The sequence below is a fragment of the Rhipicephalus sanguineus genome, chromosome 10, assembly GCF_013339695.2.
Source record: "Rhipicephalus sanguineus isolate Rsan-2018 chromosome 10, BIME_Rsan_1.4, whole genome shotgun sequence".
In the NCBI taxonomy this organism is placed as follows: domain Eukaryota; kingdom Metazoa; phylum Arthropoda; class Arachnida; order Ixodida; family Ixodidae; genus Rhipicephalus; species Rhipicephalus sanguineus.
The window spans coordinates 22,316,856-22,388,250 of record NC_051185.1 but is presented as its reverse complement, the minus strand read 5'-3'; the positions used below and the strand labels follow the sequence as shown (position 1 = coordinate 22,388,250).

The 71,395-nt window shown below is 46.7% G+C and overlaps 4 protein-coding genes across 5 annotated transcripts in view; 3 read left to right on the top strand and 1 right to left on the bottom strand.

The window, feature by feature from the left end:
• Positions 1-17,006: 17,006 nt before the first annotated feature.
• LOC119407240 (uncharacterized) lies at positions 17,007-21,023 on the bottom strand. The gene is made up of 2 exons (XM_037674119.2): positions 20,964-21,023; positions 17,007-18,308 (listed from the first exon to the last, which is right to left on the bottom strand). The coding sequence occupies exon 2, from the start codon at positions 18,306-18,308 to the stop codon at positions 17,748-17,750; it is 561 nt and encodes a 186-aa protein (XP_037530047.1). The 5' UTR covers positions 20,964-21,023; the 3' UTR covers positions 17,007-17,747.
• An 18,312-nt stretch (positions 21,024-39,335) lies between these two features.
• LOC125756196 (sodium- and chloride-dependent betaine transporter-like) lies at positions 39,336-54,409 on the top strand. Its single transcript, XM_049420016.1, has 7 exons — positions 39,336-39,476; positions 40,671-40,805; positions 42,715-42,818; positions 44,256-44,380; positions 49,360-49,466; positions 51,889-52,020; positions 54,356-54,409. The coding sequence occupies exons 1-7, from the start codon at positions 39,336-39,338 to the stop codon at positions 54,407-54,409; spliced, it is 798 nt and encodes a 265-aa protein (XP_049275973.1).
• On the top strand, positions 51,756-62,694 carry LOC119372591 (sodium- and chloride-dependent glycine transporter 2-like). 2 transcript variants are annotated; one of them, XM_049419635.1, is made up of 4 exons: positions 51,756-52,020; positions 58,795-58,895; positions 60,700-60,849; positions 62,401-62,694. In XM_049419635.1, the coding sequence occupies exons 2-4, from the start codon at positions 58,827-58,829 to the stop codon at positions 62,611-62,613; spliced, it is 432 nt and encodes a 143-aa protein (XP_049275592.1). In that variant the 5' UTR covers positions 51,756-52,020; positions 58,795-58,826; the 3' UTR covers positions 62,614-62,694. The 2 variants fall into 2 exon arrangements, with proteins under 2 accessions (XP_049275592.1, XP_049275591.1); XM_049419634.1 differs by having other exon boundaries at positions 60,700-60,864; positions 62,401-62,682.
• A 3,366-nt stretch (positions 62,695-66,060) lies between these two features.
• LOC119407235 (uncharacterized) overlaps positions 66,061-71,395 on the top strand; it is a 16,491-nt gene continuing 11,156 nt past the window's right edge. The window contains exon 1 of the mRNA XM_037674114.2: positions 66,061-67,750. Coding sequence (XP_037530042.1) covers positions 67,556-67,750 — 195 coding nt within the window. The 5' untranslated portion in view covers positions 66,061-67,555. The remainder of the gene's footprint in view (positions 67,751-71,395) is intronic.

Genomic DNA, 71,395 nt, shown 5'->3' with positions numbered 1-71,395 from the left:
GGAGTGAATGATGATGAGTGGGCGAAGCTGCGGAGGTTCATCGGTAAACCGTGAATCTTCCGTGAATTCTGCCCAGTACATCATCACCGACGTGAGATCGGGCGCGTTTATACTAAAGGTTCGATGGGTTATGACGACTTGCAGCTCACTTTAATTTTACATGTACGCTGTGAATTTTCATTGTTTAGAAAACCATTGCTTGAGAAAACATCTGGCGTCTTTCGTTAAGCAGCTGGCGTCTTTTCGTTTTGCTTTAGAAACATCTGGCGTTCTTTCGTTTTGCTTTTACAAAACATCTGGCGTCTTTCGTTGGTTTATTTCATCAATCAACGGCGTTTTGAACAAAATTTTTATTGTTTAATCACGCACAGGAGAAATCTCACCAGGCACTACCTTGGAGGTAAACAATGGCTGCTAATGGGAATGAGAGACAGAAGAATTCGGCTTTTAGTTAACGCGCACGCTGCGAATTTTTTATTGTTCAACAACGCACAGGAAAAATCTCCCACCGACACCACCTTGGAGGTCAAAGCGTAAGACTAGTTATGCACTACGACTACTACGACTACGACTACGAGGGACGAACGGGTGCCGCCTTAAGGAGCTTCGCCCCTAAAAAAAGGCCACATTTCACTCCGTAATAAACCGAGTATTTGCATTAGCAGATAGTAAGAAATTGCACTTTTCACCTGAGCCAGCTGGCACGACTCTCTTAATGAGAGTGAGACGAAGGATAGACCGACCAAGTATTTGTTGTAGAAGCCTGTATTTTAAGAGCGTAAGCATATTATTTCCTACTTGAAGAGAAAACTGTGTCTGCCCCTCTGTCAAGATAAATCGCTGTCGGAAAGGAAATATATAAAGCCTTTTTTGGTGGGCCACACGCTGTGACTGCGAGTGTCTCAGTCTGGGCCACGCCCGCAACCTCGCAGAAAATGAATACATCTGAACGACATGTATGCGTTGTACCGGCGTTGCACAACAAATTTAAAAGGGGAACATTTACTTCGAAGCTTATGTTGAAATATTTACTGGCGACGGAATGAAAATCCTCGTTGGACAAAATGAAAAGCCGACTTGAAGAAAATTCCGCCTTCGCCATAACTAAATCATAAACACGCGTTTCGGTGTTCGAGGGATGCGCCTTGCGTGAGGCTGCTTTGGGCGCTCAGGAATGCTACAAAAATGAAAAACGTCTTACCGATCCCACCTGAGATAAACCTACCTGGAAAGAAAGCTATGCCGTTTCCTACCACGAAGCTCTAAACTTACGCATCACTTAGACAACTTCTAAGGGATATTGTGCCTGAATTTCCCTGCAGGACCAGACTGACTGTGGACGCCGCATATATTTTCTCTTACATTGTAACCGACCACGGAGTACGAAGTGCTTTATTATTGCAGATCGATAACTGAACAACTCACAGTCCCTGCACGTAACGCTAAATAAAGCACAGGCGAATGGCTGTCCTCTCATGAGATTCTCATCAACATACGTAGGAGTTCTCAGTAAGTGGCAGACCCCGCTCCAGCTGGAGCTTTCTGAACATCGCCGGGTGGGGCATTACCACAGGGATCTGTCCAACTTTGCTTGACGAGGCAATGACCCCTTGTGACGAGTCACAATGAAGGAGGTTTAAAATTTAAAACCTCCTTGGTCGCAATAGACTGTAATTGATGAGAGTTACGTGAAATTTTGTTCTTCGAGACTTTTACAGCAGAGCTGTAATGGCCGAGGTTCGCCGTGTGTCGTAGATAGAAAATCGTCGTCATTGTGAACCGGGACGCGCTCAGTAACAGGCCAAGCACTCGGTACAGATGGTTATTAAGAGACACTGAAACGTGCGACCCCCAATCGGTGTTTGCTGCCCGTGTGTTCCCTTAATCTTTAGTGGACCTGTGTGATGAATACTGGTATTTGCCCAACTTTTGCAGCACATACGCGCCATAGGAGAGAGAAAGCATAGCCGTGTATAGTATAGTATAGTATAGTATAGTATAGTATAGTATAGTATAGTATAGTATAGTATAGTATAGTATAGTATAGTATAGCATAGCAATGGGTGGGATGGAGATAGGTGAGGGGGTAAAAGCCAGGACAAGCCAGGTGCGCAGCAGCTCTGCTGTGACGAAGCCTTGCGCGACTTAGTTGCAGGCTGCACTAATTATTTATTTTTTTGGCTTTCTTCTTAGCAAGAAGTGTCTTAATACGGCGTACTGCACAATTGTAGATCAAATAGCGGTTCCCAGAGGCGCATGAACCGTGCATCTGTCGATGGAGCCGAATGCATGTACGCGTTGCTAGCCTAACATACTCGTACAGTCACCATTATTTCTCTGGCAGTTTCTCTAACTTTCTTCACAGTAAATAATCAGTGCTGCCGGTTCATGCAGTGGCAGATATATATCTTTCGGACACGTTCTCCCACCTTTATATTTTTTAATCGAATACATCGAAGTAAAAAGTAATAAACAGTGCTACCTATAAAACTGAAAGAAGCCAATGCAAAGATGCGGACAACTTAGTCCAGAAACCGAGCGTGCTTTGCAACTCCTTAACTCCTTATACACATCCATGGAAATATGCTTTCACTGAAAGAACGCGCTCAATGTTCTTTTACGGGCGAAGCACCTTGGGGTCTCGGCGTGTCGGCTTACATCGTGCATCGTCGTCTCCTGTCGGGACGTTCCAATTGCTTGAGCGCTAGAGAGGGCGCCACCACCTCATCGCTGGCCGTGTAGCGAGAGATAGCGAATGGCGTGCGTTGTCTATGGAAACGCTCTTTCTTCGGTGAAGGCTGAACTACCAGCTCGCAAGGAACGAGAACGCGCCCTGGCCTGAGAGAGACAACGCCGACGCAGGCTACGTCTGCTAGCGAGTTTCGTGATTGAAAAAACCGGCTGCTAACGCTACACAACCGTTCTGCGGCCACCCCGTATATATAGGCACTGGATCTTGACCTGCAACGTAGTGTCGGTGGGAGATTTCTCTTGTGCGTAGTTGAACAATAAAGATTCGCAGCGTGCACGTAAACTAAAAGAGGTCTGCGGGTCTCTGTGTTTAATCTTTCTTATGTCTCTCATTGCCCATTAGCAGTGATTTTGCTGTGGGAAACACCGGCGCACACTGCGCATGCTTCGCCCCTCCACAGGTTTCTCGCTAGTGGAGCTGAAACACCCTTCTCTACATGCTTTGTCCCTCCCCAATTTTTTTGTAACATAAACGTATCACATGTTTGTTACAGCGTCCATCTTCACTATTCTTGAAGCATCCGTCTTTAATTATCTGAAAGTTATGCGCGAGCCAGTCGCACAGCACGCGTATTCTGTTAAGGTCAAAGTCTTATAGGAATCAGGAGTCAAAATATTTGCAGTGAGTGGGCAACAACTTTGTTAGTCGAAAGGGTGATGGTTAAGGGAGGTTAAGCTACGTGGTCTGCCAAGCCGTGCTTCGTCTGAAGCACGGCCTATCAGTCATTGAAAAGAAGAAAGATAGGTGAGAAAATGGGGAGGGGTGAAGCATGTGGGGAAGGGTGTTTCAGCTCCACTAACGTGAAACCTGGGGAGGGACGAAGCATGCAGTGTTTTGCGAGAGATTTTTTTGGATGAAGCACTTGTGGGGCGAAGCCTGGAACCAGGCATGTAGGGAAGGGAAGACTGCGTCGTAATGCAGCTTATTCTAAGGTTCTTTTCCTCCTCCTTCTCCTTCTTCATCTTCTTCCATACATGACCGGTTTCAGTTCCCTACGGAATGTAGGGAAGGGTGTTTGAACTCCACCAACGTCGTCGGCTATTCGTTGGGCTAACTGTTGCCTTCTTAATCTTTATTGGACTGGTGGAGGGTTGTGGGTTTGGCTATTTCTTCGTCTTCTTCCTCTTTTTATTCGCCTGGTTTCAGTTCCCCACGGCATGTAGGGAAGGGTGTTTCAGCCCCACTAACGTCGTCGGCTATTCGTTGGGCTAACTGTTGCCTTCTTAATCTTTATTGGACTGGTGGTGGGTTGTGGGTTTGGCTATTTCTTCGTCTTCTTCCTCTTTTTATTCGCCTGGTTTCAGTTCCCCACGGCATGTAGGGAAGGGTGTTTCAGCCCCACTAACGTCGTCGGCTATTTGTTGGGCTGACTGTGGCCTTCTCCATGTTTAATGGACCGGTGGCGAGTAGTGGATTTACCCGTTTATGAGTGCGCATACCCATTTATGATAGACCGTGACTGCGTGACATACCGCGACGACATTAGACGCCGACATGCCGCGCCCCTAAGGTACCTCGCACCTAAAATGTCGTTCTTGTGTAGGTTTTGGTGCAGTTCTAAATCCCGTGCTTAATGCAGCTCCACTACTGCAAAATCTGAGGAAGTGCGTAGCATGGGCAACTCAGCGATTCTTTTGGCGCTTGCCACCGCCTTGGCGATCGCGCGCTTGCCCAGGAGGTGGCATCCTCTCTTGTGCGGCGCCGGTATGAGCTGCATGTTTCAGAAGCGTTTATCGCAATTTTAGGTAAATTATTGCAATTAATTAATGGTTCATTCTGTAGTTTATACTGTTTTAGGCCTTGTTAGTTCATTTTGCGCTGCTTTTGAGCATTGTTAGCCTTGTTCTAGGTCTGTATTGGCACTGCGTGAATGTGCGACACGAGATGGTGGATGGACGATAGCCGGGCCCCTAAAGTACGACGCAGGTTAAAAAAAAAAGAAAAAGAAGAACTCACGAGGTCTCTTATGCATTGGCCTAAGACAACTCGAAGGCGAAAGCCATCCTTTTCTTCTCAGTCAATTATTGACCCGCCCCGTAGTTGTACGCAGGTTTCCCCTTGAGGGGGGTGGGGGGGTGGCAAAGGTTCATCGCAGCGCCCCCCCCTCCCTGCAAGTCAATGTATGGGGCAGAGATTGCGCCCCCCCCCCCTCTTAAGTGACTAGGGGGGGGGGCGACTGCCCCCCTGCCCCGTGCCCCCTTGAGCGTGTCTATAACCCCCCTCCCCACCCCTTTAAAAGCTTTCTGCGCCCGACGGGGTTTTGCACTGTCTCCAGGATCGGAGCAAGCTTTCTGTGTCTCACATGTGGTTTGCACTGCCTCCATGAACGGCCCGCTTTTGGCCAAGCGATGAGACTGTGTCATTATTGTGGCGTAACAAATTTTTGCCGTCTGTGACGTGATTGATAACGTCAGGTGGCGTTGAGGTGATGGGACTTTCGGTGCCGTCGGCGACATAAATGCACTTGAGTGTCACCTGAATTCTGACCGAATTTTACTCGGCTTTTCTTTTTCTTGCATCATTTGTTTCGACGCCGCTATCTCGCGATTTCTCGTCAAATCTCGAAATTTCTTAACTCGATGAGACATATAAGGCTTTCGCTTTAAAACCACGGTGCTCCAGCCCACGGCCTGTCGATTCTATTCACCTCGGCGAGAGAGCCGTGTCAGCTAAACTCCACTGGAAGCATAAGCGTTTTTCCTTGCTATCGCATGTTGTAGGCTTGCCGAAAACTAAAAGTTCGTTGTTCCTTTCCAAAATATTATCCTCGGCTGAGTGCTTTTACTAGGATCTCCGATGGAAGTTAGTAGGACGTTCAGGTTTTCCAGATAAAACCAGATACGCGAAGACATGTCTGTATGGCTTAATTATTAGGGCACCATGTTCTTTAGATTAACGGTAGCCAACTGCACAGAGTGTCGATCTACGGAATGATGACGTGGAAAACGCCGTGGTGAGAACTTTTAAAGACGATAGTGTTTCTTGGGGAACTTAACACAGAAATTTTGGTCTGTCTTTGTGTCTTTCTGTTTGTCGGCACGTCACCCGATTCAGCCAACCGGCCAAAGTTGAACCACTTGCTTACCGCCCACCCATCTTTAACTGGTACGGCTGTTCATACTTGTGAACGTTGTCGATCAAAAAGTAAATATTACGCATATCTGAGGCGTAACATCATTAGGTAAGTATTAGGTGGTGTGTTCCTTTAACAGAAAATACATAGATACGCAATTTTAATGACCTTGATGGTATGCGTTTAACGTTAAGACAGTAACGCGTTTATTAAAAGATTGCCACAGCTGAAGCGATCAGCGGTCCAAGCCGAGCAAGCGCGAGCGCCAACAACAACCGTCTTCGTCTTCTTCTTTCGCAGGCGTTCTTGTCTGCGCCCTACCATGTTACAAATCACTCCCCCGCGGAGGAGGAGGAGAGGTTGAGGAAAGGAAAAGGCGCAACTTCTGCAACCCTAATTGGGAGCACGGCTCAGCGCCTTCCCCCGCGGAAAAGGAGCCATCCTGGCGACCTAAGGAACAGGTACAACTGGTGGGTCATAATGCGGCTTCAGTCGATCGACGTGAACAGTCTCGCGGCCACGAAGACGGCGGTCCGTAGATGATTGAACAGGCTCAATCATATAGTTAACTGGGGATGCTTGACGTAGGACGCGGTAGGGGCCTTCGTACTTAGGCAGTAGCTTTGTGGAAAGGCCAGGAGCGGAGGAGGAAACGCGAAGCCACACCAACGTTCCAGGCGAATACGACTGAGGAGGCAGGTTTTCGTCGTGACGGTCCTTCTGGCCCTACTCGCCCTACAATGTTACAACCCTAGTTTCTTAAGGTGCGCTGAAAATGCGACTGCGCTGAAACTTGTCTTCCTCCGTGCGCTCTGCACAAGCTCATGTTGTGTTTCGGTTTCGGTTCAGTATTGCATTGTACGAATGACAGGGGGCGCCGCTCTGGCATTCCTGTTTTACCCAGGCGACGTGTAAGTAAGAGAGTTTGTGGAGAGTACTCGTTGAGTGCGGACGTTTCTTCTCCTTCGGCGCATCGCGCCAAACAGCGTGTTCGGGCTGGCCGGCGTCCCCACCGGTCGCGTTGGTCACCGCCGGTCTTCGCTTGCCGCTGCGCCGGGACTACCAGCCCGCAACACAGCACTCATGTTTCCCGACGTATTGCCAGATGGCGTCCATATCTCACGCAGCGCCTCTTCTATCGTCTTTAGACGACATTTGCAGCGAAGCACGCAGATACGCGGCCAATTTTTAAGTTGCTCTTTCTTTACCCGTATATGACGCAACACTATTTTTCAGTAAAATTTATTTCGCTGAAAACGCTGTGCCCTCCTCATCTTTTTGATAAGAATTTTTCTGGATGCAGCGAATATGAAGTCCAACATATGCTGCAAACAATGTGCGCGAGAGCGGTTCGTGTTCGAGCGCGGCGGTTTACTGCGCATGCGTGCACTCCGCGCGCGAGCGCCGCGGCTCGACATGGACCACTGGCGGCCGCGAAGGCAGCGCCGCTTCTCACCGTGCAACTCCTTTTTCCTCGTAGGCAGCACAGAACGCAGCGGGAATAGATAATACCGGCTTTTGTTTCTTTTAAGCACGATTTAAAAATAGAAATCCTAATCACAACTAGACCTGTGCTCCGCCGCGCCGCCGCCGAAGTCCCGGGAGTGATCACGTCGCCGCCGCGCAAATATTGCGGCGCGCCAACGTTTGTCTTTTCTTTTAAACCGAACGGGCAATCGGGACATAAAATACATCGCTTCACCGGGGGAGCTCTTCTCGATGTGTCTATGTAATGGACTGTCCATTTCAGCCGACGCTGATCGGCCGGAGCTCTGCGAGCGGCGCGCCCTCTGTTTCCGGTTTTCTTCTGCAACGTGATTTTGACGTGACGAAGATTTCACAACTCTTGACACAAATGAGAGGGACGGAATGCGCTTCAACCGCGGAGAAAAAACAACAACAGATAGCTGAGCTAGTTGTTAAGTATTCTTGTTAAAAAGACAGGACGTGCAAACACGGACACAAGAGAGAAGTCAAGAGAGTGAACAGTTATTTCTCACGTAGACCGCTACGCGCACCTGATTGACAGGTATCGCATTTTGCCTGGGAATGCACACATGAATATTTGTGTCAACCTTCTTTTCCGCCGCTGTATGATTTTTCAATTGTTAGCGGCGCTTGTGGTGATCTACTCTCTTGTGCCCATGTTTACACGCCCTGTCTTTTTAAGGCACCCTAAAATGGCCTCTGAGAATACGAAAAAATGCGGGCCAGTTTGCACTAAGTCGCGCAAAGCTTGACAGAGCGAAACACGGGCCCGTCGCCGCTCGACACGTCGAGCTTCGAGATGCGCGGCTTCCTCCTCGGGAGTACGCACTTTGTTGGGGTGCTTCATGACCCTCTGGACAGGCTACTACGCGCAATGTCTCCGTCGGTATTGGCCGCGAGATCGAGCGGAGGCGCCGCCTGGCGGCTACTGGCTGAAGCGCGCCTAGTGTGGATTGCTCCCTGCGTCGTCTGCTAGCCACGTCGTGTTTGCATGTGCGCGTGCGTGCTGCACGTTCTCAAAGGGCGGTTTGTTTTGTTATGTTAGCGCGAGTTTAACTGCTCGTACGTATATCTAACAAGGTGTACAGAAGCAAATGAGCTTGCTCGGCTGCATGCGCATTGTAATAAGATCAGTGACTGCGACTTTCGAGAGGGCTGTGTACTGGTGTCGTACCCTTCTTTTTCCAAAATCATTTCAGTGTTGGTGCCGCTTTCTGGTTCAAGCACGTCGTAAAGTGCGCTTGGCATAGTCCCAAACATGAGGAACATTAAATAGTGTGTGAATGCAGCGTTTCAGCGACTCGGTGGTAAACAAAAACGAGGCTCATGCACTTTCGCGTTGTTGTTAGGTGTATAACCGCGGCACTCCAGTTCATATCAGCTTAATTGTGCTTAAGATGTCCTTTTACTGTACGGTCGTGGTCCCGCAACAGCAAAATATTTCTATCAAGTGAAGTTTGAGACTTCGGTACCCAAGCTGTCCCTAAAAAAAAAGAAAAGAAAAAACAGACAATGGAATGACACGGCAGTGATAAAAAGGAGTTGCCGCGCGCTATTTTAACTTGGGGCGAAATATATGCAGAATCACCCGTGTGCTTAGATTTAGGTACGCTTTGAAGTACCCAGATGTTCAAAATTAATCCCGACGGCGTGCCTTACATTTATGTCGTATAATTTCACGCAAAACCTCATCCTTTCTTTTTACATTATCTTGAGCGTTTGTGTGGACTTGTTATAAATGGATGGAATGCAGCGGACATTATTAGTTTGAAAAAAAAAAAAAAAACAAGACACTCGTTCCATAAAATAACCGGACCTTTGATGCACCATCGTCGTGCACGTAATCAATCGATGAAAGCTCTGTGCTAAACTCTTACCTGCGTATATATGCGTATTCGCGTGAACAGTGCTATTGAACTCATTGTACAGGAATATGGGCTGGTATACTAATGAACAAGAAGTAAACACCTAAGTAGTTCAGTCATGCTACTGTAGTGCGTAGTACACAAAACACAAGCTAAACACGTACAGAGAAAACAACAAAAAAAAAACGTCATATAGTGTGTAAGCACAGACTGTCATACAGACGACCATCCCTTTCATCGGCAGATTGCGCTTCTCTCACTAGTAATGGTAACGTTGGATGATCTTCGTGCATCGATTCAACAATGAAGAGCGTATATATTACCAGTAAGCTGCAATCAACGCATTTATTCGCCGACAATCGGCTGAAACCGCTCACAACGAAGTGCCGCTGTGTGCATTTGTATAAGCGCCTCCGACCGCCTCTCCACACTAACGCGGCGACGGTGCTGCTACCTATAGGTCGATCTCGCGGCCAATAGGCTTGGCATAGCTACTGCGCGTGCGCGCCTTGGCCAGGTGGTACTATATCTATACTATACTATGCTACTATTAGGGCGCGGCCGGGAGCGCTGGGGCGCGCGCTATCTCGGCAGACATAAGCAAACGGCTCGTATACCCTTATACGCGCTGTGATCTCACCGCTTCCTGCTGTGCCCCCTGATACGACAAACTGCACGAAAACCGCCTCTCTCCTGATAGAGGCCGTATTCCAATACACCAGCGTTTTGTAGGGTTACGCGAGATCGAATAAAAAAAGTTAGCTGCTAGCCATAGTTCGTATAACGTTACGCCATGTTGTTATCGCATTCATAGCTTCTCCTTTTCGTTGAAACAGTTTTTTTTTCTAGATTCTAGGGACAAATTTCTCTCGCCATCAACTCTCAAATCTACTCCGCCTTCCCCCCCGCCCTCGCGCCGCGCCGCCGCCGATCCGATGAACCCCGCGGCGTTCGCGCGCCGCCGCCGGCGATTTTGGGATCGGCGCACAAGTCTACTCACAACTCGAAAAGGATGGTATAATCTGTCACTATATTTCACGGTCTTTTCATTTCTATCAGTATTTAATCACGCGTTCTGCCTAGTTGTCGGTCCCTTTAAGCGTGCTAGAGCTTGTGAAACAAGGTTGCAGTAGTGCCGGTGTGCTTTCTTCTTGAAAACACACGTTCTTTAGGAAGCATAGTGCAATAAATAGTATTTTAAATTGTCCGCCCTTTTAAGTGGGTAGCACTTCAGGGGCCCGGCTTTTCGTTCATCCATTGATCTCATGTGGTGTGGTCACACTCAGAGTAAAGTGCTTTGTCATTGTCTTCGAAGCCGTGACGACAGTTCGCCCGTCCTACATTATTGTCATGATACCCGGCTTTTTTTCAAGGTAATTTCGTTTATTCCGAATTATCGTAGGACAATACGTGTCCTGCCCAATTACTGTCATTAGTAGTTATAATAATAATAATAATAATAATAATAATAATAATAATAATAATAATAATAATAATAATAATAATAATAATAATAATAATAATAATAATAATACGTGGGCTTTTACGAGCCAAAGCCGCGATATGATAATGAGACGCAGTAGTGGAGGGATCCGCAAGTTTCGACCATCTGGTGTTTAACGTGCACTAAGATCGCACAGTAGACGGGCCTCTAGCATTTCGCCTTCATCGAAATGCGACCGCCGCGGCCGGGATCCAATCCGCGAACTTCGGGTCACCTGCCGAGCACTGTAATTGCGCTGTACAACCCAGGCCGACATTTAATGTCATGACAGTTGTGGAGCAATTAATCCGGTCGATGACTTACCTCAAGTCCTCGTAGCCTTGCACTATTTCGGGAACATAAGGTTCTTCCAGTTAGTAACACGATTAAATACCGCCCAGTCTTCACGCAAGTCACAACCGTAGACAACCTTATTCCAATAAACGTACTTGACTAGGTACACCTCTGTAATTTGCGTTGAATAACAACTTTTTACTATAAAGGGTTCGTACTTAACAAAGGAAACCAAGCGGTCCAATTTTCAGCAGTCGCACTTTCGAATAACTTACCTAATGACGTAACAGAGTGCACACTCATTTTGTACTAAAAAAAAAAAGAAGATGAAGGCAGCTTCGTGCTTGGGGTGCCAAGCCTGAAGAAAGTGCGGAGCTGGGAAGCCGTCCTTGTTTCTCTTTATTTTTCTCTTTCTTTCTTTTTCTCTTATGTCCCTGTTTTTTTTAAGTATTTTTTTGTCTCTGTTTATTTCTATTTCCTTCTTTCTCTTTCTACGTATTTCTTTGTCTTTCTCTCAATTTCTTGCTTCATATTTAATTCTGTCTCTCTCTTTCTTATTATTTCTTTCTCTGTCTTACTTTCTCTTTCCCTATTTCTTCCCTTTCTTTCTTTCTGTTTTTCTCTTTCTTTCTACGTTATGCTTCTTTCTTTGATTCTCTCTCTCTTTCCTTTCTTCATCTCTATTTCGTTCTCTTTCGCTTTCTATGCTATGCTTAACCCTCTCCCCTCCTCCTTGCCCTCACTTCTCTTTCCCGCCACCTTCCTATATATACTACACAAGGCTATGCTATGTTCCGCTAGCATGCCTGGATAGCCGAGTTGTTAGGACGCACGCCTTAAGATCGTGGGTACGCGGGTTCGAATCCCGCTCTCCAAGAAATTTTTTTCCCCAAAAGCTTTTCTCTTTTTCTTTCTTTCTGCCTCTGTTTCTTTCTATTTCTTTCCCTCTCTCTCTCTCTCTACTCGTTCTCTCACCCATCAGAGTTATTCCCTCCCGCGCCGCAGAAATCGGAAAAAGTGTTTTGACTAGCCGGGTGGCGCGGCGGCTTCCCTGCGTGTTCTCTGGACCAGAAGATAATTAATTAAACAACAACTAGTGTTTTGAGAGCGAAGCAGAAGATGAAGAAGACTGAGAGGAAGAAGATGACGAAGAGATAAAAGTGCCGATTCATGATGAGTATAGTTTCTGTTCGCACTACCCGGCGCAACGAAAAGCTTTAAGAGCTCCGCTCTTAAGGAACGCGCTATTGGTATGAGTTCGAAGGAAGATGGTGTTGCGTTTTTTTACAATTCCTGAAGTTGCTGCGTCGTATTCAGAAGTAAGAGAACAGAAATAGAAAATGAAAGTGAGAATTAAGAGCCAGAAAGCAGTAACCGCAAGTACATTTGGAAGCTGATGGTGCAAACCAGCAGCGAATTAAGATACCGGAAGTAGAATGCGGAAATCAGCGATCATTACTTGCCTTGCTTTTCTTTGTTTATGTATTTTGCTTTTCTTGCTGCTTACTTCGGTCAGACATCGCATCCCATACCCCATTGACAAATGTGTCAGGAAGTGGCCTATAAGAAGATATTGTGTTCGAGAACTAATCCTGCTTCTAATAGAATGCTAAGCCGTAATTCACCAATGTTTACTGCTAGCGCATTTGGTACTGTATTCTAAACAACGTATGATAGTTGCTTTGCTATCGCTTGCCCACTTTTTCCTATGCGAAGGTACCCTTGCTGTCTTGGGCCATGACACCTCGTACTGGATTATGAAACCCATACGCATCCCGTCGTAAACATTAAGTATTTCTTGACTGATTAATTGAACGACTGGCGTCACAGAAATAAGCGAATGTAAGTGTCTTGACTTCTTGCCGGCCTCACACCTTAATATGAGTGCATGTGCGACGATTTTCAGTATGTTAATACGTCTGTTCCGCTTTATGGTTTCTTTAATATCTGTGTGCTCATATAAATGAAATGATATGTACTGAAGTAACGTAGAGTACTGGGCGAGTTGGTATAGATTCATGTCGAAGCGAAGCGCGAGGAAAACAGGACACAGTTTGTGTCCTGTTTTGTTTGTTTCGCATTTTTGTTTGTTTCATGTTGTTGCTTGCGGATTTATGTACGAGTTCCGCACATGATGAAGTTTCCCTCTTTTTGCTGGTACATCTGTGTGCATTCTCTTTAGGTTGGACAGCAGTACCGATTCCAAGGTGTAGGCTTAGCTTGTCACTGAATTCAACGTTGAGCCAAGGGAACGGCACGCAGAGAAAAGAAAATTGCAGATAATGGGCTGAAAAAAAAAAAGAAAAAGAAATGAACGGATCGCCCAAGTTGTCAGTTGAACAGAGTTACGCGAAAGCTAGGTTTTATGTTGTAGGAATTAGCTGTATGTAAAAAATCACCACCCAAAGACTCCGTACGGATACTTAGCCATTGAAGCTGAAACGTTCGAGCCCGGTGTTTATCACTGGGATAATCCCGACGCCTCATTAAAATCATTTTTTTTTTCAATTATTGGCTACGTCTGTCCAGAAATCGTAATCGGTGCGTGAACGCCCGTGTGCTCACTTCATAATTTTTAGTGGACCAGTGGAGAATAGTGGGGTTTGCGCAGTTTCTGTGGCAAATACGAGCTAGGAGTCCGTGCTTATAGAACGGACGAATTTCCGTATCGCCTAACAATATGCAACTTCGCTGTAAAAACATCGTGACTCCTTACAAGTTGTGTTGCTAGCCATTATTTTAAGTACCAAGCGGACTGCCTCACACAAATACACAAATGAGTGTGGAAGTACAGCTTGGCTGTCAAATTCAAAACAGGTGCGTGTTAGGGGGGGGGGGGGGGGGTGGAAGCAAGTTTCCGGATAATAAAGGCTTCGAATCTGGCGCTCAGTTTGATTATAAAAGCGCGCAAAGCTGTGAGCCTATTACGAGCGCTCATAACAGGCTCTGAAAACATATGGCGTGTTATGTTAACGCAACACACGCGTGCTCTAACACAGATGTTTGCGCTCCTCACGATGCGCTCGAGTGGTTTTACTCTGTTTCTCGTTGCAGTCAGTGCCTGCCGAACTGTCTCTGCTTATCCAGGTGGGTTATGCTGCGGCAGAAGCTTGAACGATCTTCGATGAGTGCGGAGCGGGATGAACAACACACCGAATGAAAGACAACCTATTAGTTTTTTTAACTTTGCATTGTTTTGTAACGAACAACAAAGCAGCGATGTTTCCCAATTGGCTTAGTGTTATTTTAGTTCTGTGCAATAGTAGGTGACTTCCTGTTTTGACGCTGTTCTTGCGATTAGTGTTCTCAGTCTACTATCAGCTTGAGCTGTTTGCTGTGGTTGATTCTCTTTGTTCGTTTTTGGTTCCAAGAAGCGTCGAGGAGGCTACGTTGTTAGGTGCGCCGCCTCAGCTGCTAGTTATATGAATGACGTGCCCTTTAAATTACTGTTTTTTTTTCAAATTTGGCGTATTTCCTCATTCCATATTTTAGCATTTCTAACAATTAATGTGACCTATCGTTGCCGGTACATTAAGTTTCGAGCGTATGCGCCAAGCCGAAAAGATTTGTGGCGATGCAACGACCACGCTGTTTAGTTCGCACGTCCCCCGTCAGAATAAACTCCTGACAGGACCAACATGTACGACACAAAACACACGTTTAGTTTTCGTCGATCTTACCTTGTGTTTTATTTCTTGCCACAAAAATTGAAGATAATGCTGAATTACTTCATGTTTCTCAATTGTTGTAAACGAAATTTTGCACATTTGAGTTTTTTTCAGTCTATACTGGCATGAACGGCCGTTTGAGCGACAAAGTGCACGCCTTTAACGATTAAGCGATCACGATAAAAAAAAAAACAACAACCTTTGTATGTTTAGTAGAACAACACAAATTTGGAGGTCAGTAGCAGGCAACTGGAACTTTTTGGTTCAGTTTGTTCAATTGGTAAATGGTCAAAGGTAATGAAATACAGGAATAAATGACAAGACATATGACATTGCTAAACCTTGTGGTTAAAAATCGGTGGAAATGTGTGGTTAGTGGGTGTTACGACATTACATGTTACTGTTAGTGGGTGTTGTTAGTACAATGATAACACACTATATAAAGAAAAGAGAGTCAGTTGTACTGAATTAAATACAATGTAGCATGATGCAATCAGCAATCAAAAGGCAAAACATTTTCGCCCGTGGTCGCGACTCGCTAATTGACAGGTGGCCGGACCTACATAGGCCATTTAAGATATTAGGCAATGAGGCGCTAATCTATAAACACTTCAATCGCTGAGGTACATCAACCAATATTTATATCATGCTAGATACACCACACTTCATTGTCTCTTGTATGTCTATGCTACTACTGGTATGGAAGTACCTGTGTACTACGCTTGTTCTACATGTGTGAACATTAGACATGAAATGATGGACTACATTAGACACGAAATGATGGACAATAATCTAGTGAATATATACTGCAGAAACTTCTAAAAGTGACATATTTTGGTTATTGTCATGGAGCATTATCATGGGACAGTATATTCGCTATATAGCGGTACATGCACAGATATATCCCACGCACTGGAACAATCAAGAACATTGACCTGTACAGTGGAACTGTTCGCGAAAAGGACATCATGTTACACACATGATGTCGACTTTACGTAAACTAGGCGAACTAGCGCAATGCGTGTACAGCTTGTTTCATTCTGTTGTTTTTGGCCGCAGTAACAACTGCTCATTACATGTACAATACACGATAAAAATTGATTGATTGATTGATTGATTGATTGATTGATTGATTGATTGATTGATTGATTGATTGATTGATTGACGGTCATACGTAACCTGTACAAAAGGCCCATAGGTAATCCCGAATGGTGAACCTAGTCGATTAACTTGTATAAGCTGTAGCGTTGATCATTACGTCACATCCCGCAAATTTCGACTGAAATATCCGTGTTCCAAGCATCTGAACAGGGGCCCAGCCAGAAATTTTTTTCGGGGGGGGGGGGGGGGTTCAACCATACTTTATGTATGTTCGTGCGTGCGTTTGTTTGTGTGCGTGTATATATACGCAAGCAAAACTGAAAGATTTCGGGGGGGGGGGGGTGAACCCCCCAACCCCCCCCCCCCCCCTCCGCCCTGGCTACGCCCCTGATCTGAAGTACGTATTGGGTTCTGAGCGTCTTAAGAAATATACTGGCGTAGCTTTCTCACAATTATTCATGACCATCGTTGATCACTGACTTCACACCCTGGTTCGACTAAAGTGACACGTGGTTATAAAAGACTTCATAGAATTCTGGGCAGCTATTGTCACCTGTATTCAGTGTCAACTTTAGGTGACATGGCTTCAAAGAAGCTACAGTTGCCGAATCATTAAAGCATATTACATTCATTCCTGATGTCCTTACTTCTACGTTCCGATGCGTGAAAAGGCGATGGTTTCATTACATCATGTCTTCTGTGTCTCGTGTCGCAGATAAGATATGCCTGCCTTCGTCCATGCAAAAGCCCCACGTCTGTGCCCTGTTGACGATGCTGCCGAGTTGCAGCAGTGACGGTGACTGCGCCAACAACTTGTGTTGCAAGGCCACCTGTGCGAGCTACTGCGCCATCAATAAGCCCCAGTGAAAGAACGCTGTGAGATGTTGAGTGAACGATGCGCGCGATTACAAGTCCCGTTATTATCTGTACCATAGAGATTGCAACTCACGATAGGTGACGCGACTGGTGATCCATTATAGGCTGAAACGACCGTGTGGCCATTGGTAACAGAATTTTTTAGAGTGGCTGTATCGGTCAGTGCTTAGGAGTATTAGTGAGCATTTCCTAACCATGAAGTACTAATAAATCTCCGAATACCTCTAACTTCCTGCGTGCTGCGCTTCTGCCATGTATTTACATTGTTCTGAAATGTAAATGTAAATGTAAGAACATGCTTATTGAAGCAAGGTTACTGTTCTGTTGGTCAAAGGAAAAAATTTAAAATTTCTTGCTGAGTACAGTGTGTTACAAACGCAAAAAAAAAGTAATGCATGACAAAATACCAGTAACGCTACTCGATTGCTTCAGATAAAGGAGACGCAAAGAGTATTGTTATGTTTCTCACCTACATAAACAAACGAACAAATAAACTGTCACCAAAACGAATGAAACAAGCGAAATTTTTTCGAGGTGCCTTCTTCTTTGTTAGAGACAATCAAATGAAGCCAATATGCGATTAGGCCAAGAAAGCACAGGGAATAATAATTGGTTTCTTTCTCTATAGTGTAATAGTTGGGACGTAAATTGAAGTTAATAGAGTGCACAAAAAATCGCCACTTCCGTCGGTGGGTTCGGAACCCACCGACGGATTCGAAGGTTGGGGGTTCGAATCCTAATTCTGAACGGTAGCGCAAAGAAGGACACGGACGGCGACAGATCAAGACGGGACACAGCGCTAACTAACAACTCTGTCGCCGTGCGTGTGCTTCTTTGCGCTACCATTCAGAATTATGCGCTACTAAGTAGCCCATCAGTCTGTCCTTTTGAGGTTCGAATCCCACCGACAGAAATTGTGACTTTTGTCCACTTTAGGTCGTTTCAGTTTACGTCTAAATTGTTACACTTTACTTCAAAAGACAAAAAAATGAATGACACTACGCTTTACTTGGCCTAATCGTCTGCTGGATTCATTTGGTTCTGTCGACAAAACGTCACACACGAAGTCCACCGACAGAACTGATTACACAGACACGACAGCGACTCAGTCTCGGTCAGTCAAGCTGAGAAGTCCGACTAGGAGCATTTAGAAAACAGTGGACATCTCTTCGACCTCGAACCTCTTGTTAACGACTCCGGCGGCCGGGTCCGTGGATACACCTCCGCGCTTCTCGACCGGCGGCTTTCTGTACCGGAATTTCATAACGAGGCTCACGAATAGCACCACGACGAGCACGCACATCGCCGCCAGGCCTCCGATCCACAGCCTCTCCGTCAACGACCTGCGCTGGGCACTGTAGATCTCCACGAACGCCATGGTGGCGTTGGCGTCGGCCGTACTTGAACCGGTGAGCGAGACGCACTTGTACACGCCCAGGTCTTCGTTAGTCGGGTCGATGACGTCTAGGACACCAAGGGATTCGTCGACTGTGGTTCTGTCACCGTTGACGACGCGGCTACCGTTGGGATAGAACCAGAAGGTCCTGGTGTAGCTGTCTGCGCCGGCTGCGACCATGTTTGGGCAAAAGGCGGTAGCGTTCATCGGCGGTACCAGGCGAAGCCGCCGGTACAGCTGGCAGTGTCCGAAGTCGATGCACGAGATCGACATCAGGACAAAAAGGCATGGCCAGGAAATAAGCTGCTTCATCTGGAATTGAATATTTGTTACCATTTTTATTGCGATATGCACTTGCCTACAAGACGTAGTATTTTGCGCGTATATGTGTACTAGATGTACGGTGTTGTGTACGAAGTGAAGCATTGTCTTGTGGAATCTGTTATCATGCATCCGGCGGTCATAACTATTCGTGTCACTGCAGCGTAGGCTGGCTTGCAGGAGGTGAGGGGAGCTTTCCTACCGTAACCCTAGGCATATTCATATAAGATGACATTTGTAATGTAAGGGAGACCAAATGAGGCAGAACTTCAGGAGAGGATGGAAGCGCAAAGGGAATAAAAATTCTTGCACACGGGGTGTTGCTGGAAGCAACGTTTTGACAAGCGGTCCTGTCTTCTCCAAAGCTGTAACTGCCTGGCTTAGCGCGTGTAGACATTTGTGATAGGCTTTGAAGCATACCACATGAGTATGCATGATATGCATGTGTATGCAACTGCCTACGTTAACGCGTGTATGCGTATGCTTCACTAAAGGTACAGACGCTAAGGTAGGCAGCTGCAGTTTTTAGGAGCGAAGCTCCTTAAGGCGGCACCCGTTCGTCCCTCGTAGTCGTCGTGGTCGTAGTAGTGAGTAACAAGTCTTACGCTTTGACCTCCAAGGTGGTGCCGGTGGGAGATTTCTCCTGTGCGTTGTTGAACAATAAAAAATTCGCAGCGTGCGCGTTAACTAAAAGCCGAATTCTTCTGTCTCTCATTCCCCATTAGCAGCCATTGGCATGTTCCAGTAGGAAACGTTAGTAGAAGTAGAAGTGTAAGTGTTAGCTAAAAGCCGACTTCTTCTGTCTCTCATTGCCATTAGCAGCCATTGTTTACCTCCAAGGTAGTGCCTGGTGAGATTTCTCCTGTGCGTGATTAAACAATAAAAATTTTGTTCAAAACGCCGTTGATTGATGAAATAAACCAACGAAAGACGCCAGATGTTTTGTAAAAGCAGAACGAAAGAACGCCAGATGTTTTTCTTAAAGTGTAGTAGTAGTAGTTGCATGTAGCCACCTCGCCCGATCGTCAACGGGCGAGGTGGACCGGCAACGGCGCGAGGACCCTGCCGTACGAGAGTTAAATCACACTAAAAGACATACTTTGCGGGCGATACACTCTAGTGAGCTTTCAACTTTTCGTCTTAATGTACATGATAAAGAAATTATTTCTACGAAAAACGCAAGGCACACCTTGAGCAATATGTTTGGTTTTGGGACGCTAAATGGAACCATGAGGTGATGCGAAGCCGGAGCACTTGCACGATCGCGTTCCGTTGGCTTTCGTTGGGCATGCTACCGACCTCGCGTCGTGGAACGCGCGTCCTGTCTTCCCTCTAGCCTTTCGCACAGGGCGAGCGGGGAATGCGGTCGCTCTTGGCGCTCTTTCGCTCGGGAGCGGACTTCTTCCTTGCATTTCACCGATCACAAGTGATAATGAAGGGACCACGTAAACCAACAGTACAATAAAAGTTTGATGTTTAATATATACACGATGTTTCACACTCTTTATATTATGTACTGGGCGCATTTCACGGAAGAGTTTCACGGTTTACAGATGATTCCCTCCGTAGCTTCGCCCCACTCATCATCATTCACCCCAAGGATATGCTGTGATTTTTGAAGAATACAAGACCGGTTGGCGAAACGTTGGCTCTGCAGCGACACTCCGTGTTCAAAAATTTGCGAACTCTTCGAGATCACATAAACATATTTAAACGATTTCCTCGAGGCCCGTAAGTGTAATGTGATAAGGGTAATTGGCATCGGGTCAAACGTAGCCCACTGCAGAAGCGTCATTTGAGAATCTCTTCAGGTTGCTTCAAGGATGCGCTTAAGATGTGCCACCACCTTGGGCAGTTAGCGTTGTCGCCGTGTATCCGCAGAAAAAAAAAGTACTATAGTAAACGCCTACTCATTCGCACGGCTATGCGGATACATTAGATTTTTCGCGAACTGTTTAATTGGATATCAAGATAAAATAAATGGTGGAATAATTAGTTCTAACGCCAACCCTTGAATCGCAATTGAAATCGTATATAGACTAAGATTTCAACGCCCGTAGCCCTATAATGTGCGCAGTCGAGATATTGGGAGTGACAGCAGTATGTGTCAAGGAGATCTGTCAAGGTTCCGAGATCATACCGCCGACGGAAGCGGTTCATCAGTCGATCGGCTTCTTTCTGCCCACAGCATGCTTCCAATAGTAGGCTTGCGCTGTGAAAGCGTGAATAATGTAGCCAATTTCGATTTCACTTTAATCTCATTGCTCAATCAATTTTTATCTCTTACAGTTTGTTCGCCTGCGACTCGTGTACGTTAGTATATCAATATTTTGGGATATTGAACACTCGATTGGTCATTACTGTAAAATTAGAAGATGTAACGTACGGAAAATACTGCAGTCATGGTTACAACAGTTCCCCCTCCCTCCCTTCCCTCCTTTTTATATTTGACGCTTTGGACATCTGAGGGTGTGAACATTTCTGTTCTCTTGCGAACGTCCGTGAATACAAAAAAAAAACAACTAAAGTTCTTGTTCATGCACCATCGAATTTCTTACGTGTTTTTACGTTTGAATATTACGACATATTTAGTTCAATTACCGTGTTATTACGTCTGATTTAGTCATTGACGTAAGATGCACCTACCGTAAAGTGGCTGGCGGAGCACAGTCGAAACGGTCCGGTGTTACGAAGCTCTGACGCGCCTCACCTGCAAGCATCGCCGCACGGCATTCCGTACGTCCGCTCGTGTTTATGGGTCGACCGATAAGACCTGCCTTATCAGCTACAGAGTGCGGCGAGGCGGTGTGCGAGTGACGTTGATTGCATAGTGACTTCGAGAGACGGAGCCCTTATCAGACTCGCTGGGAGCACGCGGCACTGTGGCGTATCTATTACAGATATCCTCGCGCAAGTGGACGTGTGCGGCGTAATCTATTGCCGAAACTACGAAGCGTATTGTTGGGGCAGATAGATGCGATGCAGCTGAAAGAAGAATGAGCGATACCAGATGGTGGCAGTGATGATGATGGTGTTTCTACAGGTTAGGTTAGCCCGGCAGACCTGAATGGCGATTGCTCGGCCTGGGTGTCAGTTTGCACTTGCAGCATATTTCACAATCTGTCACTTAGCCGGTGTATCGCAGAAATGTTAAAGAATATGAAGCACTTCACTGCACACTGTCCGCGGTCCGTCTGGGTAGGCTATCTGTTTGGCATGCTCTTGGGGGATTTTTTTCTTCTCATAACGGTCAGGGGTCTTTTACATTCAGGGCAGAAGCGTTTGTGGGACCAGCTGAAGTGCCCTAGATCGCGCGCTTTGATTAATTAACTAATTGATACGCAGACTACAGCCTTAACTACGCTTCTGCAGGGACGCGGTAAGCATCACAGATAAGAAATAAAAGAAAACATGAGGACTTTTATTAGGAAGGTTGCAAGAATTTCCTCAGTAATAATTAACGTATGTTACCCGGAACCCAACTGCACGGTAAGGAACTCCGAGCATAAATGTTTGAATGGAAGAAACTGTGTTTCAAGAAAACAGTGCGGGCAAGAGATGTCGAAATATTTAGGCTCTGGCTTCTCCTTGTAGCATGATGGTTTGGAAAATGTCGGGTAATTGTCCAGCGAAGAGAGGCAAGGTGTTGTCAGTGCACGGTTGAGAAGTGACAGTATAGGTCATACAAGAGTTCAAAAATGGGCTAGGCTTAATATGATGGATAACGCAGACGGTGGTAGAACACGACGATGGCTTGGTGGGCTAGTTTGTATTGCATCTTAGAAAGGTTACAGCGCACACAGACGGGGACAAAGTGAAGAAGAAGAAGTAAGCGCTGAGTCTTGTTTCTTCTTCGTCATTCTGTCTCCGTCTGTGTAAGTCGTAACCTTTCTAACGTGGTATGGAACATGTGCCGACATGAAAAAGAAGAGTTTCAAACCAGGTTTTATTACTGACTGGTACGTTACGAATGAGAACACAAACGAGGCTGTGGCGTTGTCGTGCTGAGTGGAAGATGGAAGGTTCGACTCTCCGCAGCGGCGGACTACGCTATAGCTTCGGCTGTTTGCCCAACATAAATTTTGTTCCCTCTTTTTGAAGGAAATAGATGAGAAATAAATAAAAAGAAACTTCGATGGCGGGGGCGAAATGTAAAACATACATTTAGCTTCATATTAAAAAAGCACGTGTTAGTCAAACCTAATTTTGGGGTTCCGAACTACGGCTTACCTTATAAGCCACTGTGCGGTTTTGTGACGTTACACCCCCCATTTTTTTTTAATTCCCGCTTCCTAAAAAAAGGAGCCATGCCGAAGCTCTAGCAAGCATGAAAATGCCTTAGCTCTTATTCTGTCCGATGCAGGACAAAACTTCGTACAACAATCCTTTGCTTGGAAAATTGTAGAGGACGGCATAGATTTCATAAGGCGGTCAGTATAATGATACGCTTGTATTGTTCTGTGTTATGCCGGTGACCTGCTTTTCATCGAACTATCGCTCTCCTCGCTTTATCAGCTGGCGCAAGAAGCAACTGACGCATCCACGATTTGTTGCTCGTATTCAGTAGCACGAAATATGTATAGCTAATCACTGAGACTAGGGAGTTAAAGCGAGGTACCTAGAGGACATTAATGAGAACTGAAGGAAAGATACTTCAGTAAGCAATAATTATACAATGAGTTAATATTCACATAAGGTATCACCACCGTACGCCGGTGGTTCCTGCTTGCGGCAGCACTTGTTTTCTTTTTTTGCAAGCCTTCTGCGACCGAAACCAAGAGGTTCGTCGGATACCCAGAGCGCCTAAGGCGGCTCACCTGGTTGGTGAAGCTGGCCTCACCTTTGTGCGGACAGGATTTCTGGAGGGCGCCAAGGAAGCATGATCTGGCAATTGCTCTCTTTACAAGTTTGGAGTGCGCGGATTGGTAAGGGAGGACGGGTTTGTTGCCCCTTGGTTCATAAGCCCAACATATGTGATCAGGCGAAACGTATACACCAAGGTCTAAAAACCTAATATAGCCGCTAATGGGCAGCTCGTACGTTAGTAACAATGGTGCGAGGCACGCAGCAAATGTGGCCATAACGTTAGATACTGCGGAATCAAAATCCCTGTCATCACACTGTAAAACCACTAAAAAATCGTCGACGTATCTAAAAACTCTAGTCACCTGCTTACCTTGAAAGGCGTCATTTAGTTTTCTGTCACGCGCAGCCAAATAAATGTAGGACAGCACCGGCGCAATGCAGGTCCATTGCTTAATATTCGTTAACCAACTTCTGATAACATAATTAAAACAAATGTGTCAATGATGAAATAGAAGGAACACTAAAGGGAAAAACAATTTGTCTTATATTAGTAATTTACCTTTCCACAATTCCAAAATCACCACGCTAGTCGCGAGAAGACGCTCGTTAAGCGAGAAAACGCGCAAATAATGAAAATACAGGCAGCGACGCCACCTTGGAATCCGCGCCCCAAAACGCCGTGACGTCACAGATTTCGACGGCCTCTACTACGTCCTACGTGCCCCCTAATCAGTGAAAATGAAGTACATTGTCCTCTGAGGGGGCCATAGGCTTAACACACCAAGTTTCAGAAAATTTCTTTGTACCAGTGTCGCCAAAATACGAAAAACACGCTTTGAATTCCGTGACGTCATGTGCGGCGATTTCGGCGCGATAGTTAAAAATGAAACGTTGGCGTTCATTTTATCCTCTAAGAATAAACCTACGATGGCGAAATTAACGACATTAGAGTTCTCAGAGCACAATTTACCAATCTAAACCGACTCACTGTTTCAATTTAGTGTCTCATTTAGAGATGACTCTAATGAACACACGATCCTGTTTTTCGCTGCTGTCACGTGCTACACGATAATTGATACCATACTTGAAAAGAAGCGCGCAATACACGGAAAACGTGCCACGAAAAAAAGCCGTCAACGTTTAAGTGTTTTAGAATTTTGCACGCAAAATTTCTGGGTAATTTATTCCGTCTTCATTTTGTGTTTCTTCCAGTATATTTCACTAATTAGTGAATTTAATAGATATGTGTGCAGGGAGTGTAGACCCTCGCCAAGCCGCATTGTTGTGACTTGTTTCCTGCTACTCGCCGAACATCAAGGTACTGATTTCCAATAAAGGAATTGAGTTTAATTTAATTGTCTGCGCTCAATGGCGATACTATGATCAAGGTTGTTTAGCTGGTTTGTTTGGTGTTACTATCCAAATCTTCTTATGGCACCCGCTTCTTGGCCAAAGCCCCGTTGTTAAGATGATGATCATGATGATTCATTTGTATGGCGCGTTACCAGTAACGTGTACGGACCGAAAATTTGGCGGCAGGTGGTACATGACATGTACTTCTTCAGAAAATTTGATTCAGAAAATTTGAGATTAAAATGACACATCGCATAAACGAGAAATCTCGCACGTTCGCTTATTCATTCACCTAAGACGACTCGAAGGCCGAGAGCCACCTTCTTTTTATTGCGATAGCAATTATATGGACAGTCTCGGCTGATTTTTGCCGTCGGTGGCCGCCGTCATTCACCGTATATGTATATATATATATATATATATATATATATATATATATATATATATATATATATATATATATATATATATATATATATATATATATATATATATATATATATATATATAGAAAAGCCACAAAGAAAAAATTCGGCAGATCCCACGCACTGTGGGAATTGATGTAATGCGAAGCAGCCAGCAAAGAGCTGCATACATCGCCTTGTTTGTCTTTGAGCCAAATGAAATCATTCATGCCATGGCATCTAGTCCACCATATATCGCATGTTTGCCATGCACGCATGCATGCACAATCTAGTGTACACCATGCCAATTAAACGCATATTCTGGTATATAAATGCATGACCTGTCGTTTATGTTCATCACGCACTCCTGTCATGCCATACCAATTTTGGTATATATCACGTTAACAAAACGGCTGGAAGCGCACCATGACAGTGGCATGTAAATCATACCGTACATGACATGCATAACATGATTCGCATGTTAAGACCTCTCATTTATGTTCGTCATAGTCACATCGCGCAATACCAATTTTGGTGTATATCAAAGGAGCGAAATGGCCGCGAGTGCACCATGAGTAGAGCATGTAGATCATGCCATACATGACATGAATATTATGGTTTTTTATGTTACCACCTGTCACTAATGTTCATCATACAGTTTCATCGCGCAATACCAGTTTCGGTGTATATCAAGCTATCGAAACGGCCGCGAATGCACCATGAGCGTGGCATGTAAGTCATTACATACATGGCATGCATATCATAGTTTTCATGTTATCACCTGTTATTCATGTTCTTCATACAGTCACATCGCGCAATACCAATTTTGGTGCATATCAATCTAGCCAAAACGGCCACGAGTGCGCCATGAGCATGGCATGTAAATCATGTCGTACATTTCATGCATGTCATGATTATCATGTTACCACCTTTCATTTACGTTCGTCATACAGTGGTGTCGCGCAATACCAATTTTGGTGTATACCAAGCTAGCGAAACGGCCGGGAATGCACAATGAGCGCGGCATGTAAATCATGACATACATAACCTGCATGTCATGATTTCCATGTTACCACCTCTCATTTACGTTCGTCATGCAGTCGCGTCGCGAAACGGCACGAGTGCGTCATGAGCGTGACATGTAAATCATGTCGTGCATGTCATGCATGTCATTATTTTCATGTTACCACGTCTCATTTACCTTCGTCATACAGTCGCTTCGCGCAATACCAATTTTGGTGTACATCGAGCGAGCGAAGCGGCCGCGAATGCATCATGAGCGTGGCAATTAAGCCATGACATACATGACATGCACGTCATGGTTTTCATCTTACCAACTGTCATTCATGTTCTTCATACAGTCACATCGCGCAATACCAATTTTGGTGTATATCAATCTACTGAAACTGCCGCTAGCGCATCATGAGCGTGGCATGTAAATCAGGTCGTACATGACTTGCATGTCATGATTTTCATGCTACCACGTCTCACTTACGTTCGTCACACTGTCGTGTCGCGTAACACCAACTTTGGTGTACATCACGCAAGCGAAACCGACGCGAATGCACCATGAGCGTGGCATGTAAACCATGACATACATGTCATGGATGTCATGGTTTTCATGCTACCACCTGTTATTCATGTTCTTCATAAAGCCACATCGCACAGTACCAATTTTGGTGTATATCGATCTAGCGAAACGGCCGCGAGTGCGCCATGAGCGTGGCATGTAAATCATGTCGTACATGACATGCATATCATGATTTTCATGTTACCACGTGTCAGTTATGTTCGTCATACAGAAATGTCTCGTCATACCAGTTTTCGTATGTATCCCTTCATTTAAACAGCCGCGAGCGCCCCGAGACCATGTCATGTAAATCATGCTGCACATGACATGCGCGTCATGATTTGCATGTTAGGACCTGTCATTATGTTCGTCATGAACTCTTGTCACGCCGTACCAATTTTGGTATATATGAAATTAACGGAACGGCCGCAAGAGCCGAAAGGCCGTGGAATGTAAATCATCCTGTTCATGACATGCGTGTCATGATTTTCATGATATGACCTGTCATTTATGTTCGTAATAAGGCCATGTTATGACACACCAATTTTGGTATACATCTGATTAACGAAACGGCCAGGAGAGCACAAAGTCGTGGGCGGCTAGATAGATAGATAGATACGCTCAAAGTCGCAGAAGTTCGCTAAGAAATGCTTCGCATTTAAAATAATTCAGAAATTCTTCCCGACGCGCGGAATCGAACGGGCGACCTCTCGCTTTGCAGCCAGCCGCGTTAGACGTTAGGCCACGACAGCACAGTCTTTCAGCCTGCTAACAGCGAGCTATTTATATACACCATGTAATTCAGGCTGCTTTCTTAGTGGCCACATAGATGGCGCGACGTGCGCGCGCGCTTTAAAGATCGTCGCCCCGCCCCTGCGAACGCCGTTGCTGTTCGCTCTACAGGGCGTCGTCGCTTTCGTGCGCTTATCTCAAGGAAAGAAGGGGCGGCCGGTGGGGTGCTTCGCTTCGCTCGCTGCAGCGGCCGCGTTTGCGAAAGGAGCGCGCTGTTCAAACAGAAATAAGTAACAACTGTCACAATTAGTTCGCGCTCGTCTTGTTTATATACACCTCTTACATCGGTATCCTTTCTGAGTTACCACGTAGATGGCGCGATGTCCGCGCGTGGCGCGCTTTAAAGATCGTGACCCCGTTCCTGCGAACGTGGTCGCCTTCGTGCGCTTATCTTGAGGAAAGAAGGGGGCGGCTGGCGGGGGAGCGGGGGGTTGTATGTCTTGTGCTCTCCCGGCGATGTCTGCGCTGAAGTGACAGAGCGTACGAAGGTCGCTTCGACGCTGCAGCGGCCGCGTTTGCGAAAGAGGCCCGCTGTTCAAACGGAAATAAGTAACGACTGGTACAGTTCGTTCGCGCTCGTCCTGCGTGTACCTGTTCGTTCGTTTCGTGCGTCCTGCTTTATGTTTGAGCAGTGCGCTTCCAGTGTCGAGCTGTGACGCATGATAGTTCGCGCTCGTCCTGTGTGCGTTCTTTTCGTGCGTCCTTTGGGCTCGAGCGACGCGCTGGCAATTTCGAGCTGCTTTCCGTTCTTCGCGTTACATTCCAATTTATTGCTACCGCATTCATTGCTTCGCCGTTGCAGCGAAACTGTGACTTTTTTTTTCTCACTCGACTGTGTTGATCCCTCCCCAATCTTCCAAAGCTTCGCAACCTAACGTGGTTTTGCCCTGCTTCCGCGATCGGAGTCATTCCAGGCTTTCTGCACCTCACGTGGTTTGGCAGTGCCTCCGGGATCGGCCCATCCTTGTCCAACTGACGATATCATGCGCTTACGTAATCTTGTGACGTCATAAGGACGCCCCAAATTTTGGCCATCTGTTGCGTTACGATGGCGTCATTACATGAGGTTTTTCTTACATCGCATTGTGTGGACGACTCCGCAGCTGCAGCCGACACCGACGGCCACTTTTCGAGTTTGATGTGGCATTTAAAGCTTCCGCATTAACACTAAATGAGCAAACAGTGAGACAAACAGATGGAGAAAAGAAAACTCACAGGGTCCTTTACGCATTCGCATAAGATGGCTCGAAGGCGAAAGCTATCTTCTTCTTGTCACTCGATGTATTGATCCTGTCCCGCCACCCTCCGGAAGCTTTGTACACCTAACGTGGTTTTGCATTGCCTCCAGGATCGAAGGCATCTCACCTGGTTTCGCACTGCCTCCGTCATCAGCTCACATTCGACCAAGCTACGATGTCATGTGGTGACGTCATCATCTGACGTTACGTCACGTGACGTCACGCCAAAATTGTGAATGTCATGATGACATCACAAATTTTACCGATTTACGACGTCATGATGACGTCATCAAGCGATGATTTCCTTGCATCACTCTTGCTGTGTCCGATGCCGCGGGACTCCGACTCCGATGGTCAATTTGCCCTTTCGATGAGGCATCTAAGGCTGTCGTCTTAGTATAACCGAAGTGCAGGTAAAAAATTGGGAAACGAAGGTGAATATGTACAAATATGCGGTCTCATTATCATCATTGTCAACACAGAGCTCGTTCTGCTTCAGGCACGAGACAGAAGAAGAAGAAGGCAACGTCCTCGGTCGAAGTTCTCGAATTTTCTGATCCGTGTTGTCAAGACTCTCTCAAACGTTTCCTGCGACTCAGCTGATCCAACCTCTACTTTACAGGAAGCGTGAGGACCAGAGGTAAGGTGCGTCACTGGGGTGGGCCGAACAATGTATCCAAGTGTAGCATAAGGTAATCGAAGGTTGAACAAGTCGGTAAGGCATTCAGGGCGGTACTCAGTATCAGTTGTTTTGGTCACGCCATTAGGGCTGCCGGTACAGTGGAACTTCACTGATTGTTAGCCAAGGCGAAACGTTAAAGCAGTGCTTCTGCGCCGTCGATGTGTCTTGGAACACTTGTCGACTGGTCGGAGTGGTGGCGGACCTCTTGATGTGACGAACCGGGGGGAGGGGGGGGGGGGTGATGTAGCAGGCTTAGTCTTTAATTGAGTCGTTGGGGCAGCCGAGGCGATCTTGTTCAGAATGTTGCTGCAGTTCCTGGAGCAGGGCCTGGAACTGGGAATAGGTCAAAACTCACCTCCGAAAACATTTCTTTTACGTGGGCGACGGCGTCGCGGAACCCCATATGAGAACCACTGCGTTAGAGGAAGGGTCACAACTCGTGCACGGTTAGACAGGATAACCTTTCAAGCCCCAGCGAAACATCACACTTATATTAAATAACGTGTATTATTAAAGAGCCCTCAATGGGGTTCGCATATACTCATGCATTAACTTGGCATTAACGGCTACCCGACGGTACAAAGCAGCCAGGTAAATGTAGCATTCCTCAAACCAGGTCCCAGAAATTACGATCTGCACAGTCCGTATCGAAAGCTTAGGGAGCACTAAGTGTGAGATAATTTTCCCAGCGATTTGTGACTGCATTCTGTCGAAATGCACAGTACATCTTGTTCGCGCGTTTTAGAATAAACGGAAGGCTGCCTGCCTTCTGAAGCATCGGGAATATTCAACTTTTTCTTGTGTCATGCGGTCCACAAACTTTTAACGTGTACTGTACACAACGTGATACCTGCTGTATCAAATAGGCCTCGCCGTTTAATATGACAAAAAAGGGGGTCATTAAGGGAAGTCAACACTGATTTCTCTGCAGGAAACGGTGACGAAGTCTGACGAACAGAGCGATGACGGGCAAAGCTATGCAGTCACCACAGAAGGGACACGGACCTCCGGAGTCTAGCAAGCGAAGCAGAAGCTCCGGAAACCAATCGTCGCCTGCCGTCACGAAAGGTGGGAGAGAACGCGTTCCTTTATGCCACATTCGGCTCGTCACTTCATTTCCAGGCATTACAGTCCATAAGTGATAAACTAGTTGTTCAATTATACGGTACAGTATTCCCTTCCCAGCATTGATTGCTCGCTTGATTGATTGATTGATTGATTGATTGATTGATTGATTGATTGATTGATTGATTCATTCATTCATTCATTCATTCATTCATTCATTCATTCTTTTAGCCCTGAAGGAGGCCGCTACCGGGTGGAAGTACGAATATTAATTAGGCAAAAATTTGTTACAATATTCTAGTGATTCTTCTCAGGGCTGTCGCGAAGCGAAGCATAAAATATGCAAAAAGAAATGACACATATTTACTAAAAAGTACATACACAGAGAGCATGTCACTGTGGCTCTCCTGGTTACTGTCACATACTTTCTGGTCACATACTTCAGAGGTCATAATAATCCTTCATTATTATTCTGTGCAACGCTCAGAAAGACAAGGACGAAGTTAAGAAATGCACGGGACATGCGCTGGCTTAGCATTCATACCCTTGTCAACATTATCCTCGTCGTTGTGAGTGCTGGTTTTGAGGTCATAATAAACTGGAAGCGTGAGCGAAATTAATTAAATTCTAGTCTTTTACTTGCCAAGACTGCAATATCATTACGAGGCATGCTACAGTGGAGGACCCTGGATTAATTTTGTCCAGCCGGGGTTTACTTTAAAGGGCGCCTCACCAGGCCACATAGCAAATTTTGGTTAGACGCTGGAAGCTGTTGTGTGCCGAATGAAGAGCAGTATGCCGCAAGAATTTTTCAAATCGGTTCATTACGAGCTGAGAAAAACAATAATTTGTAGCGGCGCGAAACCATGATGCGAGGAGGCGAGTTTCAAACCCTTGCCACTCGCCCCGTGTAGCCTTAGCAAGCCAAATCCCTTCCCTGCCCTCTTCACTTGACACATACGCATGAACACGTCATGCGCATGCATGGTCACGTGCGCATGACGTGCCCGAGCCAGCCCGAGCACGCGAGCGGCGTTGCACGGCCGCTACCTTTTTTTTTATGTAGCGGCCATGGGCGTTTTGTCGGCGTTCTCTGTGGTGTACTGCCTGTTTCTGCGGGACTGGCATGGAAGTTGAGACATTTTTACGGGCACGAGAGTGGCGGTATCATGAGCCAGTGCCACATTAACGTTTCCTTGGACGCGGTAGAATAAACGAACATAATGAGTGCTCGAACGCGCTAGAACATCACTTTCGTTTCCAGGGCTGGCGTCTGCTCGATGCGCTAATCGCGGGGACAAGAACGCATGGGAAAGGGAGGCACATTAGCCCCGCATGTCGCTGCAATTCACGAAAAAAAATGAAAAAGGCGCACACATTCCCTTTGTGTGTCTCATTATTTCTCTCAAGTTTTATTAATGTATTCAAGCAACAAATTACACAAACTACACATGTCGTGTCAAATAATTATCGCAGCGTCACGTGCTACTGTTGGCGACGTCAGAGCACAGTCGTCTACGTAGAGGAGCGACGTCACAGCACTACCATTTACGTAGGGCCATTTTCTCATGCACGTCATCCCCTCATTCTCTAAAGCGCACGCCCGCGAGAGGAAGGGCAAGCAGCGTTCACCTTGAAATTTGACCCATTTCCGGGGCGCGTAGCGTTGCAAATTTTGGCAGACGTGATTGTGAACGCTCAGTGTATGCATTGCGCTCGTTAGCTCAAAATTGTCAAACCTGGTGAGGGGCCCTTTAAGCGAACCAAAGTGCAATCTGAAACGACAGACCGGACATAGACAATCGTTAGCCCGTTCTTAAATTTTGCACAATAGTGTCAAACCACTTAAAGGGACACTAAAAAAAAACGTTTTTGCTCGTATTAGTAAATTAATCTTTTACAATACCAAGATCCCAACGGTTACCGCGAAAAGACGATTGGTAAGCTAGAAAATGTACAAAAAAAAGGCGAGTAGCTACGTCGCCTTGACGTTCCCGCTCTAATCGCCGTGGCGTCATAAATATTTATAGCGTCTATTAGGGCCTGCGTAGTTCATAATCGGTAAAAGTGAAGTGCATTGTCCTCTCTGGCGACGAGTGACTTCACAAAGTTTTAGCAAATTTCGTAGAGACAATGACGCCTAAATGAGAAAAAAACTCCTTGAAATCCGTGACGTCACGATCGGAGATTTCGACGGGAAATTCAAAAGTGAAACCTTGGGCATTAATGTTCTCATCTATTATTAACATATGGCATTGAATCTGTCAACACTGAAGTTTTCACAGTATAATGTATCAGTCTAAAATAATATATTGTTTCACTTTAGTGTCCACTTAAGATGGCCGTTGTCCGGTTAGCTCACTATTTAGCCGTCTACGGCGAGTATTGGAACACACCCTTAGTGTCCCTCTAATGGCAATGACTTTGCGAACGCAGGGGACGCCCCTGCTACGTCACCGACTCTAGCGGACCAGTCGTCTCCGCAGGCAAGACGAGAAGGAGAGCGCAGCACACACCACGAGCCGGCCATGCTAATCAACGTTCGCAGTGTGTGGGCCGACGAGGCAGCCGCCGGGGCAGCAGCCGGAGGCACTTCGCTGGGCGACGAGGTCGGAGCTCCCAGGTCGTCCGCCATCCAGCAGGAGGCGCCTTCTAGCGACTCCTGGAGGCCGCCGCACATGATCAGGTAGTACATGCGCTGGTAACGTCTACATGGAAGGCTTACCATCGCGGTAGCTAGCCGTAAGGTATTTGGCTTTAGAGAATGAAGATGGAGTCTCATTTGATTCCTAGTCGGATACAACTTAAGAAGTCCGGAAAGGCCCCGCCCAGATGACCGAAGCGCGGCAGCCTATCGGCTTCGCCACTAAAGAAAGAGTCATGCTGATGCACTCGGCACTTTTCTTCGAAGGCGTGGTCAGCGGCCATCCCGCCCATGATGTCAGACTGGAGTGCTCCCATTGGTGCAGGCTTGTGTGCATCCGCCTTTGAGGAGGAAATGCCGCGGACTTCATTCATTCATTCATTCATTCATTCATTCATTCATTCATTCATTCATTCATTCATTCATTCATTCATTCATTCATTCATTCATTCATTCATTTTATTTGCAACAATAAAGAATGTTACGGACGACATCTAGGGTTGTATTCGCCTATAGAAATGTTGATTGGCCACCGCTGTGTATGGCGTGCACGAATGGCTGGATGCCACTTCGACCCGGACGCTAAGCGAGCACGAATTTATTTCAGGCCAAGCATGTCTGCGTTCATTGAGATTGAGAAAGTGCATGTCATAGCTGCTTGTAACATTATGACGTCAGTGTTGTAGATTGTGACGTCAATGGTTCGCACACGCAGCCAGACGGCAGCGTCTCACAAGACCTCGACGGACAGTCGCTTCCATTGCAGCCGGCGCGACACCTTCCTCGTGAGCTTGGGCTTCTGCCTGGGCGTCTCCGGCTTCTGGCGCTTTCCCGCACTGATGGCCGAGCATGGAGGTGAGAAGGCTAGCCAGAAAAAAAAAATTAACCCGAACGTGAAACAGCAAATATTCTTACTGTGTGACCCACAAGTAGCTTCCTAATAAAGTCAAAGTGTGAAATACTTGACTTGACACAGTGAACATTCGACCAGTGTGACCCACAACTAACACCCCATTAAAGACACAGTAACAAAGGCATGACTTGACACCGTAAACATTCGCACAGTGTGACCAACAGCTAACTTCTATTAAAGATACATTATTAGACTCTACTTGACGTCGTAAACATTCGTACAGTGTAACCTACAACTAACACCCTATTCGACACAGCATTAAAGACCCTTCTACAATATCATAAGCGCCGCTACTTCAGCGAGATGGCGCTTGAACGACTACGTTGACTGTTTTTGTTTGTTTGTTTGAGTAGCCATTTTTGTAATATATAAATCCTGCTCGACATTTATGAGAGTCCGCCGCGGTGTTACAGTGGTTACGATGCTTGGCTGCTGACCCGAATGGCGTGGGTTCGAACTCGGCCACGGTTTCGATGGAGACGAATTGCTAGAGGCCCGTGTACTGTGCGATGTCTGTGCATATTAGCGAACCCGAGATGGTCGAAATTTTCCGGAACCCTCCACTACGGCGACTCTCATAGCCTTAGTCGCTTTGGGACGTTTAATCCCATAAACCAACCAGCAATTTGTGATAATTCCCTTGACCTTTTTAACACGAACATACTCCGTGATATTTCCAACCAGAAGGTGATTACTCTGAATCACTTCAACTAACTACGGTGCAGCATTTGAGATGTATAGACTGATATACTTCCGATGTTCAATAGAAGTTCTGTCCTTCTGCACTCATTCTCGTGATGGGTAGCAGCTAAATAAATTTTGTGTAGCGCGTTACACGAGTGTGTTCGAGCTATGCTCACCGGAAAGTTCAAACTCCCTGAAGTACGATGAAACATGTTTTCTTCCTTTTTTTGAGTGTAGCATCTTTTCTGTTGGCGTGCGTGGTGATCTACGCGGTGATGGCTCAGCCCGTGTTCTACCTGGAACTGGCGATGGGCCAGTTCGTCGGCTCTGGCGTCACCAGGCTCAACAAGTGCTTCCCTCTCCTCAATGGCAAGTGTCATCAGGGAAACTCCTACGCATAGACAATTCCTGCCCAATATTGTTGCGTGTCTTTCTGTGTCGGTGATCGTGTAGATGTAGTGAAATAAATGGCTGAGGTTTAACGCTTGTAAACCCAGATATCGCGAGTGAAGGGTATTTTTGGCTTAGTTTTCTAAAGGCTGTGCACACAGTTTTATTACCTGGTCACGTGGTAACCCAGCGGCGGTGCTCCGAGCGAGCGTAGCTGCGACGCCTCTCCGCAGCGGATCACGTGGTGTGACGTCACGCACGCCACACTTGGGCTCCCGCAGCCCAAGGTCATTGTGACGCGATGAATGACCTTGCGAGACATTTGCTCTACTATATTGTTAACGGCGGTTGGGGCAAAAATCGAAGACAGCGACGTACTTGTTTGGACGTGCTGCGGCTTCCTGCTGTAGCATTGTGACATATATGCAAACTGTAAATAATTCCCTGTTTTCTCTCGTTTCCACGTAACAATACTGACACCAAGAAGACGAGGCGCCACCGCAAGAGCGAACTTTCTCGATGTGTGGGTGTATCAGAGATCTCCAACTACTTCTCTCAGGTTCAGCTAATACTGCGCAGTGGGAAACGTTCACTCCTTGAGGTCGCAACTAAACGAACTGGCGTATTCACAGAGTGATTTCTAAACCGCTTATTCGCGATGTTGTACAGCACTGTTAAAGCCGTAATAAAAGTTTCGCTCTGCCCTCCCTAGTATAGAGAACCTTTCGTACGCCTATGCCGGCAAAACTAACTAAACACCCTCTTGCATCTTGCGAGCTTAATTCCATTTTAACGCCTCTCAGACCATAAGTGTGCTTTATTTTAATCACTCGTAGTGTACAGTGTACTGTGCTGTGCTTAGCAATCGAAACGCTATAGTCGGCCTGCATGACGGCTGGTGCTCTTTTGGGCCATCGGTGAATGCTAAGTTTTCGCCCCCGGTGTCACAATGCGGGCGTGAGGCTTCTTGTTTCGTAAGATACCGTAATGAGTTATTCCAGTGTATTCGGCGCTCAAACGTGGCGTAAGAAAGCGCCAAGCGCCATGTGAGTCGACCATCGCGTTTCAATTGCTGAGCACGGTACGTTCATCATACACGTAAGGTAAGTGGGCAGGGTTTCGCAAAAGGTCATCCCTGTCCACTTACCTTAAAACCACTTAAAGTCAATGGTGACGGCAGATGAGCCTCCCGAACTGATCCCGACGCCGGAATCGTCCGAACCTCGTGTTCGCGGCCTCTTGTTTTCTGTACGGCAGCAGGCATCGGCTACGTGACCGTGTGGTACTGTTTCCTGCTCGCATCTTGCCACTCTCTGCGCGTCACCTACGCGGTCTTCTTTCTCCTCTACGGAAGCGCGCAGAGTGTGCCCTGGTCCAGCTGCAAGGACGGATGGAGCGCCGACTGCTTCACGCCAGGCACCGAATTCGTACGTCTCCCTTTCCGCCCACACCTATTAACGCGATAGCATTAAAGAGCTCGTTTCGCAGAAATTCCGGCGTTGGCGTCAGCGTCGTTGGTTTTGAGTTAGGAATGGGCGTTGTCCGTTAGCAAAAAATTGGGATAGATGCAAATAAATAAATAATAAAATCTTTGGTACAAGTAAGCATCGAACTCAGGCCGTCTGCGTGGGAAGCAGGTGGTTTACCACGGAGCCACGTCAGTGCTTGAAGCTACTTCGTACAAAAAGGCTATAAGAACGTCATGTAGGGGGAGGAGTCTTCTTAACGCATGTAATATTGCGTGGCAGAGTTGTAGAATCGTAGCAGGCGTCAAAACCAGAATTGCGCAACGAGTGGGTGGTTTGCAGCCGTCCACCCACTACAAAGTGTGCGGCTGCGCAGGTGTGTGTGGCACCTTACAAACGCGTAGTGGGTACTACGACAATTTGCAAAAAGGAAGAATTATGGCGTAGTGGGAACTGCTGTGCAGCTGTACTTGCAGTATACATTTTAGGATAGTTTGGAACGGCCAGCTTTACTGCCAAATTTTACGGCCAAATGTTCCTTTCATTGAGGCACGGTTGAAGGCGATGCGCACGGGGCCCGATTACGCGTTGTAATCTTGAAGGCGAAGCTCGGGCGTTCTTGATGCTTTCGATATTTCAGACGAGAATGTTCATCTCTTGCGCGGGGCAGCCATCTTTGGTGGGTGGCTGGGAGTCAGGCGGAACGGACGATACTATAGCATACCGCCTGTCATTATCGGATGTTGGTCACCACATAGTTTCATAATAGCACTCTAGAGGGAAATCTGGCGCTAGTGTCTATGGGAGCGGCAACACGCGGCGCTTGAGCCAGCATGGGAATGATGGGTAGTACATAGATTTGCCTAAGCTTCGTTCTTTCGGCTCCATGTGGCCTGCAGCCGCTTTGTCGCAAGACAAAGTTCAGTAAAGGTTCAGCACTTCCCCGCCTTTACCCTTTTAGGCTGCCCAATTGAAATCCCCTCACGAAGTTCATTCACAACGAACCATTATTTTATGCGAAATAAAAGCCAAAACTGCACAATAAAAAAAAGCCGCAAGTGTGTTTGAAGCCGCAAGCACGAAGTCTGGGCAAATCTATGTGCTACCTATCATTTCAATGGTGGCTGAACGATTGCAGCGCCACAGTTCCCTCTAGTAAATACTGTAGGAAACTATACTGGCCGCCAGTGGTCGCTTGCCATCAGTTGTGACACATTCCAAACCCGCAGCCCCACGCTGGCCGTGGCAGCAGATAACTGGGGTCAAGATTGTGTGCTTGCTCTAAACGTGGGTGCGAGAGTAAAAATAATCTGGCCTATAATAAGCCGAGAGGCTTATATTGCTCACGATCCGGCAACTAAAGAGCACAGTTTCATTTTTGAATGACGCGCCTAAACTTCAGCAGTTTGATGTCAATGTGACGTCAAAAATAATATTGTTTCTCGTTACTCTACTCAACGTTCTTAAAAAAAAATTTTCTAAAGCTTGCTCCGTTAAGTCGCCGTCTACCTTAGACAATATTGCGGTTCATATATTGACTTAACATGGATTGTGTAGGCCCTAGCAGAGGCTGTGAAAACCTATGACGTCACATCGAGCTGGTGGGCAACCTCAAGGTGGCGTCGCCACCTATACTTTCTTCTAGCGTGCCTACTGGCGACAAGAGTGGAGCTTTTGGTATCGTGAAAGGGTATTGTGCTAACACGAGATGAAACTTGCTTCCTTTCTGGTTTTCCTCTGAGTGCTTGCACGCATCTTTAAACGCAGCTCCGTTGCAAGTACGTGCACGTGCTGAGCCCACCTGCGGACAACGAGAGCTTCGAGTACGCCGCTGCGCAAATGGATTCAAGCGCTATTTATTGCATCAACGCGTCGCGGACACCTCCGGAGGCCTACTTCACGTATGGAATCCACTCTGTTCGTGCACGCGAAGCCACGACAATTTTTCGAGCGAAGCTTGTAATGATGTTACATATTCGACGGCGGCGTTATCGTACGCAAAAAAAACAAAAAAAAAACGGCGCCTTGAGTGTAGAGAAATGCGGCCCCCGAAGGTGCGTCGGTTGCTTGCAGATTTGTATGCGCCGTCTCCCAATAATTGATGCCCTCTCGACCTTGGGCTTGTCGGCGATCAGCCGTTTCTCATGCGGCAATCTGATCTTTTATCGAGGTCACGTGCGAGTTCACGTTGCCACATTTCATTGTTGCTTGGATGTGAACGCATGGCCGTCGTTGTTGTCTGTAACAGCTGAAGTGTTGCCCTGCTAAGCGCGTTTGTGAAGGGCCCATTGCCGGCATGGAGGAAGGAAACGGTAAGGAGGGAACATTGTACAATCCCATAGAAAGGAAAGGAAAGGAAAGGAAAGGGAAAGGGAAAGAAAGAAAGAAAGAAAGAAAGAAAGAAAGAAAGAAAGAAAGAAAGAAAACTAGTAGGTCAGGGTTAGTGGTGTCGTGACATCCTTTCTCGTGTCCGTGCTTGCACGCCCGGTCTTTTTAGAATGAATACCGTATTTACTGGATTGTAATGCGACCAAGATTCTAACGCAAGGGGTGACTTTTCATTGCGTCCAGGAAGAAAAATAGTTATTTCGGTATTCGATTGTAACGTGAGGGTCGCGTTTAGGCAGCAAAAATCCGAAAAAAAAAACTCACGTTACATTCGCGTAAATACGGTACTTACCAACTAGCTCAGCTCTCTGTTGTTCTAGTCGGTCAGGCACGCGCACGCAAGCATCGCTGGCTCCATTTTTCCCAATAGGGGAAGAGCTCTTAATTCTTTTACATGATTTGTCATCATTGAGCCAACATTACGCAGCACTGACAGCGCTGTCCGCATGCGAGTAAATGCGGTAGGGTGCTGGTAGTGTATACACCAGCAAACGTGGCCGACCAGGACACAACCGCTCATCGTCAACCGTCCATTTAACGTTTGCAGCTCTTAAATCGCGGTGGTGTACGCTAAGGTATGCTTTAGCGCATACAAACAAACCGAGGCGAACAACGCTTGATTTATGCGCAGGGATTACGTGCTCCAGCGCAGCAGCGGGATCCACGAGATCGGCGCCTTGCGGATGGAGCTGCTCGTCTTCCTGACGGTCGTCTGGATCGTAGTGCTCGCAGTCTCTAGCCAGAAACCGAACGTCGTCCACAGTGTGAGTGCAGAGACGCAATACAGGGCGACGATGCAAAGAGGTTCATGAGTAAGTTGCAGGCCTTAGATTGCTCACCAAACGCGAAAAGTGACCGTCGGCGGCGTTGTCATCGACACGAGTGATGCAAAAAAAAAATAATCATCGCGTGATGAGCTCAACCTACGAGGTCAGAATCACTTCACATGTCGCCAAAATTTTGACGTCATTATGACGTCACCATACCGTCCCACGACGTGACGTCATATGATGATGTCATCACGTGACATCTTCCTTTGGTCAAAGGAGGGCCGATTTCAGAGGTACTGTAAAACCGTGAGGTGCAAAACGCTTCTAATCCTTCGATCACGGAGGCAGTGCAGAACCACGATGGGTGCAAACAGCTTTGAGGGGGAGGGGGAGGTCAATGCAATTGACTGAGAAGATAAAGATGGCTTTCGCCTTCGAGTTGTTTTAGGGGAATGCATGAAAAACCGTGTTACACCTTTGTATTGCGTTTACTAAAGGGCCCAGAAAGAATTCCGAGTTCTACCTTTCCTACAAGCGCTATCTCCTTCTCGCCAATTATTTCTTCATTAAACACGTAGAAAATGTCGGCACTAAGCGTTCAGGCCATCGGGATTTTGCGCGTTTCGGCTACTCGCCGTTGACTTCCCTTGCGCAGTTGAAAACGCTCTAACCGCAGTGAAATGAGCTGATCATGCACTATGGTCATGAGAGACAAGGCAAAATGACGTGCGATTTTATGGCAAGGCAGGATAGGAGACAATTCACTACTGATATCCCTTGTATATGCACCAATCGAGAGCTTATTTCCTCGTGACGTCACGTGAACGGACTGCTGGCGTCACAAATTGTGCGGAAAGGACGGGATATGCCCGTATCAAAGCAACCACAAATTACGCACAATAAAAGCAACCGCACAGAAATACAGGAGAGGCTTTGAATTGTAACCTAACTTGCGTAGGTTATTATGGGGCCCTTTCGATTTTTCATGAATTTTTTATTAGATGCACAGGTAATTTTTGTCTTCTGAAGCAAATTGCAGCCGCGCAGGCAGCTTCTAAAGAAATATTCGTAAGAGTTTAGTAGGAGTGATTAGATTTTGAAAATAATCATTTGCGCTGCTTTCGCTGCTTGTAAAGCAGTATTTTTTTCCGATTGTGAATATCGCTAAGGTTAACGTCTCGCTGACAGGTCTGCAGTGGGCTGATCTGGGTGGCGATGTTGTGCTTCATCCCCTTCATGCTGGAAAGCGCCTACCACAGTTTCACGATGAGTGGCCTCCTTATGAGCTTCACGCCGAACCTGGCTGCGCTGGCCAGCAGCAAGGTGCGTGCACTTTGTTTCGTGTACGGAGCGGTACACTGTTAATGTGAACATCGCAGCACAGGGCGGCAGCTAAGTGCTTCTGCCGGCCGGCGCCTGTCTACAAGGAGTTTGGCGCAGGCGCATTATGCACCGTGCGCGGCGCTCTTTGGTCGCATCATCTTCAAGCGAACGGTTCGCATTGTGAAGTTTGGAAGCGCCGCAGCAGACGGTTGCGGACGACGATATAGCGCCACTCACAGCGCGCACCGTGCCTGCGTGAAAGTGGTTGCAGCCGCCGGCCGGCAGTGGCGCCGAGCGGCTGCCACGCGCTCCGATGTTCCCTTGAAGAGTGGTCCGCTGTGTACAACAGCTTTGTTCCAGGATTGTTTTGACATTAAGATTCACATTGTGTTTCTATACTCATGTGTCCAATTCTGCGCACTCTTACCTTCTTCTATGATGGTCCCCTACCGAGTAGCTCAACTTTCTGCCATTCTGTGTCATTCTCGGTATTCTATCCTTAACTTTGTGCAATGTGCGCGTTCGAGTGCCACCGCTAAACAGATATTCATTGCAGAATGGTGTTGTAAAAAAGGAAGAATACTCCGACCACAGTAAAAAGACTTTAAAACAAACATTAATTAGAACTAACAGTCAAGAAAGGCTAGCAAAGTATAGGATTTGCGGTGAGTACGACAAAAATGTGAAGAAAGTAAAGTGGACTTACACTCCTAGGTTTAAATGCACATATTTATCCGATAAAGTGCACGGGAGGATGACCGCCGCCGTAGCTCAGCTGAAGGGCATCGGACGCGTTGTTCGAAGGTCGCAGGTTCGGTCCCTGCCGGCGGCAAGTTATCTTTTCGTCCACTTTACTTTCTTCACATTTACATCATAATTGCTACAAATAACATCCCCAATACTTCCCTTGGCATTCTTGTATGTTAGTTATAACTAATGTTGTGTCTAGCAAAGAGAAAACGAGCCCTTAAAAAATTCCCCTTCTTTCGTTCATTTAAAACAAAAGACGTTTCGGCTCCTGCACGGGAGCCGAAACGTCTTGTTTGTTTTAAAGTGTTTTTACTGTGGTCGCCGTTTCCTTCCATTTTTTTACAATGCCTCTTCCCGAGCAGAAGGAATTCCGTCAAACCTTGGATTTCATCAGAACGGTGCTGCAGGTACCGCTCGCTGAAAACTCGTGCATCTTTGTCGATGGGATTATCCGGCGGCACCGTAGACATCTCTAGACGTAAAGCCTGTAATGTTATTCTTTGCCTAAACTAAACAAAGACTTTGTTTTCAGGCACCAACTAATGACTAGATAAATGCTTACTTTTATCTTGGATGCGAAAGTTTGCTCCATAAGGCTCAGCAGACGCAAAATGTTATCAAAGGTAGTTTGCCCCAACTCTGTTACTGGGAGAATTAACCGCTGCATAGCGAGCCTAATGGGCCTGCATATGTTTATTGGACCTAATGAATAATGAGTCTAATGGGCCTACATATGTGATTCGAGATGGAGTCTGGGCAGGTAAGTGTGGTCGAGTGTCATTTAGTGTCTCTGTCCCATGACAGAAAAAATTTCGGAGGTGGGGGGGGGGGGGCACGGGCTTGGTGTGCCAGCCCCTGGCTGCGCCACTGATGGAAACGTAGACGCGTTACAAGGAACTGTGCGCGAAGAAATATTGCGAGAATATAATGTTCTTAACGGGCTGGCACCGCCATGCTGTTGCAAACTGGTGCTAGAAATCTCGTAATTATATTCAGCACAGCCCGAGTGCAATAGTGGAGAGAGTCAAAGGAGATTTACTTGTATAGCTTGAAGGCTTTACGTCTTGTCAATAGCCAATTCTTGTCTTTCCACCACCCGGTTAACCATGGAGTGCTGTGCAATAATATGCGGATTGGCGCGATGCGTGGCGAATTCCAGGTGTGGCTAGACGCGGCCGAGCACTCGCTGTTCTCTCTGGGCACGTCGAGCGGCCTCGTGTTCTTTCTCGGTTCACGGTGCAAGTACGGCAGCTGTTTCGAGAGGTACGGTACGGTGTATATGCTCTCATACAGGGGATAGAACGCACACTCCTTGTTCAGCCTACTATCCCGTTCCTCTGTTCACTGATATGCACAGTCATATATGGCCTGCTTGGGTGCATAGAACTGTGTGATCGTAACAGTAGTACTTGAAAGATTGAACACTGTTCGATTTGTCAGTAGTACTTAGTGTGTCAGAAGAGCCTGGTCAAAGTGGCGCGTTATTGGCCGTTGACAGCCACATTTTTCGCGTCACCGAGTCTAGTTAGAGCGAGGTCACGCACTGAGCCACTAGTCCACCAGCTGCTGATGCAAGTTTGTCTCGGGTCTAATTTCCAAACAGATTTGCCATGCGGGAATAACATCTTTATGGAAGAGCAGATAGAAATATAATCATATTACATGACGCGCGCGGAACGCGCAGCACAGTCACAGCGAAAGCTGAAAGAGCGGCCCTTCTAGAGCGCGTTCTCAACTCTCTTGGGGTAACTAGCACAAGTACACATGCAAATATAAATTTACTCAGAAGTTGTCCAATGACCGCATTCCTTAGTTTTGCATGCAGTTTAATAAAACAGACCTGATCCGTGTCCAGCCTACTCTTATGAGCTTGTGGTGTTGTTTTCTTCCCTTTGTCTACGTTTTTGCGCAGTTTCCCTGAAAATGGAATACCAGCTCACTCAACACTCTATGCTTCTACTCTTATACAATGAAGAATAACTTTATTTGCCTTGATGATACTTCATTAGGGCAAAAGCCTTAGATGCCTCATAAAACGCGAAAATTGACCGTCGGCAACACGAGTGATGCAAAAAAAATATCACGTGCGTAGGTCGCCGCATGACGTCACAGATCGCCCAAATTTGTGGCGTCGTAACGACGTCACATAACGCGGCGTAACGTGACGTCATCGCATGACATTGTCGCTTGGTCAAAGGTGAGCTGATCCCGGAGGCAGTGCAAAACCAGGTGAGGCACGGAAAGTTTGCAATGCCTCCGATCCTTGAGGCAGTGCAAAACCACGTTAAGCAGGGGCGTAGCCAAGGGGGGGGGGGGGGGTTCAACCCCCCCCCCCCGAAATTTTTCAATTTTGCTCGCGCATATATACACGCACACATATAAACGCACGCACGAACATACATAAAGTATGGTTGAACCCCCCCCCCCCCCCGAAAAAATTTCTGGCTACGCCCCTGACGTTAAATCCAGAAGTTTTCGGGAGCGAGGCAGGGGAGGATAAATACATCGACTGAGAAGGAAAAGTAGATGGCTTTCGCCTTCGAGGCGCCTTAGGCGAATGCATAAGAGACCAGGTGAGTTTTTCTAATACAAATGTGGCGCTGACGCATGCATACTGCTTCTACCAAGATGAGTATACCGTAGTGACAATTGGTGCTCCCGTTTGCACGCGATGCCGACACGACCTTGTGGCAATGGCAGGTGCGCCGCCTGGACCATTGTGGCGGAGGTGACCGCATGCGACCTGATCGCGCTGACCACCTGCCTCTGGATCTACAAGCCCGGAAACACCGAGAACGAAATCACGCCCGCCGTGCCTTTTAACTGTGAGTTTCAATAAGCGTGCTTTTCTTTGTCTTCAGCGGCACTGCCTTTTGACGAACACCACATCAACGCCTGCCTCTGAGGGTGCACTGCGTGGTTATTGCATTCTGCTTACAGGCACTATGTTGTCAGTAAGGGTTGCGATCGTGACGATTCTTTTCGTTTTATAGCAAAAGCTCTGCTGCGCCATGTCTCCCGAGGTCGTTCATCGCGTCAGTATGACCTTGAGCTGCCGAAGCGCAAGTGAGGTAGGCGTGACGTCACCTAATACCGCCGCAAAGGCGAGGCTCTGTGGTACCTTGTGACCAGGCGAATATTTACCGTCTGCTTCGCTGGCGCTTGGTCGCTCATTTTCGCCATAGATGGCGCGTCGGCTGCCGTATGTGCGTGCGCTTCAGCGCAAGCTCAATCAAGTCATCCAGTAGATATAGATAGAAGGCAGGCCGCTAAATCTCAAGCAAACGTGAAGTTGCATGCTGAAACACCGGAGCACAGGAAGGCCAGATAAGCACGTTATATAGAAGCTTATCAAGCGCGGAAGCGTGCCCAGATTGAAGCCACTTGCTGCCACCGCCGTCGTTCAGCAACACGAACTAGCAGAAACCGAATTTTAATGAAACACCGTGTGCGTAGTCTTTGCAAAACCGAGCAAACATACCATTCACTCGTGAGAAAGACATTTTTTTTTAATCTAAGCCAGTTCAACCTAATGATCCCTGTACTGTAGTCAAAATTACGAGGGAAACAATAGCGCCAAGTAAGACGTCAACATTGAATAGATGTGTACACAACAAACGGCCACTAATGACTAAGCGCCACACTAGCGTGAAAAACATTCGAAGATGCGTAGAACATCGCGTGCGTACAGCCTTTTAGTGCACTTAACCCAAAATGAATGGTGAAGTGCATTGCTAAAAGCTCGTTAGTATTGTTCTAGAATATAGGCGTGCAGTTGCTTTGTTGTCATGTTGTATATTAGATCTGGATTGTTGTTGAGCACTTGCCTGGTCTATTCATATTTCAATCCACGTCTTGTTGCACGCTTTTCCCCTGACATCACTGTGTTTCCTATACAGAAATTATTCGATTAGAAAACAAAACAAAAAGCATTAGAATGATTACTAAACGCCGGTATGTACTCGGGATTCCATCAGATGGCCCGATTTTTTGCCGAAAATAAAAGGCTTGTTTCTCATATGCCGCTCTGCTTTGCATACCGGTTTTCGGCCTGCATATTCACGAACCTTCCAAAGTTTTAAGCGTTGTCCATACATTGCATTTTGTCTCGCGTGCGTGGTTGAATGTCTCAGGAACGAAGAAAAACACGAAGCTTGTCGTGCCGCACTGGCATGCAGTAATGTTTTAGTAAAACGAATAAAAAAAACAGCCATGCGTGGTCGCCACGGCAGAAAGCGGTCATCGATTGTCTGCCGCCGCTCGGACCGAAACGCAGTTTCCTCATCGAGGCGTGCTTTGCCTGGGGCTTCAAGGCAGACGATCGAAGAAGCTTTGCAAGTTGAAAACATGAAGACACCAAGTCTTAACATAACGTAATAACAATTAACGTCCGAAAACCACGAATTGAATATCAGGGACGCCGTAGTGGAGGGCTCCGGAAAATTTCGACCGCCTGGAGTTTTTCAACGTGCACCTAAATCTAAGCTCACGGGACTCAAGCATTTTCGCATCCGTCGAAAATGCGCCCGCCGCGGCCGGGATTCGATCCCGGGACCTTCGGGTCAGCAGACGAGTACCATAACCAGTGTAGTCGAATATTAAGAAGTCCGGAAAGGCCTCGCCCAGACGACCGAAGCTCGACAGCCGATCGCCTCGGCGACTGAAGAAATAGTCCCGCTCATGAACTCGTCAACGTTCTCCAAAGGCGGGCGCGCACTCTAGACTGACGTCAGTCTAGAGCGCGCGCCCATTGGTAGAGGCTTGTGTACATCCGCCTTTGAGGAGGAAATGCCGTGGGCTTCTAAAGCTGTATCCGACTACATACTATTGTGACGGGTCAAAATCTTAACAGAAAGCTGATTCTAGTGTCAGCGCTTCGACTGTACTACTTTTACTAGGCTTATCCAGTTTTCGAAGTATAAACGTCAGGCATTTGCCTCGCGCTCGGGACTGCACGGGCGACATATACTGATAGCACGTGGTTTCAAGTAGAAAATAGATGACATCTGAGCATGACGGCTCCCAGTGACGCGCCTGCCTTGCATTTTTCTCCTTACTTATCACCGCGCGGGGGTGGTGGCCTACGCCGGGTCGCTTCGCAATTCTAACTATTTTGCCACCATCATTATTGCCAGAACCAGTGTCGAAAGAGGCGTGCCGCTCTACCAGTGACGTAATACTTGACGTTTCTGCTCGAGTCACGTGACCCCGAGCTGTTCAAGTGCAAATAGAATATCCCGCCCAGCGCAGGTTGCGAATCTGGTTACGTCACAGTCGATCGCGAGCTTACACCCTGGCGGCAAGTGTGTTGTCAGATGTCTCCTTCCCTGTCTGTCCTTGGGTGCTATCCTGGACACTGTCAATGTCCACCATCTTGTCGAATTCCGTAATGACGGCATCTAAAGCCCATCGAAGAGGCCCTAGCAGCCCTCCGGGTCCATCAGACTTGACCAATCGCGGGATTCGACAACATGGCGGAATCTGACAATGTCCAGAATGGCAACCAGAGTCGCGGTGCTTGTTCTTTGCTGTGCTTTTGATAACTTGCAGGTGACTTCATGGGCGCAAAACATGGCTTCAACATGGCGGCTTAGATGATGTCAAGGCACTATAATTACGCGGCGATTAACCTGCTTGAGTGTGATAACGACGTCGCTGGAACGTTATTGGGCGTCTGTGCAGGAATAACGAACGAACCAGCATGCAATGCACTGATGACACTAACCTGACATCACAAAGTTCGCGTCCCACCATGTCGGTGCTCCAACGGGGCTCTTTCAGTGACGTCAGTGCGAACAATCTAATACAAAGTGCGATTAGAATAGGCCAGACGTAGTCGTTCATACCACCCATAGAGTTTCTTACAATACTACCTAGAGGGGAATCATGACGCTAGTGTCTACGCGGGCTCCTTGAGCGGCGCTTCAACCACCATGGGAATGATGGGAAGTACAGGCTTCGGATTTCCTTCGGATGGATTAGGTTCTTGAGATTCGCAACGCTTCTTTGCCGAATGTAAAACAAAGCGATGTGAAGTTAATTCGAATTAAAACTTGCGTCATTCTTTTGTATGTAAAACTTATTGCAAAAAATTTGCGAGACCGTGAAATGGAAGTGAAACCTGGACAAATTCAACCACCAGGGTATGCATTGCTCTGTAAATGTGTTCCAGATTTGGCATCACAATATAATGAATTATTTTTTTACAACACTTGAAAACAAACGCGCTTGTTTTTCCCTCGAAAGTACGCAGTATCTATTTATGGAAATAACAGTACAGTATTGAGTGAGAAACACTTAACGTATCGTCTGCTGCGATGCCAGATGCGCCTGTCCAAGTGGCCTGCCCCCAACGCATCTCTCGTTTTGTTGTGAAGCCGAGTCAGAGGAGCGTGACGGTGCGTCTACCTAACTTCGCCGTCGTTTTGCAGTCGATTTGAAAGAGTTTTGACAAGTAGCGTTTATCACAAAACGGGAACGCTATGCTATTTCATACACTGGCATGGGACGCTACATCTATGCGCAGCGGTGAGTGAACGATGTATTGCTAAAACTGTCAAATACAAGCTGTAAAGCTGCAACGTCGCAGTAAACCAAGAAACCCAGCGGTATTCAGCCTCTTGGAACAACAAAGGCACTGCTTGAGTGCTTTGTAACGCACCCCACTGCCCACACCTCGCAAACAACGAAACTGCAACTGTAGAAAAAGATCCGTAGGCAGTTCGCTAGCTAACGCAATCCAATCCGAAGCCCGTACTTCCCATCATTCCCATGGTGGTTGAATGATCGCAGCGCCAGCTTCCTCTCTAGGTTATTGTATGGAACTCTATGATACCACCTAAAACACAGGCTCCAATCATAGATGGCTACTTCTTACAAGCGACGAAAAAGCCTGGTCTTTAAAGGGAAGCTGAAGCCCTTTAAAAATTATTTTAGAGCGAGTAATCGCAGTCTGACACCTGCCGAATTTGAAAACCGATGCAAGAGCTCTCAAAAGTGGACGCAAATAACGTCTCTTTTTCACAAAACAGCGGCTGCGCCCGCAGGGTTTCTTGAGATGTTGAGCGAACGCGGTGACGTCATCTTCTGTGGGGCGCGTCATCTGCAACAGCAGCACTGTTAAAACGTGGCATCCGCGATTGGCTCCGGCAACGGTGCGGACGGCGCTAGTCACGGAGGCCACGGTTGAAGATACGAGACGCTTCTTGAAATTGCGCTCGGCTGTTCGTCGTTATTGCAGATATTATAATCCAGCTACAAAACCTTCATCGTCTCTGCGCTTACGTGAACCTCGTGTACATAAATAGCCAGGGGCGTAGCCAGAAATCTTTTCGGGGGGGTGGGGGGGGGGGGGGTCAACCATACTTTACGTATGTTCGTGCATGTGTTTGTATGTGTGCGTGTATATATACACATGCAAAATTGAAAAATTTCGGGAGGGGTTAAAACCCCCCCAACCCCCCCCCCCCCCCCCCCCCCTTGGCTACACCCCTGTAGATAGCGCTCCCGCATTTGCCGTCGGACTACAACGCGGCTTCGCCAAAGGTACCGAAGATGACGTAGTTCGTTTCCACGCCCATGCTTTCGGCGCGCTCGCGTGGGCAGAGCAAGGCAAACTTTTCCTTCGCGTATTTTAAAGTTCCTGCTGCAATAACCGCGGAAAAAATCACGACACCGTCGACAATGTTGGCCGGCGTTAACCAGGAAGTTTTACCGAATTCTAAAACCACTTCAGCTTCCCTTTAAAAATGCCTGGCATTATTACTTATCTGAAACCCACGAGCGGTTTTCATTTATGACGCAGTCCGACAGCTGGTGACGACAGCGCAGCTCGTGGTGCCCTGCGTCTTCCCGACTATGTGCAACGCGCTCGTGTTCACCTCCTTCACAGCGACCGGCCTCGCCGCTAACGTGAGCGCAACGTCTTTTCTTTTGCCAAAGAGCTTCCTATAAGCTAAGATTACCGGTGATAACTCTGCCGCTGAGATCATTAGGACCTATTCACACTTGCGACTAGCACTGGTCGCGCGACAACTTCTAACTGGTGACCAATAAGCCTTCACACCTGCGTGCGACTTATATCCGTCGCCACACACAGCATTCGCGTCTGCTCGTCTTGCACCGCAAAATAAGCTGACGTCCTGTTCCTGCGCATCTGATTGGTTCAGACGTTTGCGACTGTAGTCGCGTGACTGAACAACCGAACAGCAAGGGGATTCAGCCAAAGGAGTCGCTCTGCGACCAAAGCGGCCATTTGTGACTAACTTGGTCGCGCAACAGGTGTTGGTCACAGGTGTCAACGAGCCTATAGTTTCAAATAGCCACTTTGGTTGAAAAGTGACTGATTTGCCTCAGTCGTGCGGCTGGGGTTGCAAACCCCCTAACCACTCATATACATAGGAACAGGGCGTCAACTTATGTGGCGAGGCAATGGCAGTGCGAGTAAACGTGAATTCAATGTGGCGGCAGGTGTGAACGACCCAATATGCCGCTTTTCGGTCGCCAGTCTCAAACGTAGGCGCGACCGGTGCTGGTCGCATGTGTGATTGAGCATTTGAGCTGACACGGGAATGGTGGGCATTTTGCGTGGATTTGCCCGGCCACCATATCGAGACTGCAAATCTAGCCTTCGGATTCTTTGTTATCTTGGCAGAACAAAAGAATATAATCTCTCACTGTAGCACCACACGAGAAGGCAACGATTTCTAGATAAGCATGCAGTGACAAATGCTAGCTTCGTATTTGCTGCTAAGAAATTGCGAGATTCCATTGCTGTGTGGCCGTATCGCTGCAGTAGCATTTATCCGCCGGCGACGCTTTGCCGCTAGTGCGGTCGGGCCTCTATCGTACACGTTCGGCGGCCAATCTACATGTTCACGCCGTAGATAGGCTTAAGTGGTCTGCTTGTGTTCTCGCCGCAAATAAAGTACGGCTTGATCGCCGCAAGTGCATAACTGCTCTTTGGTCACGACAAGGTAGTTATGAAAATGACGGCTCGCACTCGCTGTCGTCAGTTCCTTTTATTTAGGAGTACAGTAAACCAGGCTAGTTGGCATTCATTCATTATGTAACAGCGCGAAAAGGACGAGAAAAAAACGACGAGATGAAATCAAATACTTGAACAGCTATCTTCCACGTAGACCTCCACGCGTGCCAGATTGATAGGTTCGCCTATTTCATGGGCATGCGCAGATAGCCTTCTTTCTTTCCCGCCGTTGTTCGTCTCTTCAGTTGTTAGTCGGCGTTTGTGGTGTCCTGACTTCTTTCTTGTTTCTTGTATCCGTGTTTGCACGCCCTTCGTTTTACAGTGAATATACTTACCAACTAGCTCAGCTCTCTGTCATTCTAAGGTAGAAGCAAGCTGTTGCATTGTGGTATAGCGCGAGGGCGATAGTGTTGATTAAGCGCGGTATCTGCTTCCGGTCGCCAATGAACTGTTCCGTGCTTCACCGTAGCCCCAGCGGTGAAGTGCAATCTTGGCGCGCTTTTACATGCTGACCGAAGTGACTCGGCTTTGCGCACCATCATTTGCAGCGTGCCAGGCTTGCAGCGCACCACTGGCCCTACGGTGAGCCAAAGAACAGCTCACTGGTGGCCGGAAGCGGCAATCATGCTTCAACAGCACTCTCGCGCTATACCGCAATGCAACAGCTTGCTTCTACCCGCGCCCACGGGCGACGCTCCATGTCAGCGGCCACGGGCTCCCACTGTCGCATTTCAATCCGCTAATGCTGTACAGTGCTAGGCGATTGAAACTCGATACTCGGAGCGCGTGGCCGCTGGTGATGAGGGTGACGGTGTGGGCATTCATGACACATTCTGACTGTATCCGATAGGTGACTGTTCACTCTGTTGTTCTTAGTACCGGCGGAGCGCTGTTTGCCATGCCTTCAAAATAGCGCGCTCACGTGTTGCGCCGCGCGAAAGTGCCTGGAGATGGCGGGCGCGCTTTTCGAAGGATTGCAGCGCTCCGCCGGCGCCAGCGAGAACTACATACTTAACGACTGTTTACCGGGTGCAGTCACCATACGTCGCGAGCGCTCTGCCCCCCCCCCCCCCCCCCCCCCACCGTCACCTCCACCGGCAGTAGCCACTTGCTCCGAGTATCGAGTTTCAATCGCCGAGCAAAATAGTGTACTAGAATATTATTCTAGTACACTATACCGAGCACTATACTTCACCCGCCGCAGTCCTTCGCGGTGGTTTCGCTTTGAGAGTATGCGAAGACAGCAAGCGGCAGGATTTGAAATAGTTACTCTCAGAAGGAAATGCATTGCAAGTGAAGGATACAGCGGAGGAGGACCTTGGGCGTTTTGCTGTAAATTACGCGCAGGTTTTGCTCGTGAAGACGTGCGTGAATGAAATCACTACGGTGCTCAACCACCCGACCAGCGGCACCAGCTCCTGGACGGTGGTGGTGGTGTGTATCCTAGCCTACGTCTGCAGCATACCATTCTGCACAAAGGTTAGTGTCTTGCTATTTCTTGCAAAGCTTTCGTATAGTCTTCAAAATTGGATAGCGCGAAATCGACAAGGACTACAAAGGAACACAGATGTACAGGACAGGTGCTACTCGCAACTAAACTTTCGTATAGGCAGCGTGATACAAATGCAACTCACGTAACAGCGCGAAGAAGGAGAAAGGATGATGACAGAGCGTAAAAAGCGCTCTTCACACTGCCTGTGGCATCGTCCTTTGCATTTTTTCGCGCTGTTACATGAATTGCAATGAACCAACTAGCCCAGCAAGCAACAATAAACCTTGTGGAGAACGTTCCAGGCGGCTGAACTCATTTGGTTGCACGCGGGACATTCCTAAAGATGATCTATTTCGCCTGGTTAGGCATGTGTCTGTGGCGCAGCAGCTGGAACATGAGGCTCCATTAATGGATGCCCAGAGTTCAAGTCCAGCTGCAGGAGCGTTTTCTAGCTTTTCCATTCTCGTTTATCCAGTGTAGGTATGCGCTGGCGTCGTTCACGTATGTGTGCGCCGTCATTCGCGTTTAGTAAGACCGCTGAAACTCACGATTGTATATAAAAAATGCTGTGCGCATCGAAAACGAGGGGACCGCGGACGTACGTAGCATTGTGTAGCTTAGGCAGAGCTAATAAAGCCAATGAATAATGAAGCTAAAAAAAGCATAGCGGGCATCATTTCTGTTTTATTGGTCTAGTAATTATGAAATAACCATAAGTCAATTGAAATGGGCAAAAAAAAAAAAAAAACAACTCACCGCCTTTGGTGTTTGAACCCACCACCAACAATTTACGCGTGCTGCCCCCGTGCCATTTCTAACCAAGGTGGCAAAATTTGAGGCGTTCTTCTTTGTTTTTTTCTTGGCAGTTTACTTCACGTAGCACGTGACTTTTACGAGCTGGCAGCCGACCAGTAAACGTGTCTCCATATCCTAAGGAGCGCAATAGTGGAACTTTCGGTCGCCGTGACATGCGGGAGAGTCAGATGACCCGAGCGTAAACGTAACGCACGACGTCACTGGTAGATCGGCACATCTGATTCTGGCAACAGTGACACTGGCAAAATAGTGAGAACCGCAAAGCGGCACGGCGTAGGTTACTGTCCTTCCAGCGACACGGGCCAACCATTGACACTGGCAGAATAGCGGTACCTATGCTACGTCAGGCAGAACCTTCCATTTCGTTCACATATTGCGGCGGCGGTATGACGTCACGGGTAGCGTTTCTGATCGGGTCACGTGACCCTCCTGGATGTGATGATGACCGGAAGTTCCGTTACTGCGCTCTTTAGGATATAGAAATACGCGACCAATCTCGTATGCCACCTGAGGCCTCAAGCCTGCTGGGACGAGACCATGAAACGAACTTATAGCGACCCGCCGCGTTGGTCTGTAGTTATTGTGCTCGGCTGGTGACGCGAAGTTCGCGGGATCGAATCCCGGCCGCGGCGGCGGCATTTCGATGGAAGCGAAATGCGAATGGCCCGTGTACTTAGATTAAGGGGCACGTCAAAGAACAACAGATGGTCAAAATTTGCGGTGCCCTCCACTACTGCGTGCCTCGTAAACATATCGTGGCTTTGGGACGTCAAACCCCAACAACTATTATTAAGGCGAAAGCCTTAGATGCCACATCAAACGTGAAAATTGACCGTCGGCGTCGACACAAGTGATGCAAAACATCACGTGATGACGTCGCCATACGACGTCGTCATGAAGTCACATCACGTTAAGTCGCATAATGACGTCATCACGTGACATCATCGCCTATTCAAAGGTGGGCCGATCACAGAGGCAGTGCAACACCAAATAAGATGCCTCAAATCCCGGAGGCAATGCAAAACCACGTTAAGTGCGGAACGCTTTCGGTGGGTGGCGGGACAGGATCAATACTGCTAGAGTTACGGTATATGCTACCGCAAGGAGCCATATCCAGTAGCTCTAAATGAATCGACTAAGAAGAAAGGGAAGCTGGCTTTTGCCTTAGAGTCGTCTTAGGTCAATGCATAAGGGACCCTGCGATTACCTTGATAGCGAGGGTCTCGTCACGGCGGACTTTATGCCTTTAGAGTGTTGTCTTTTTCTCACTCTTTATCTCCCTTTTTCTATGGTTTTCACTTTATTCCTTCAGGGAGGGCTTTATATTCAGCACGTTTTCGAGCAAGGCCTCGCTCGCAATCTCTTCTTCGTCGTCTCCCTATTGCAAGTCATCAGCCTCGTATGGTTCTATGGCAAGTACATCCTCCATACCGCATTCACCCGATTATAACCGCACCGCGGTGCATGCTAGGATAAGTAATTTCTTTGTTTTCTGCTTCGTTGCAGAGCACGTCGCTAAAAACGTCTTCTGACGATTTCTCCCGCGAGTACATCTACTGACGCATTGCCTTACGCCAATAGCCAATAGGACTATTAATATTATAGTTACAAATATTAGTTCACTGATGCGAGTTTTTAAAGCGTGACCCGCTCAAATGAAAATCCAAGTGTTTTATAGTTTCAATTACGTGGATTCGGTGAGTGGGAGAACATAGTTCTAAAATATATGCCTCACGTGTTGCTCCACGTTTTTGTTAAGTATACACTAAGCGATTACTGTGAAATTGGGGACACATTTTCGCATAAGATAGCGTTAGTCTTCATATCGCCTGTTTAACCCACTTGTTATTACGTTTCAAACTTTAAGGGAAGGTAACCTCATGTAATGTAACATTTTTTGCGCACGTTTTGCATCACGATCTGCTTTCTCGTCAAGGTCAACGAGAGAAGTTGAGGCGTTGCTTGAACGCATGCATTATCTTTACCTGTATTGGAGCTCCTTAAACAAAACTATGTGTGAATAAACGGATCCCTGTTTAGTCTTTGGAGATTACTGAAATTTCAATTAAACCTATATTTTAAAGACGATAGTCTTTCTTGGGAGACTTCAACGTAGAAATTTTGGTCAGTCTGTCTGTTGGTCTTTCTGTCTGTCTCCCGATTCAGCCACCCGGCCAAAGTTTAAGCACTTGCTGAACGCCCAGCCATCTTGAACTGGTAGCGGCGTTCATACTTGTGAACATTGTCGATCAAAAAGCAAATATTACGCATATCTGAGGCGCAACATCAATACGTAAGTATTAGGTGGTGTGTTCCTTTATTAGAAAATACATAGATACGTAATTATAAAGACCCTAGCCCCCAGCGTCTCTTAGGCTGCGCTGAAAATGCTAGTGTTTCTTAGGGTGCGCTGAAAATGCGACGCTATAGGGAACCCAAGCTCAAGTTTGCGGCGCGACGACAGCGCCGCGCCAGCCGCGCTGCGGCTCTGTCGGACAACACTGAACCGTCGCGCGGCCGACTCAGCCCCTTTCACGGTAGCGGTAGCGCACGTGCGCTCGCGTTCTTCTCTCGGTGCGGGTAACTGTGGGGCCGTCAGCTCGGCACGTTGAACCGAGAGGCTTGCTGTGCGAAGCTGCGCATTTCCACGATGGCAGAAGCGACCCCGCGGAAGCGCAAGCGTGGTCCGAAGTATTGCGGTTTAGTGGCCAGCCACAACAGTGCAGACAAGGCACACGATTCACGTGTTAAACTGTATCGGTTCCCGGGCGTGTCGCACGAGAAATAAAGGCGCCAAGCGTGGATAGCTGACAGCGCTGTCTCGCCTTCTATTTTGGCTGTCTGAGTTCATCGCTTTCGTTCGTTCCGACTACCTGAATCGGTAAGTAACGGGGCGCATGCACGCAGCGACTACAGTAATGATTACTCGCTGTCTTCTCGCATTGTTAAAGTCCAGTTACGGTTGTAGGTGAAGCAACTTTGTGTTTTGATTCCCCGTGCTCGTGAGACCTACCCGTCGTTGTTGAACGTTCACATTCGCGTTATACCGTTAGCGTTGCGCGGTTGGTTGAATTCAACTGAACTCCGCACATTGTCAGAAGTTCGGCGCCTGCATTTCACGCGTCGGGAAGGCTGCTTTATCACGCCGGAATGGACGTCTGTGCATTTTCAGCAAGCTTTGACATCGTTCTGCAGGTTTGCTTTGTTTTTGTCACTTTATTGGGGTGATATATATTTAAGCCGCTAAATATAACTGGCACTTCATACATGCTTTGCAATTGCAACCTTGAAAAAACCACCTTCTGACTTTGTGCGATTTTCTAGCCGCGTTCACGCAACAGGTTTTATACGCCTGTCAAGTCGATATCATAAAAAGAGACTGCAAGCATGACGTGAGAGCCAAAAAAACGAGGCGAGCAGTTCATCTTGCTTCACAGTGGTTAAAGCTCAGCTAGCTGCCTCACGTCTTAATGGGCGGGTGATTCTCCAGCGGCACGGAGGACTTTACTCTAACCTTTTCAGGAAGCAGTGCCATGTCCGTATAATCTTTTTTTCGCACGCCACAAACGTTTGTTCACGAAAGTACACGGCTGCTACTGTAAGCATGCCATATCAAAACAACAATCATATGATTCGTAGTCCACGCCGCAGAACATCGATAGCGTGTACGGCTTCATTTCGGAGTGCATGTAGACCATTATTCATCTTTAACATGACAGAATGAGACTTACCTCGAGGTATACATCCTACACGGTGTAATCGCGACTTGGGAAATGCATTTCGCTTTGAGTCAGGCGTCGTTGTCGTCGATTGTCTGCTCTTCGCCGTTAACGTGATTGACGAGCCTTTCTCATTTTATCAAGTTCGCTTTTCGGAAGTGCCAGTCAAGCTTGAAAATCCTTTTGAAGCCGCACTGTAAGCGGTACATTGTGAGGCGCCGCAAGTGCACCGCGAGAGCTCTGCACGTGCACGGAAGCGAGCGGCAACGCGGTGGCGAGAAGGGAAAGCGCTCGCTGATCACGCCCCAGTTTCTCTTTTTCTGCCAGAGATGGCGCTGCCTGTCAAGAGCAGCAGCGCCGCTAAGCGTTGCTTGGGAAGCCTATGAGCCAGATGCGGCGATTCAACATAGAGGAGGAGGAAAATACGGCGCTATGAGCCAGATGCGGCGATTCAACATGGAGCAGGAAGAGTCATGTAGTACGGCCGGCGGAAGACTATCGTCTTTTGACGACATTTGCAGCGAAGCACGCAGATACGTGGCCAATTTTTAAACTAATTTGAAAGAAACAATTATTCATTGGGTCAATTTTTTAAACTTAGACAATAATAATTAAGGTAACTTGCTACGTTCGTCCTCAGGAAGATGAACGTTTAGCGCTAATACAAAGCAAGCTTACTTTCTCTGCTGCTTACTTTATAAAGAAAAAAAAACAATGTACGGCCCATCCGCTTCGTGAAGATCGTCGCCCAACGCAGCTGTCTATGGGCGATACTCCCCCTTGCGGCATTCCTTGTAGCGGCCCTTGTTGCCCTCTTTAGTGACGGCACACTATTATGCCGTGTTGCCTCAACTTCGCGAGCTCGCAACGCTTCGTCCTTGGCGCGGCCACGTGCATACGCGCGAGTCTGTACGATTGGCTAGCGAGATCACGTGTGGTTAGGAAAGCGCGCGAGTCTGTATGATTGGCTAGTGAGATGACGTGATATCGTTAATCCGCTGCTCGATTTGAAATGCGTGCTCGTACACCTGATTGGTCAAAGCGAGATCGCGTCATCTGCCATCTCGGCCAATGGCGTTTCAGCGGACGCCTCGTGATGTCGTCAATCCGCCGGTAGACTTGAAATGCCCGCCGCGCTTCCATCGAAAGTAGTAGGAACCATAGACAAAATAGCACACTCTTCACCGGTTTCCCTAAAGATAGTGCTTTATAACGCACTTTTTTTATTTAAAGCTCTGTTATGGAGCATTTATGCGGTGCTGCCACCAAATCTAACTATTCAAGACTGATAAGACTACAGAATAAAAGTTCTCCACCTTTATGTAAATTACACAATTGACCTCAAAACTGCGCCGCGTTTTCTGACATTTTCAATGATTCGTGCAGATCAGGTGTTCTATTTAAAAATGATGCAATATATATACGAGCAGAAGCTCTACCTATCTGATCGATCAGAATCGTTCTGTAATTTACTCCTTCCGACGCTCACAGCTCCACACGCTACAAACGAGAACAAACTACGGAATGCAAGCAATTTCATATCAAAGTGTCTATTTATGAAACAAAGCAGAAGGCCAAGTTAATTACGCATGCACCTCGTGCTGATTTAAAAGCAAATTAATTCCTTATTAACTGCAACTAGATTACAGTCTTCCTTCCAGTGATTTTCGAGGAGGTGACTAAAAAATTGTCGTATGCGCATAATGGATTTCATTTTTCTTATGTTTAGTTAGGGTTTGTTCCATGGGATATAACAATGTGTGTGGTCAATATAAACATATGGTTTGAGTTTGGAGACAACAGAGCATCGCGCATCCAGATTTGGGTGCTTTCTGAGCTGATATGTTGTGAACGTTATATAAATATGTATATATTGTATATGCGCATATCGGATGTATGCAGTTTAAAAGAGTTATTTTTTTTTCTTGGTTATAGTACAGCTTAAAGCTAGCTTATAAGATCTGTATGCTCTAAAGAAGAATTCTAAACGTCGTCTGAGGTGTATGTGGGGCGGGTACCTTTCAGGCTCACAAGCATTTATTCCTCGCCGCCCTCCTTACTGGTCAGGAAAATAGACATTGAATCATTACACCTGATCACGTGACCTGCCAACCCAGCCAATGGTTTTCTGCTCACACTGACTACTACTACTGTTGCACAGGCTAGCCTAAGACAGCCTCGCTGTGGGACACGTAGCTATATTTTTTTTGTTTGAAATATTCGCAGGCGTGCGACGGCTCAGCTTTGATTTGGAGTATATGCTCAAGGATCCCGTCGGCATGTACTGGCTCTACTGTTGGGCTTTCGTAGCTCCCGTCAGCTTATTGGTCAGTATTTACGCATATCGGCTACTCTATCCGTTAGATAGTTAATTACAGGCTCATTTAAAATGATTAACACACTCCAAGTGTTACACAAAGATCACCTACCCCCCTTGACATAACTGCAACATCGCTTAAAATTATTGTTTACAAAAGATGGCAACCAAAAGTGATTCCAAAATTGCTTAAGGCTGACATTTAAATCGGAACATCAGGATCATAGTTTACAAATCAGAGGTATTGCACAAGGGCAGATATTTCAATTCTATGTATTTCCTTTCCTAAGACCCTCTAAAGGTACAAGTTTACAGTTTATTGTAAGATTGTTGCAGTGCTTACGCTTAATGTATTCATTTTAAAATGGCGTATAATCCTGATTAATTTATGATTGATTTTTCCCGCTCTAGATGTCCCAGGAGGAAGTTTGTGGCAATACGATATCCTATGTTTATTGCTTCGTTGGGGTTGCAGATGGATTATTCTGTTTTCTTTATTTTGCAATAATTAAGAACGTTTGTCAAAACAATTGATGACGTAACGGAAGAGTACATTACACACATTCGGTATCCTTTTTATTTTACATATGAATCCAGCAATTAAATCTCATAAAATCGGCACAGTAGTAGCCTAGAAGAAGCGATTTGTCTGTTTCGATGCATTAAAAAGGTCCTACTCCAAACCGTCCTGAAATATCTTTGCCGTCGCGTCTCATCTGGTGCCAGCCTAGAGATAGGGACGGGAAAGAAATTTACAGGCGTACGCGTGCCTAATCTTTACGTGCATCATACGAACGCAGCCATGCATCAGACTTGCAGCCGTACACTGTTAAATGAAAAACTTAGTAAACAGTTAATAAACGCATGTATTTACTAGTTTCGCGCGTATTTTATTACCTTTGAAACATCCCTTTACTAGCCAGAAGCTAGTAAAGCTAGTAAATTTTGTTGTTACCAACGAGGGAGGCTTTCTTAATGTTTTAAGTAGATAACCACTAAGCCACCCATGTTGCCCGATGCCGCAGTATATGCTGGGAGTGTTAGCCAGCACCCCTCGCAGCCATGAGGGGAAGTGCCGCTGGCTAACGCTCTCAGGATTACATGAACGTAGATGGCCAATAAAGTGAATGGCAAAGCGACCACCGCCGTAGCTCAATTGCTATAGCATCGTACTCGTTATCCGAAGGTTGTAGGTTCGCTCCCTACCTTCGGCAAGTTGATTTTTTCATCCACTTTAATTCTTTTCCACTTATGTCACAATTACTCTACTGCAGTTAAAAGCTACAAATAATGTCCCCTATAACATCCTTATCTTCATTGTCAGTCGGTTTCAGTAGGTTGCGTCTAACAAAGAAACGAGCCCTCTATAAGCCCCCCTCCCCGCTTTCGGTCATGTACGTTGTTGTTGTAATACGTAATTGCAATGAAAATTATATGGAGTAATTAGCGGTCATTCATTAGTGTACGAGGACAATGCCGTTTCGTTTTTTTTTTCAGTTCGTCTTATATATGATTCTGTAATAAAATCTTGATATGGCAATGCACACGCACATATAAACAAAATAGGCGTAAACCTCTAGTTGGCTAAATGTAGTCCACTATAGAGTTAGTACGGTTACTAACAATTCAGTAAAGGACTAGCCATTCGAGTTAGTACTATTCCCTTACTAACCAGGTAGCGAACTTAAATAACCTGCATTTTACTACCATCACTTAATAAGGGCTTAGCGTTTTTGCAAGAAGTAAATGGTTAGTATTTAGTTAGTGAATGTACCGACCTTTCTTTTTATAAAATTGTACACGCACGTACGCAGGTGTCGGCAGCGCTGTACGTGAGCGAAGGCGCCGGCTCAGCATCGCTGACCATCGGCGACTACACGTACCCATCGTGGGTGGCCGTGTTCGTGTGGGTGTCCAGCGTGCTCAGCCTGCTACCCGTTCCCGTCATGGCCGTCATGCACTGGGTTCGAGTCGACATGGTGCGTGTGCGCGTGTTGGTGCGATGCCACGAATTCAGTCTTTGAATATCTTAAACACGAATTCGTCACTGCCCGCTGTGATAATGCGCCTGACGTCATGTTAGCAAGGTCGTGTAGAGAGAAAATATGAATGATCGTGCATTAGCGTGATCAATGAAAACGTTGTTAGAGGAGAGAAAGAAAGCCCTTCATTGAAAGCAGAATGATCACCAGCGTATATTCGCCCACTTGCTATATTGCAGGGAGAGGGGAGGAGGGGAAAAAGGCCCTGGAAGAAAGTGAACGGAAAGATATGTTTAAAGAAAGAAAGAATAAAAATCAGGTCTTGTAATAGCTGTCCTAGGCGATAAATGGACAGTCTCGAGATTTGACGTAAAATATGAAAAAAGAATAACAGAAGGAAGGAACACTTATGGGCGCAACACACACTTTCTTGATTGAAGGATCAAAGTTTGCAGAGAAGACCAATAGATTCGATGTAGGTAAACAAGTAGTTCAGTGCTTTTCGCTGTTTCGATGGGCAAAGCCAGGGGCAGAGTTAACGTAAAATATGGAAAAAAAATAACACAAGGAAGGAACACATATGGGCGCAACACACACTTTCTTGATTGAAGGATCAAAGTTTGCAGAGAAGACCAATAGATTCGATGTAGGTAAACAAGTAGTTCAGTGCTTTTCGCTGTTTCGATGGGCAAAGCCAGGGGCAGAGTTAACGTAAAATATGGAAAAAAATAACACAAGGAAGGAACACTTATGGGCGCAACACACATGTTCTTGATTGAAGGATCAAAGTTTGCAGAGAAGACCAATATATACGATGTATGTGAGCAAGTGGTTCAGTGCTTTTCGCTGTTTCGATGTGCAGAGCCAGGGGTCCAGCATCCGTGTTAAAGTCAAGGCGACTTGCTCGAGCTTTTCTTGGTTATTTTTGTTTTCGTCGCTCGTCCTTATATGTTGGGCACTCAAGCAAGATGTGCTCTATGGACTCCGCAGCGCCGCAGCTTTTATTAGATGTCTAATCGGGCGTAGCAGAATAGAGTACTTTACTCACTAGGCTTGGCGAAATCACGCGCTGGACACTGGACAGTTATCGCAATCTACCGGTCATTTGGTCAAAGTTTAGAGCCACGCGTTGACCGTAAATGCTAATTCACACCTGCGACTTGCACCGGTCGCGCGACCATTTTTCGACTGGTGACCAAAAAGCGACTCAAGACGATTGATGTTGACACCTGCGTGCGGCTTACACCCGTCGATACACAGAATTCACACCTTCTTGCATATATGGCTTGCACTGACGTTGCCGCGTAAAAGAAGCTGAGTTCCTGTATTTGAGCATCTGATTGGTTCAGGTGTCTGCCACTGCAGTCCTGCGACTCAAAAATCGACCAACCAACGACTGAGGCAAACAGTCAATTCGCGACCAAAGCAACTATTTTCGTCCAGTAACTTTGCGACTTACTTGGTTATGCGACCGGTGCCAGTCGCAGGTGTGAACTAGCCCTAACCGACGGCGCTGCTCTTCGTCGTGCGCAGGACTTCAGCAAGGCCCTGTGCACCGACCCCGTGTGGGGTCCTCAGGACCCCGATCGCAGTTTCGACTACAACGACCGCATCCGCACCCTCGTCACTATGGTGGCCACTAAAGAGAAGGTCGACGTCAAGTACAAGGGCGGTACCCGTCACGGGCCCGTACTCTTCACGGCGTCGTCATTCACGATGCTCAGGAACTCTATGCCGCTAGAATAAAATAGAAGTTCGACATATTCTTGGCACAGCCGTTTGAACGGCAGCCCCGCTTGTCCGTGTAGGGCCGTGAGAATATGGCAAAAAGTGCAGAAAAAAACACACCATCTCCCGCTAAAGGGGACCTTGAGGCGATGCGAAGCAGCGTTTCGGCATGTCGAGCCCGCGTTTCAGAGGGGTAGGGGAGTAGAAAGGGGGAGTGGAGATGAGGTGTGTGGAGAGTAAGTGTGTGGAGAGGGTTTGCGCATGCGCAGTAATGGTGGTCACGCCGCACACCACCACCACCGGTTTGAACTCCGCCATAAGATGCTTTGCATCTAAAACAAACTTGGGGGATGCTTGAGCTTCGTCTTCGAGAGTCGAACGCGATGGCGTAATCGGGCCCCGTTCGCATCGCCTTCTCAATCGCTAGCCTGGCTTCGCATCTCAGTGGACACCAATCCGTAAGGAAAGGAACGTCTGCGGGCATAAAATTGACCATTTCAATCCATTCTGGAATGGATACTGCGAATACAGTTGCGAAGTGCCCACTACGCCGTAATTCTTCCTTTTGCGAATTGGCGAAGTACCCACAACCCACGTCCATAAGGCAACAGGCGCACCCGCGCAGCTGAACACTTGGTTGATGCTGTTGCTGATAATTATGATCAATTAAGCCCGTGCGCTTTGTAGGTGGTGGGCCTTTTAAACCAATTACTCGTTGCGCAATTCACATTTTCTGGCAACTGGTGCGATTCCACTCTTCTGTCATGCAACATTGCATGCGTTAAGGAGACTCCTTCCACTGCATGACATTCGTAAAGGTTTTTTTTTTTTTCGAAACTGTTTCGAGCACTGGCGTGACTCTGTTGTAGAACACCCGCTTACCACGCAGAAGTCGTGGGTTGCATTCCCAGCGGAACCTAAGATATTTCTTATTTATATGCATCTGTTTCGAATTTTTGCTTACGGACAACGTTGATTTTCCGCTCATAACCAACGACGCCTACACCGGAATTTACGATCTCTTAAAAGGGACACGAAAGAGTAAAAGGAATTTTCTCATTTTAGTAAAGTACTCTCTCACGATACCAAAAACACCACGCTTGATGCGAGAAGACGCTTAGTAAGCGAGAAAACGCGCAAAAAACAAAATGTGGGTGGCAACGCCACCTTAAAGTTTCCACACCATCCGCCGTGACGTCACATGTTTTGACGGCGCCTACTAGAGACTACTCAGTTTCTAATCGGTAAAAACGGTGTACAATGTCCTTTGAGGGGGCCATAGACTTACCATACCAAGTTTGGGGTAATTTTGTTGAGCCAATGGCGCCAAAATACAATAAATACACTTTGAAATCTGTGATGTCACGCGGAGGATATCTGTGCGAAATTTAAAAATGAAGGTTTGAACAAGCTTCATTTTCTCCTCTATTATTAAACCTATGACCGTTAAATTAACGACATTAGAGTTCTCAGAGCACAATTTATCGGTCTAAACCAATTCTTTGTTTCTCTTTAGTATCCCTTTAACGTTATCGCGTCAAAATTGGCGGTGCACTTTGGCGTTTTTCTTCACGCGAACGCCGCACTGACGAAGTGAACGAGCAGCTCCAGCCGGTGCCACGCTTGAGAGCAACGCAGCTTTTTTACATTTTTTTATTCACACGAACCCCGCAAATGAGAACTGAATGCGTACGTTAAGGAACAAAGAATGCCCTTCTTTTTTCTGTGTGTTTCCGTCGTTTGAGCGCCGGTATTTTAAGTACGCAGGGATTCCAACTCGCTCAGCTTTCCACATTTCTTCAAATATTGCTTCGGCAAAAAAAAAAAAAGAAAAAAGAAATCGGCCAGTTCCACGCCGTGAAAACCTTCGGACAGCATAGATATAAGCTTGCGAGTGTACGTGATTGGCTGGCGAGATCACGTGCATCACCATCATTTAGCATCATCATTTCGAGCATCGTCATTACGTTGTTTCGTTGTGTACTCCCCCATCTGGTCACATTACCTGCGTGACTACTACTACTACCACTACTACTACTACTACTACTACTACTACTACTACTACTACTACTACTACTACTACTACTACTAGTAGTAGTAATAGTACGACGACGTTGACGGCACAGAGTAGACTAAGACAGCTAGGTTGACACAAGATTACCTTGTTAATTCAATGTTAGTTGTTCAGTGCTTTGGAAAAAAAAATGTATTCGGAATTATATTGTAATACAATAAAATTCTTTATTTATTTACTCCGTGTCACTAAAATTACGACATTCTATTCCCCCCCCCCCCCCCCCAAAACATAAAATTGGGCTTTTCCCTTTCCCAGCCTTTGTTTTCATTTGCAGTAACCTCCGGCTTCTTGGCCAGTCCCCCCAAAGTGGGTAGGAGCCACGGATTTAGAAACGAGAAAGCAAGCAAGCTTAATTGGCCGTAAACATAGGACGATTTTTATTACATTTTTTACGGTACGCGCTATTCTGCGTCAAAGAAAGTCTTTAGTGCCTCTTCACCTGCGAGAGTGCTAATCATTGACGTCTCATTTCTTTTTTTTTTTTTTTGCCTTGCACATCAGGTGTGCAAGCAATCTTGTCACGTCTACCGGCTGAAGCATGCGAAGTGTACCGCGTGTGGCTTATAAGGGGGAACACGGCTTTTACTTCGCTCGACATGCGTTTGTTTTTGTAGTGACTCACCGCCAGTGCGCCGTTATTAACCCTTGCCACCCCCCCCCCTTTCGAGGGCACCCATCTTCAATACAATTAATAATAATATCCGGGGCTTCACGTGCAAAAACCACAATATGATTATGAGGCACGCCGTAGTGGAGGGTTCCAGAAATTTTCAACCACCTGGTGTTCTTTAACGTGCATTGACATCGCACAGTACATGGGCCTCTAGCATGTCGCCTCCGTAGTTTCCAAGCGAGACAGGTTTAGGTGCTCGTCTTCAGTACATGCACGTGCTATGGTGTAAAAACTATCGGTAGTATACGTCCCCGCGCAGGATTTTGTGTGTACAGGGACTCAATGTAATATACCATAGTCGCCTGCCGTCATACTTCCCTCTTTCCTTCATTTTTCCCCTTACCCCCGTGAGGAGTAGCAGGCTAGAAACCCGCTTTCCAGGCCCACCTCTCCTCCATTCTTTTCACTGAACATTATCTTCTTCTCGCCTCCATCGAAATGCTACCGGCGCGGCCTGGATCGAACCCGCGACCTTCGGGTCAGTACTCGAGCACCGTAACCACAGTACCACAGCGGCGGCCTCCACCTTCAAAACAAGCAATCAGGTAAGCAAACAAAGAAATAAACAAGAAAACAGAACAGTCGATTCCGTGTTCTCCTCGCCAGAAATAAAAGGAAAAAGTAAACCGACTGGGTCACAGGTGAGGAACGAACCTGTGGTTCGTCTTTTCGGGGTGGTCCCAGCCAAGCCACTGCCCTCTGCCCTCGTCAGCGAACAGGTTTCCGATCAATCGCTGTGCGGGCGAGCGCCACCGCACATGACGCACAGATCCTCTCCCACCTTTCCGCCTTCGGCAAAAATAAAAAAAAGGCGTATTGACCGGCCGCTGCAGCTCGCGCCACTCGTGCAGCAGCACCGCTCCCGCTTTCGCCGCAAGCCAATTCCTCTTAGCATGAGGCATAACAGTTTCCATGGAAAACGATGATGTAGTGGGGAACAACAAAACTTTGCAATCGACGAACGGGACCTCCTCTCCCTCACCCTCCCTTCCTTGCAGCAGTTCGCACGTATAAGGTCGCCGGTAAAGAATCGATGTCGTCGCTGCTTAGGGACGTCGCACTCCTTTTCTGAATTTTTCTCTTTTTTTTTCCCTCCTTCCTTCTCAGAACGCCGCAGCGGCTTTCCGAACTCACCGCAGGCAAAGTGGTTTTGGTTTCAACGAACGCCAGGTCAAAACGTTTGGGCCAGTCACCCAACTCCCACCTGTTTCTAGAAAGCTCGGTGGTATAGTCTCCGGCACCGAGCATTAGAGAGAGTAGAGTTATAGGTAGGCGCCAAAACGTGTTGGCAATTCGTAGCTACTGTGGCAATCTGCCGGCTCTGAGTGATGTCGACACTAAGGGCGTAGCGTTGCGCCTCGAAAGGCGGCTGCAGAATCGGGCGAGTCGATTAGTGAAAGGCTTAAGCGTTGCGACTTGGTTCCGCTTACGACGCAATTTGTACCTCGATTAGTGTACGCCTGTGCAGACGCAGTAGATGCTTTGCGGTTCCCGTCTGAATCGCTTCGATTCGCAGCCCGGATGGTCGCGTGCGACTCGTGCTACGCGCTGACGTGATAACCTCCTAAAATATCACGTTATCAGTGGGCGATTCAGCTGGTCAGGGAAGATGTAGCCGCGCTGATAGCTGTCGACATTGCAACGTTTTCATGAATCGATCTTTTGGTGCAGGAACAGGCATCGCGACGAACTTTTGTCCCTTATTTTGAAGTGCGCGCACAAGACAGTCGTAATTCATTGCAGCGCTAGACGCCTACGTATTCGGGAGATAAGTTGAGCAAGGTCTTTGTTCAGTGGGTGTGAACAAGGCACGATTGCATACAAAAGCGTGAAACGCTTCTTCCGGAGAGCGAAGTGTAGCTACAGGTGCTAGGACCTGTGCTTTAGAAGCGTACAGTGTGCATCGAGTGATCTGCAGGAAAGTGTTGATTTTGACCGAACGTGCTGTTGTGCTGTGATCTAACCGTTACTGTTGCTTGAAGGAGACTGGCAGCCATGTTGGTTGCTCCGGCCGTTTGTTGCCTAAAACTATCGTTGCTGTAGGAAAGGACATTTGAAGGGCGGTTCGTTGTCTTGAAAACGCCACATGAGCCCTCACCTTCGTCTCAAGAAGCGACTGTCAGCGATCTTGAGTGCAACGCCTTGCGCTGAAGAGGCTCCCTGCAAGAGCTGACGACTCCTGCCAGGACTATACTGGAACGTCTGGGATTATGGGCTGCGTTCCCTCAACGCGCGTGTCGTCGAGTGTGCCTCGAGCCGAGAGTGTCATGGTCAAGGACACCGGTTCGATACCCACGACGCCGGTGCTGACAAACCCTGCCGGAGACGTTGAGCGCAGAGACAGTGTTTCCAAAAGCGACGGGACTGGTACTGATGTGCAGGAAGAACCGCAGACGGTGTTCCAGGTAAGTCGTGAACTGGTGCTTTGAGACGTAGTTCTTTCTTTATATTTTCCTATGACGTACGACTTGTCTGTTAAGAAATACGCATTAATGTCGTATATTACTCGATCTGAAGATAACTCAAGTGATTTTGACGAATATTGTTAGACTTAAGTAAGGATTACATCTACTTAATCCAGGAGAGTATGAGGCATATTTCAGTCCAGTAATCAGGAAGAAGATAAAGTTGAGATGTAACTGATAATAAAATTTTAAGTGTCAGTGTTGTAACACTGGAACTACTCGTTCGTCCGCCTCAGGGGCACAATGGTTGCAGTGCTCGGCTGCTGACCCGAAGGTCACGGGTTCGATCCCCACCGCGGCGTTCGCATTTCGATGCAGGCGAAATGCTACAGGCTCGGGTACTGGGCGGCATCAGTGCACGTTAAAGAACACCACATGGTCGGAACTTCCGGAGCCCTCCACCACGGCGTGCCTCATAATCATATTCTTGATTTGGCACGCATAAGCACATATATTAGTACTATTAACTACTCGTTAATACCCGATATCCCATTTATTCAGCCTGCGTTTTAATATCTCGAGCGAGAACCAGTTTATATTTAGTTATATCATTAGTTTGTGGATAACGTGAAACCAGCCTTACTACCTCGAGCTTTACAATAACCATTTTCAAAAAATATTCGTTTAACTTAAGAAAAAATCATAACCAAAAACGTTGTTCGCTTGTGCGGTGATAGCTTACCTCTTCTCTAGAGATGCAACATTGCGTGTATTTAAGTTTTACTGTGCGTCTTTACCTTTAAGATTCCAATTTCTTTCAAGATTATAAACAAATATATGTCTAAATGAGGGCTACAGGCCCCGAAGTGGTGGCATATAATTGCGCTTATTTTGCTGGCTGCTGCTACAAAGGCGAGGCTTACATTGTTTAGTTAGGCATATCTGTCGCGGAAGCCCTAGAATGGGTTTCTAATGCTTTCGTGCTGCAGTCACCTCCTCTGTGCTGATGAACTGTCGATGTAAAGTGATTGACAATTAACCCTTTGTGAGACACTACCCTGAAAACAAGATTTTTTCTGAAAATCTACAGAACAACATTTAGAATGACTTAAGAAAATGTTTGACACTATTTAAAAAAAAATCGGCACAATAGATTCTAAGAAAAAAATGTGGTGCATATATGTACCACGGTCTTTATAGCAAGGCATGAAAACTGGCACACATGTGTACCGCTGTCCTCAGCTGGTATCAAATGAAAAAAATTGACAGGAACATTGTTGACAAATTTAAGGGAGTATTCACTTTTAGAATTGCTTCAAGCATTCAATGCGCAGCGGCACTTGGTAGTTGCTGCACAGATAGCTGCTGTGCAATTACGGTTCGCACGCGCGAAGGCGACCTGCGACAGTTATACATGAGCCAACGCGACTTCACGATTGCGGTAGTTAGCTGCACCTAAAGAGGGATTACCATTGACACCGCTTTCGGATATAAAACCTGCGCTAGAACGATAATGAAAATAATGCATTTGTGCAACTTTGCCAGTGTGATAGCTGTCCTGTTAGGGCTAACACCACCAGCCAAAATCAAGCCTGAGAATGATTCGTTGGAGAAAACTTAATAATAAGCGCTGCAAAAAATCTGTTTCTGTGTTGCAAGGGAGTCACCAGGCTCTGTTTAGTAAATGGGCAAAATGCGACACTTCACAGGTTAGTTGATGCAATGTTTTCAAGGCGCTCATTTAGGCCAGTGCAGCGGATAGCGAGCAGTATTCAAGGCCCGCTCAAAATCCAATTTTCTGTAGGCGTCGTGATAGCCTTCTTCAATACCTCGGTAGATGGTACCATCAGTAAAAGCGGCGCCAATTTGGACCGTTTTTTTTTTTTTAATTGTGAGCGTTTGAAACGCAGTGAAAAAGCGATACACATTTGTACCACGGTCCTACAAGGGTTAAAATGCGAACAAGCTAGGGTCAGATATGACGAGTTCTTTCTTATTTCCGCCGTAGCGCTTAATCTCCGCATGATATTGGTTTGCACGATTAATTGAGACCTATGTACAACGTTTGGCAACCTTGTAATTTGTGGTCACAGATAACGATTTCGTGTTTATCACTGTCGAAACTAATTCTAGGTTGTACTTGCTTTTTGGCGTTTTATTTGTCTACGACCGTATAGCGATGATGAATATGAGGCCGTATCTATAGATTTTATCTATAATAATCATTAGGCACATGCATTTGCATAGCGTTGCAAGTCTCTTTGTATTACTAAATTATTAAATTCTCTGGTTCTACGTACGTAAACCACAATTTGATTATGGAGTACACCGTAGTGTGGAAGGGCCTATAAATTTTGGCCACCTGGGTTTCCCTTAACGTGCAAATAAATATATAAGTACAAGGGCGCTCTTGCGTTTCGTCGTCATTGAAATGCGGCTGCCGTGGCTGGGAATCGAACCCGCATCCTCAAATTGAGCAGCGCGACAGCTTAGCCACTAAAGTATGCCAAGGCGGCAATGTGTCATACCGTTTGCGTTCAGATCTTTAGTACGCTGGTTCCTAAGTTCTGCAAGTTGACATGATCTAGTCGAGGTGAACGCTTCACTGATCTGCTTGTTCAAAACTCTTTTGCATATTTTGAATGCAACCGCTGCTTCGAAGTGTTACGATCTGCAGTTAAGACTAACTTTCAGTTATAAGAAAATTAGTGAGACAGCTATTCGAAAAGCAGAAATAAGAAAGTCAAAGCTAGACGGCAAACGTGTCACCCATGGAAGCGCTTTACAGTTGATTAGGCGAAAGGTATTTACACAGTCAGAAAATAAGTGTTTCAGTGGTATGACATTGCTGAATATAAAATATAAAGAAATAAACATTCCCAAAACTGCATCGCCTAGATATCTGGAACAAGCTTACATCGAACTCACAACCGGCTGTCAGCTGTCGCCGCTACACATGCAGGGTGTTTCAGTTACTTGCGCCAGTTTATATAAAAAAAGAAACAAAAACATGCGGTACTTGCGTTGAATTGGCCCAGTATTGTTCTGAGTGATGCGCAACACGTCATGATATATTTTCTAGTGGGCCATGATCACCTGATTAACTTTAATATAGGTACTAGCGAAAAACCATCAATGCGAAACTTGTGGCACTTGCTCAGAAACGTCAGATTATTTCGTCTGTGCTAACTGCTAATCTGATAAGCCGAGTACTTTAGAAATCTTCGTTAATCAACTTTTAAAATAGCAACTGTAGCAAAAAATCTTCAATAAAAAAGTTGTAGCAATTATTCAGAAACATCGGACTATCTTATTTATCTATTTACTTATTTATTTGACAATGCTGCAGGCTCAAACGGCCCTTGTAGGAGTGTTTACAGAGGTACAAAAAAAGGGCAATCATGAACAGAAATGAATGGTTTGCATTTAAATAACAAAGAATTCTACAGCATTACAATTCACAACACTCTAAGGTAAGGTGTTCCAGTGAGAGATTGCGTAGTGAATATTTGTGTGTATTGACGTGGCTTGAAGGTTGTCTAATTGTTTTACTGTGGTTAGTTCTTGATGAGTGTAAATACCTTCACTTTGGAATTTTGAAATCATCATGCTAAAATCACCACGCTGTCTCAATTTTTCCAGCCT

Coding starts and splice junctions, on each gene's coding strand:
- LOC125756196 (XM_049420016.1), top strand. CDS start 39,336: ATGCGCAGGGATTACGTGCTCCAGCGCAGCAGCGGGATCCACGAGATC. Junction 39,477..40,670: donor AACCGAACGTCGTCCACAGT/GTGAGTGCAGAG, acceptor TCTCGCTGACAG/GTCTGCAGTGGGCTGATCTG. Junction 42,819..44,255: donor TACGGCAGCTGTTTCGAGAG/GTACGGTACGGT, acceptor TGGCAATGGCAG/GTGCGCCGCCTGGACCATTG.
- LOC119372591 (XM_049419634.1), top strand. CDS start 58,827: ATGCTCAAGGATCCCGTCGGCATGTACTGGCTCTACTGTTGGGCTTTC. Junction 58,896..60,699: donor TAGCTCCCGTCAGCTTATTG/GTCAGTATTTAC, acceptor GCACGTACGCAG/GTGTCGGCAGCGCTGTACGT. Junction 60,865..62,400: donor ACTGGGTTCGAGTCGACATG/GTGCGTGTGCGC, acceptor CGTCGTGCGCAG/GACTTCAGCAAGGCCCTGTG.
- LOC119407240 (XM_037674119.2), bottom strand. CDS start 18,308: ATGAAGCAGCTTATTTCCTGGCCATGCCTTTTTGTCCTGATGTCGATC.